Genomic DNA, 72,089 nt, shown 5'->3' on the forward strand with positions numbered 1-72,089 from the left:
ACACCGTGACATCTCTATAGCTGCAGTCAGTACTTTGCTCTTTAATTACTGATGGCAAATCTTTATGAATTTACTTCTCTAGATGAAGATAAGAAATAAAACCATCCAGAGTACTTTGGAGACAGGAAAGAGTTATGATTAGTTCTTAAGCACTATGTAGCCAGTAGTTACCCACAAAATGTAGGACTTGATTATGTTCAAAGCAGGGAATTAACTTCAAATTCAAACTGAGATTTCTATGTTTTAAAACAGAATAAGAGTACTTTGAGGAGACTGCAGCTTCACATAGAACAAGCAAAGACTGTGTGTTCAGAGCTTGGGCGGGTCAGCCAGTATTGCTTGCACCAGGCAGGGAAGCAAAGGCAGGCAGGGCAGCAGGAAAGCTTTATAGTGACCAACAGGATTCTAATGTTCCTTCAGCTTGACTAAACGTTAAACAGGTTTCTTTCTGACTACAGGCTCTTGACTTCTCTTTTCTTAGAACATTTACTTTTGAAAACCTGGAATTATAAAAATTCTTTCTCGCCCCTTTGAGATATAAATCTTCCCCCAGTGTCTTGCCAGTTTTACAACCCAGGCATGTCTTTCTCAAGGATCTAGGAGCCGTCCCTTTGAAATGTAACCATCAAGGAAGATAGGGTCTCTAACTCCCAGTCCCTGTGGGAAGGTAGGAGCCCAACTTCAATAAGTGTCAATTAGTAAACACAGGCAGTCTAATCACATTGACCACCCCCACAGTGTCCTTCAGTACTTTTCCATTAGCTCACCCCAGTGCTTAAAACTTTCCTACCTTTTGTTTCAAAGGAGTGAGTTCAATCTCTATCCTAATGCAGTAGTCTTTAATACAGTTTTCCTTGCTTGTTTAACTATGTCTCATGTGATTTTTCTTTGACAGTAGTGAAAAAAGGAAGGCTTTAAGTATGCTCTGACTGGAGCCTCATGGCTTGTGGAAGCTGGAGGATGGCAATCTAGAAAGGCAGCTTCTTATATGATTGGTTTACAGCTTTCCCAAGTGAATCTTAAGTGGAAAGCATGCAAAAAAAATAGGGAAGTTTGTAGTCCTTGACCAAGTCCTGACCTTTTGGATTGATAGCTACAGAGGCTCTGATTTGGCTTCCCAGCTAGTTGACAAAGAAGTTGTAGGTTGGTGTTCTGTAATAAATAGTATCAAGCTCATAGGACTTTTTCCAGGATTCAGTTAAATAAAAAATACTTAGAATAAATGGCATATAATAAATACTCAGAACTAACTATTAGTAGTAGTAGTAGTAGTTGTGTTGTTATTGTTGAGTTCACTTTTCATCCTAACCAAGATTTAGTCTTTATTTAATGACAAAGAGGAGAAGGCATATAGTACAAGAAGTAATGTCAAACCCAAACCGGTGGTTTTTACTAAAACTCATTTATCTCTTAAGATGGAGTTAGAAACTGGAAAACTCAGTCACAGAATTCTGGAAGATTTAGTCAAAGAATTCTTTTTTGGAGATAATCACATTATACTTATTTCTGAGAAATATCCAGAATGTAGCATTGCAAGTAGTTTCTTTATGGAGGTGAAATATGCTTTGGCATAGTTTAGTCCTGACTGTTAGCACCCAAAATACAATGTAATGAATTAGTGCCACCTTACTGAAAGTAAAATAAGGCCTGCATAACATCCACCTAGCATGGGGTATTACCCAGTGGTCAGTGAGGTTATCGGGTACGTAGCCTAAACTTAAAACTGTATAACTTGCCCCTGGCTCAAACCACTGAGTGTTTAAAGCTGCCTTGTGTGCCCAATGGACTATCCCAAGGCACATGTTCTACTTCCAGAAAATCTTGTGACTGAGTTTATTTTAAAAACCTCTAAGTCCATGGAAAAGTAGGCACAATTGAATATTTTGAATTCCACTTAAGTGACAGAGGAGTAAGGAGATATAAGTAGTACCAGATAATTTTTATCAAACCAAGAGAACTTCCAGGGAGGGCTTCAGAATACAGTCACCTTCTGTAAGGATTCTGTGAGAACAAGTGTCCATGTCTGAGAGGGAAGCCTTGAGCATGCCTGTGGACTTCCCAAGCCAGCCTCAATGTTGACCCAGACTTTAGAGGTTATAAGGTTTAGGCTACACACTCTTTTCATCCCAACTGGGTGGAGAAATGTACAAAGTTACAAATAAAATAATCTTATAGTAAAATTGGTCATATTTCTCTCTCTCTGGGATTATGTTAGAGTAGAAGAAAGGGGATTCTATGACCTATATTCAGCGGCATGCCAAAGGCTAGGCGATGAGAGGGGTTTGCCCCATGTATTAGTCCGTTTGTGTTGCTATAACAGAAATACCTGAGACTGGGTAATTTATAAGGAAAAGAGGTTTATTTGGCTTACGATTCTGGGACAGCTGCATCTGGCACAGGCCTCAGGCTACTTCTACTCATGGCGGAAAGCGGCAGGCAGCCAGTGGGTACAAGCATATCAAATGGCAAGAGGAAACGAGAGAGAAAGGGTAGGTGCCAGGATCTTTGTACAACCAGCTTTAGTGGGAACTAATAGAGTGAGATTTCACTCAGGACCCCCACTCCCCAGGGAGATCATTAATCCATTCATGAGGGATCTGCCCCCGTGACTCAAACAGCTTCCAACACTGCCATATTGGGGATCAGATTTCCACATGAGTTTTGGTGGGACAACACATCCAAACTCTATCATCACAGGAGTGAACAGTGAGAAGTGGATTGTCTTTAGAGGTTTTAAAATGATGGTGAAGCCAAACTAAAAGTCGTCTGCTTTTTATCACTATGTGCTTAGTGATAAAATACTACTCTCTGAAAAATATCTGTTGATGATCTACATTCTAAAAAACAGCTATGATTACTGTTTGCATCTTAGTAATGAAGATGTGATCTTCAAATTAGTACCTTTTTATAGTCTCTTCTGTGCGTGTGTGTGTGTGTGCGCACGCCCATTTAAAGAACTCTGAGTGTTTTCCCCCAATCTCTGTCTCTCTGTCTCTAGGTATCTGTCTGTCTGTCTCTTTCTCTCTCTCACACACACACATGAAGACTGCGCTACATACATTCATTTTGAAAGTAAATCCCTAAGAGTTCAGAATCTTTGGAGCTTACTTTAAATGCTCTTTATGTCTCCAAAGAGTAGGTTTCAATATAAACAATAGCACAGCATTTCAAGAGTAAATTCAATATAAACAATAGCACAGTAATTGCAGTGACTAAGGAAAAGAGCTTGAGTTTAATTATGACATTATATGTGACTTATTATGTGTAAAATTTAGAATAGGGAAACAGCAAAATGTGGTAATTTTTGTTTGATAAATGTAAATTTAGTTCATAGGTAAACTGTTTTACCTATGGATTTTAAATAATATGTTTAACTTGAAATTTATTCTTTTCTATTGTTAATTATTTTTAAATTAAAAAATGAATCAAGAAAAAATGTTACATGAGTGGTACAGTTTATTTGATGTCTTAATTGTTTCTTTTGCAGACATTTAAGTTTTATTAAAGTTTACTTATTAGGTCTTGACAATCACAGAAAATATTTTTATATCAGACTATAACCAAAGATCAAAGTTTTTATTTGTTTTACTTTATGATTATTACTAAACATTATTTTCTCATATTGGCATTAAAAATTATCTGCTTCTGGCAGCAGATACACCAAGTATGCTGCTGCCAGTGTATAGTCATAAAATCATAAAAATCAAAGACTGATGGAGTTAGAACTAAAGATCAGAGTTGAGTTCACACTGAGTTCTGGCCTCTCTCCAGGCTATTACAATAGCCTTAAATAAAGTCATCTTTGACTGTTTAACTTTATTCAGTGCAAATTTTCTTTGACAGGAACCAGAGAAGAGCAAGGGAAAAGTACTTATGCTGATGATGGGGAGGTCCATTTGACTTCATAAAGGCTAAAGGTGTTTTGTGTCTCAGGGGAGCTGACAATGATTTCTTTATTCTGCTGATAGGGTTCCTTGCACATGTCTTCACCAGGACTTCAGAGCACTGAACACAGGGATGTGGCAGGTTCCAGTTATGTGAGGAGCAGGAGTGAATGCTTTCTGACCTCAGCAAGCTGGCTGTACTCACAACCAATTATCTGTTATTAACCACCACTTTTTGGTTATTCACAGAATGAAACTAATGCCTTATGTTTATTGTGATCATCACCTAGGAGTTGCATTTTCTTCACTGCAATTTTGATGATGTTCATTATCCCAGGATAAAGTGTTTCTACAGCCCCCTACTCCCCAAAACACACACCGGTTATAACTATTCATTGGTGATACTTAGCTGTCATATATGCCTTGGAGGACTACAGTAGTTTCATAATTGAAGGATAAAACCGTAGAGCACCAAGTGAAGGTTCTATTTGTTCAATGTTCTGTTCGTTTGTTGTCTTGGTGTTTTGCCAAAAGTTTTTATTTTTGTTTAGGTTCAAAGGATTCGTTGGTAAAAGAAACCACTCATCACACTAATAAGCCAGTTTATAGTTTTTATTAAGATACAGCAATAAGCAAGTAAGCAAAGAAATCAAGATTATACAGGCATATTAAGAAGAAGAAGAAGAAGAAAAAAGAATTAAACAGTGTTTACATCACCAAATTGGGGCAACACCTACATCCAGATCCAAGCAGTGCTGGGAAGTCCCGTGAATAGCAATCTGGAGTCCCAGTTGGGATTGTCCTGGTCAGTGAGTCCACTCCACTGGTGGGACTTCAGAGAGTGGTTTGGGGAAATCCTGCTTATATCACCCAGCCACAGACTGTGTGCAAACATGCAGCTGTGGTTATTTTATTAATGCTTGGATCTTTTCTCACAAGTCTTCGGGATGTTCTTTGGCCCTGGTAACCGGCCAGGTTCCCAAGGTCCAAGAAGCTCCAGGACTTACTTTCCTTCTTATCTGATAGTTACTAAGCACCCGTCCCATAGGTCTGCACTCTGTTTCCGAGAGTCTGGCACACATCCTGTGCAGGGTCATTCTTCGGTCAGAGGCCCAGCAGTGCCTCTGAAACCTGAACAAGACTATACTTGGCGAATAGCAGTAGGAAAGTGTCTGCCACTACTAGCACAGGAACGCAATCTGAGGTGACATGAGAACCGTCCGTGAGGGTGTGGGACTGTGTAAATAATCCTGAAGTGCTTGGCAGAAAGTCACGGCAAGCAAAATGCAAGAAAGGGAAATCTGTGCTCGAGACCACAAGATAACACTGAGATCTGGGGCTGCAGCCCTCACTCAGAGCCTCAGCCTACAGCAGAGCGTATGCCATGTGAGGCATTGGTGGAGTGGTGAAGTCAATGTCCCGGGTTAGGTCCAGGTCCAGATGGGAGACTCCAGGGGGTGGAAGGTGAACTGCATGAGGCTGGTGAAAAAAAGGAAAAGCTCCATCTTCTCCAGTGATTTACCAGGACACATCCACAGACCTGGAGAGATGGACATCTTAGAGGGTTATAAGATATACCATATCCCAGTTTAAGTTCTGGAAATACAAAATTAAATACAAATGCTGGCTTTACTTTATGAGCTCCATGAGGGAGACAAGCAATTAAACATTAATATTTTAATGTAAAAAATGTTATGACAGGTAAAGCCAAGTGTGTCATGGGAACACATAGCAAAGGGACCTAATGTGGCTTGGAGAGTCTGGAAGGACTTATCCTTTGACCAGAGCTTTCTATCTAAGCTCTTGTACAAAGAGTTGAGAAGAACTTAGCTGGGGGAAGATGGGAAGGGGTCATGATGCATTTGAGGCTGGAAGAAATGTGACTCCGGCTAGAGCATAGATTTGAGGTAGGTTTTCTCACATCTGAGGCCAGAGAGATGAGTAGGGACTGGATCATGGTGCCCTTGACATCAATGTGAAGAAGCCACTGAAGCATTTTGAGAAGAGAGACTTGGTTAGTATTATTTTGGAACATGAATTATTTGAGAAAAACCTCAAGTTACCTGAAAAATGAAATAAACTGAGGAAGGAAGCCTTTTACAGCAACTGGTGTCTTAATGACAATATATATTAAGACATGGTGGGGAGAATGGGGCCTTTTTTCAGCTTAAATTTAATGAGCGTTCTGATTGTCCTATAGAGCAAAGATAGTTTGTTGGGCTGAAATGTAGCATTACTAAAAGTTTCTGCTTACTGTCTGTGTAGCTATGGCTAAGGCTAATGTCTGGAATCCTGTTGACATAGCCAGTTGTAGTGTTCTTAATCCTGTTCATGATGCCAATTGTAAAGCTATTTGACCACACCAGTTGTCGGGCTCTTTTACCTGCTGGTAATCCTGCCAACTAGGCCGATTGTTGAGCTAGGGCTGGGTCTGGAGCTCACAGACCCCTCAAGCCCATTCACAGACTGGGTCACAAAGCCTTCATACGCCAGGCTGGGTCACCAGACCCCTTCATGCTGGTCTATGAGCTAGGTAACCAGCCAAAAGGTCCTTGGAAGCCACAGGTAGGAAAGCATGGCTGCACTGGGCAGACACCCAAGGACCACGCCCACCCACCTGCTTCCGTAAAACTCTCTCTCTACCCGCTCTCTCTCTCTCTCTCTCTCTAAAGAACACAAGAATAGCAACAAAACTAAAAAGATACATTGGTGCACTTGTGCACTAACTACACACACACACACACACACACACACACACACACACACACACACACACACACACAATTTGCTTACAAAGTATGTGCTGCTGAACCACACCCAACTGGACCCAAGATGAGGGCCCTGACCAAACTATTCTATTTTCTCAACACTGTCCTTCAGAAGACCTATGCAAGTCTTTTCATTCCTTCTCCCTAAATCTGTAAATCCTAAATCTTCTGCTTGCTTTATGGCTAGTAAAAGGTTGTAGACAGTCCAGTTAGATTTTTTTTTTTTTTTTTTTTTTGCTTTTTCTTTCATTTGTATGTAACTCACAAGTGTGCTGAATCACAGAAGACACTTCTAAGCTCAGAAAAATATTAAAATGCAGATATTTTACAAAATAGGGAATGTATTTCAAATTAACCCTTTGGTATATAGAACCCCAGGGACTATATTAACTGCACCAATGAGAAAACATTTTCTCACTCTGCCTAGTAAGAAGGCAGGATTTATAGGGGGCGAAAGGCCATGGATATGACCTCTCTCTTCCTGGAAACATTTATTAAATAAAAGCTAACTATTCAATCCACAAACATATGTTTAATGTTAACGGGTCTTGAGCTTGGCTCTGAGACTATTGCTCTCACGGGGCTTATTGTGCGGTAGGTGAGTCCCACACTTAAGTACATAATTATAGTACACTGCCACAAGCTTTTGGGAAGCCTGTGGAAGAAACACCTGACCTAGCTCTTTGGGTTAGATCTTCCCACCTGCTCAGGTATAAATGCATGATTGAATGGTGTTATCTGACTGGATGATAAATAGAGAAACTTAGAGTGTGAATTATCTACCCTATGGTCAGGCCTGATTCAGTTTCACGGCTTACTAGCTATCCAGCAAGATAAAGCACATATCATTATCATTTACTCTTAAAGATAAATATGTGAAAACATAGTAGGATAATCTTATTTATTTTAAAAAGAAATGCCATATGCAAAATTACGGGTGATCTTGGAGGCTAGTTAAAGATATTTAAGTCAAATAAAGCTTCTAGAGAGCAACATTTTTATCTTAATGCAGTATACAGTAAGTAATAAATAAAAATTGGGGTAAAGAGTGCTTTAAACACAACTAGAGGAACGTGAGAATTTGAAGAAATGGTAGAGCTCAAAGTTGAGGCACAAGATTGGTTTTCTAATTTTATTTTTTCTTATTCTGACAGGTTGGTGATGATTATAAGAATATTTCCATTTCTTTGTCTGTGATGAAAATAGTATTACTACTTGTAGAGCTAGGGCTAGGTCTCACAGACCCCTCGAGGCCATTATCCAGACTGGGTCACAAACCCTCCACATGCAGGTCTACGAGCTAGGTAACACGAAAAGGTCCTGGGAGCTGTGGGTGAAGAAATAATAGGCTTTATTCAGAGCTAGGAGCAGCCACCCTAGTGGCTTCCAGGGGCATCCTCACGAAGCTTTACGCATCAGAGCCGTTAGTCCTTTATGCTCAAGTCCATAAACCAAAACACCTTCAGGGACGCAGAATCCAGCCCCAGGACGTGAGGAGCAGCGCTGGCATCGCCCCACCTTCCACGATTTCCATATAGAAGACGGGGGACTGGGCGGAACTGCACATGCGCAATCACATTAGACAATAACAAGGAACACCTGGGCGCAGGTGCCTATTTATATCAGATGCTCAGCGAGAATCTGAACATCTGAGGGGTCCTGACCATTTTTTTATATTTTCCCCACACTACTTCTAGATTTTTTTGATGAAAGCAGGAAAAAAAAGAATGCCCCACTATGTCTAGGGAAGTTTAGAATTCCTGAAGAAAGTTGGGCAAAATCCTTTGAGAATAGGCTATTCTGCAAAAATCTGGATTACTGGAACTTGTCTCATAGTCCAAGGAAGCCTCCACGCCCAGGTGTGGGAGAAACCAGGAACAGCCTGGATACAATGTTGATCAGAGCTCTAGAAAAAGCAAAAGTAATTGTTGCTCACTGTGAAAAGGGGGTATCAAGAAGAACATAATTCCATTTCTCTAAACTCTAACAACAGTAAATCCAAGAGTTGACAAGAGTTTGGAAAAAAAACTTTATGTGTGATTAAATTATCGTGCTATCTCTTCTCTTAGAAAATGAAGGCTTGGAGTTAGATGTAGTGAAAGTGCCCCGCATAGACCATTGTTTATGTTTTCGTGGCTTTTTGTTTGTTTTTTGCAAAATATAAAGTAAGGAAGTGCTGAGAGAAGTTGAGCTTATAACACTGCAAATTATGTGTAGATGGTTTTTTCATTTCTTTTAACTCTTGTTCCAGATGTGATATTACATTTTATAGTTTAAAGTCATTAATTCTTGTAACGTTTTCTTGTGTGTGCGCGCTCACACATGCAAAAATCAGGAAAACAAGTTGTGCTTTGTTATCTCCATATTTATTATATCAGTAGGAAAAAAAGCCCATCCTTGAGGTGGCTGCTGTTTACCTATCACTAAATGGGTATCTGGGGTGAATGCTAAACCGCTTGTGTTAGTGGAAAGGCCAAGATGACAAAATGCTTGTAGTGCAGTTTTGCTAAGCCTCTGCTAGGAACAGAAAATTTATATCAGCCTCTTAGGAATCCAGACCGCTATGGAGTGAGTCTGTTTAGTTTTCTGGATTTCAAAATTTACTCAAGTGGAAAGCTCTTCTCTCTTTCACTCCCCAAGTAAAAAAAAATCCTAAGAGAAACACTGTATTTACACATATAAAAGCAAAGCTTTTCTGTTTGGGGTGGAGTGGGCTGCCCGTTGTCTCCCAGCTTAATTTTCTCCTCAAACTCCTCAGGCTCTGCTGTAGCCTCAGCCGTGAAGAATCTTCAAGGATTCCCTGAGAAAATGTCCTTCCAATGTCTAATGTCCCATAGCCAATTTAAAGCCAGGGGAAGGATAGGATTTCTGCTCTTTCCACTCTTCCATGTTCCTGAAGTTTAGTGCCACACAGTGAAATACAGAACCTTAGCGTAGTCCTAAGACAAGGCCACATCTCTAGATTTTTCAACCACCTTTCTACTAGATTTTTCTTAGATCAGATCCTAGAGATACTCCTCTGGCTTCTAATTGTCTCATCTTACATGTACTTATATTTTACTTTAAGGTATTTTGCCCTGAGATTTTTTATTTCGCCTGTGTGCTTATTCAAAGAATAGTGGAGAGATTTTCATCAGTGGGTTTATATTTGTTTTGTCTTTCTCGATTGTGAACTAGATGCCGGCTGTGTCTTTAGTGGTAAGTTCAGAGATGGCAGCATTGTGATGCAGCTCACTGCTGTTGTAGTCTTGTCCCTGTGCCCCTACCCTCCCTCCTTGGCAGCATTTTCTCTGTAAGAGGACTATGGTCTATACATCGTCAGAATGGGCGTGTAAAACTCACTTTGGGCTAAAAGGTCACTTTAAGCTTGAAATCAAGGATAAAATGGATTTCCTTAATACACAACACTAAATGTCTACCACATCGTAAAACAGCAGCTTTTAGAGCAATATTTTTTAATTGCTTTATGCCTCATTTTGTGTATGTTACACTAGAATTTTGAGAGGATTGTTGGTAACTTGTCCTGGCTCAATAGAGATGTAGCCCCTCACTTTTTCTATAAGATTAGAAGATTTTTCCAAAGTAGAATAGAGCTAATTCCATAATGCAAGCCCAGAAGGTAGAGTTATCCCGGGGTGGTAGGTCACCACTTTTTATTCCTCTCTTGAAAATTGCGACTCTTTTTCTTCCTTTTCATCTTCCTATTTCTTTTAATGAACAATTCAGTTACACAGTCATAGGGCTGGACAGAGCAAGGTGATGAGGGAGATGCAATAGTTTAGATCAGGACGTGTTGTTGGAGCCTGAGCAGTTTAGGGAAGGTGTCAATGGGAGAGGACTGCTTGCCGGGGGGAATGAGAGTCAAGAAGACTGAAGAGAGTGACCATATGGAAAAGTGGTCTGTTGTGGTTGTCACCCTGGTGCAGGGTAAAGTAGCATCCACAGGGAAGAACCCTGGTGATGGAGCCTGAGTGTGAGTGGAGAGGAAGCCATTTGCATGGAGGATGGGGCAGCAGAAGTGATGGAGATTGTTTCATGCAGGGGCATTATCAATTAAATAACTATGATAAAGATAACAGGAGTCAGATTTTTCACTGTTGGAGAAGGGGGCTCAAATACATAAAAGAAGAAAACTAGAGTAAGTCCTGGAGTGTTGGATTGGAATTAGTCATATTTGTGTGAACTTAGAGTTTTGAATAGAGTCAGTTCTGTTATAATGTGACATATGCATTACTAAAAACTATCATGCCATGCAAAAATCACACAATAAAAACCATAGGGTTTAGGAAAAAATAAGGGTGGAGCACAAAACAAAAAAAATTTCATCAGTGACACACACACACACACACACACACACACACACACGGAACTAAATAAAAATGGTAGCATAGTCTACACATGTTAATGGGTAATACATCCATAAATACTGTTCTAAATATGGCACTTTAACTTAAAAAGGACCTGAAGTTTGCTTCTGGAAGTGGATATCAGAAGGATTGCACCTTATGAGTAACAGTGAAGTGGTGGAAGGAAGGCTGCTTGAAATCAGACAGAAAGTTGTGACACCAGTTGAGATGGGTGAGTCTCACAGCACACAAGATGAACTGAAGGAGACGTGTGTGTGGGAAGGGATCTGATAGTTCATAGGTTTTTTAACAAGCCCCTTCCAGTTGCTACTGTCCCCAACTGACTTGCCCCACCACCCCACATCCATATAAATGCTCAGTCTCACCCACAAATAACTTGTCTTCAAAAAGAAGAAAGAGTTGACTGAACAGACTCATTTCATGAGCAAGGTGGTCTCCAGGGGAAAGAGTGTTGGCTTTATTTTCAGTAGAGTTGAGTCTTACCTCGGTCTCTGCTTAGCTGTATGTGTTCTTTATGGGTTTTTAAATTTTTTTTCCTGCAAGTTTTCCTTAAATGGCTGAATTTGATTTAGGTTCCCCTCTCCTCCTACATTTAACACCCTATATATGCCATCATTCTAGCCCTTTTCACACTTTAGTCTGTCACTAATTCACTAATATTGCTGAATGAGATGCAAACAAAATTTAGAGATTGAGGATTTTGTCCTGTATAACTTAGTGTTTATAGAGTCTGGAAGATATCCCATGCTCAATAAATAATTATTGAATAAATAAATATCTGAATAAATTTTTTAAAAGATCCTTTTGCTTCTTTGAAGCTGATTTTCTTGGTTTGTTCATTTATTCAATTACTCATCCAACCCCTGAACAAGTTTCCCTAAAACATGTGCTCTATTCAACATATGAGAGTTACAATAAAACAATGAGATGTGCCACCTCTTGAAACATTTGTTCTTTGTCTTTAAATAAAGCATGTAACACTATCAAGTTGAAAAATACATGGAGGCTCTGGTTAGCTCAGTTGATTACAGGGTGGTGCTAATAACACCAAGGACCAGGGTTTGACCCCTGTGGCCATCCATAAAAAAAAAAAAAAAGAAAAAAAAAAAAACCCAACAGAACACATAGAATGACATCTTTATACCTTATTTAAGTGTGGAGATGGGAGCTTTAATGTGTCCCTGCTGACCTTGTCCAACAATTCTAACCAAACTGCAGGACCTCTCCTGAGCTGAGCAGTGACTGGGCCTGGAGAATGAAAAATCCTTTAGATTCTGGGGAAACTGAAAAAAAAAAAAAGTTTATAGAGAACCATTCTCCTCTGTTGGAGGAGAATTTGAAGTCAGTTGAAAGAGACCAATGGGTATGAACCTGGGTTTGCAGAGATCTATGAATTCCCAGGGGATGGTGATATAGCTTCCCATTTGAGTGTTCCTGAAACAACAGTGGAATTCCTTGTCTCCTATGAGCTGCAGGAGGGCTTAGCATATATATCAAGTTCCTTCTGGCCCCGAATCTGGGGGAATACCTGCTGAAAAGAATGAGGAACAGAGAGATTTCTTTTAGGCATCAATCCAAGGAAATTAGCTTTTGGCATCTGGCAAATTTCTGACTCATTCAGCCAGAGATAGCTGTGCCTCACTTCGTTTTGAAGATTGTTGCCACCAAAGGTACCTCAGCAGATAGAACTCAACCCTTAGTGAATAGATAAAAGAAATGGACAATCTACAGGGTCCCAGCACACGGAGTGAAGAGAATCAAGAGAACATGCGAAATAGGTAGCTTCTAACAAGATACAGCTGTTGCAGAAGCCTCCCACATCCCTTCACCCCCACCTTAGATGACCAGAGCTCTCTTAAGTTGTTCAATAAACAACTTAAAGTCTATGGAAAAAAGGGCTGGAGAACCCTGAAGATACCTCAGCTTTCAACAAACTGAAATTACAGTTAATAATTATGGGCCAATGATACAGATTTAGACAAGAACAAAGAATAGCAAAAACGTCCTGAAATTGATCATTTAAGTAGAGCTTATGATTTTTATCAAATCAACCAATTAACATAAATAGTATTATTTGACATCTTAAATTTTTTTTTTAGCAGATAAGGTATAAATAGTGTTATTTATGTGTTAACAGAGCAGAGTTAGATTTTAAACTTGAACAAAAATAGCTCTCCCCCAATAAACAGAATCAGTAAAGTAATTAGGGAGATTAAAGCATAGCACACATACACTTGTGCACACACACATGCACAAACACACAAAACTTTGCTGGACCTATAAAAATGGACCATGCAAAGAAACATAAATCCAAAGAGTGAATGAATTGAATTTATAAAATGGGGAAGAAAATATATTTGGCTAAAAGATCCAGCAGATTTTTATGTGAATAACAGAAGTGCTAGAAGACAAATTAGTAGCTGGAGAAGAGGAAGTTACTAGATACTAGAAGAAAACTTATTTGAAGAGAAGACTCAAATCTTCAAATTAAAATGCTTCACTAAATTCCAGGCAAGGTAGATAAACACAGGTAATATACTACTGTGAAAAAAGACCACTAACTCAGAATGTAAAAAATAAGACTTCACCATTTATAAGAACTGCATTGCAGAAAGGCAGGAGAGAGTATTCACAATCCAGTTTCTTAGCACATCATGATAAGCTTTTTTTTGTACATGAGTATACCCAAGACCCTCCAAGATTTGCCTTATGATCAGCAGTGGGTAAGAAGGTCTTAGCCTGTAATGAAGACGATTCTTTGTGATGATCAGCAAGGGAGGGGATGTGGGCTTTATAAGTGAGCCCACTTCAAAAGGCCTATTTTTTTTTTTTTCTTTTTTTGTGACCAGTAAGGGGATCGCAACCCTTGGTTTGGTGTCGTCTGCACCGCGCTCAGCCAGTGAGCGCACCGGCCATCCCTATATAGGATCCAAACCGCGGCGGGGGTGCCACTGCGCTCCCAGCACTGCAGCCTCCCGAATGAGCTACGGGGCCAGCCTCAAAAGGCCTATTTGAAAGGGGTCCTGATGTACATTTGAAAGAAGTCACCTCTATGTCTAGTAAAGTATTTAGTATCTATAAATAAATTATACTACTTTTCCAGGAATAAAATATTAAATAACCTACTGGGAGTTATAGTTTTTAAGTTCTAGCATTCAGAAACTGAAGTTCTGTCGATTATAGTGGGGTTGATTTCCTTATTGATACTTAGGCACATCCTGGCAAGATGCCAGGACTCCAGGGATAGAAGAAAAATCTTAAAGGCTTCTAGATAGAAAAAAAAAAAAAATGTTATTTGAGTTTCTCAAAAGTGGTTTTATGTGACTGTGGTCAGTTACCTTCTAAAACTCAATTCTTTATAACTTATTCTATAACATAATACATCAATTTGATTTTTATAGCAAATACATAAGTAATATAAAATATTTGGATTGAGTGTGAACTAAACGTAAGAAATATGTGTGTGTGTGCATGTTATTAAAATGAATTCCAACCACCGAAGAAAGAGCCAAAGACTAATGGCTTCTTTAATAGTAACATTTAATTCTTTGAAATTTTGTACAAAATAGACTTTAATCAGATAGCATTTGAGCTCTTGTACATAGTAAACATACAAAAGGAACTAAGAATAAGAATATTCAAGCAAAAATGTAATATTACTAACGAGATCATTTTTAAAATCAAAAAAGCACTACCAGAAATAATCATATTACTGCTTTATATATATGCATTACTTTTATTTTTCTTATGTAGATTTTTTATAGATATTGTTATTTCATTGGCTTCAGTTTTTTAATCTTAGGAATTAAAACATGGAGTCTCTATTAAGAAACTGACATGATTAGAAAGTGTTGATTTCTACACAAATCTACCTCTATTGGGAAAAGTACAAGAATATACCTCAAATGTTCAGTCTGTACCTACCCGCTGGCAAGAGCATTCTGGGAGTCCTGGATAGAATCCATCTGACCATCTGTTTTATGAATCACATCCCTTCCATTAAACAATCATTGAATATCAAGATTTAGAAACAGACATAAGGACATGTTTACACTGGCTGTTTGGAGCCTAGGTTTTATCTACTCTGGTCCATATTCTCTTTGGATGCTGTCTTTTTTGTTTATTTAAACTTTTTTCTAGATAATGGGAAAGGAAGCTGTGGCACAGGAAAGGCATTTAGACTTCAGGTTCCAGCTGGTTGTGGTCACCATGTTCATGGAAGTGATGGTCATGCTCTCTCCATCTAGGAACCTTTAAAGAAAACAAGATTGGGGCACTTAATAGTTCCTTTCACTTGTCTTGTCAGAAGTTGATATTGAAACAAAGGTATTTTCTGTTATTGTTATCCAAGCTCAGAAAGAAGTGGGAATAAAAATCATTTTAATTGGGGAAAAATAAAAGAGCAAAAATAATTATCTCCCCATCCTGACTTCATTTCCTCTTTTTCAAACCCATTTTCTCTGAAAATCTTGTTGAAGACCCCCAAGCATCTATCCCTCTCAGCCTTTGCAGAAAATAACTTGAGAGAAAATATTAATAGAGTAAAGAGGTAGAAACCAGAGGATAGAAAGAGGCTGATGTTTTGTTCTTCATAGGATTTCTTAATGTATACTCACCTAAATTCTTCAACTTTACATATTTCACTTGCTTAAGCCTACTTTTGCGTATGGTATAAAATCTCACACTATTGCCCAAGATTCTTATTATTTTTAAAAGTAGCTTTTTTATGGCTCTCAGAGGAGTGAAAAGACATTTGTCAACTAAATTTTGTCTTGTCTTCACCTAGTTTCTGCTTTGGAATATACCATAACTTCTGATCTTATCTGGCTGGACTCATCATCTCAATTTCTCCCTATAAATAAGAAGTTCATCCAATTTCACGACACATAGGCCGCACAGACATCTGTGCTTCAGGTTAGCAAAACTTTCACTGGTGAAGTCATCATTTACATTCTTGTTTAGAATACTGTACAGTACCTCCCAATAAACAGAATCATCATAGCAGTTCTGGTCAAGCGGCTGTCCCCAGATAGGTAACTTTAGAATTAAACCTGTGAAAGTGGAAGGAAAATAAGTCATGTTATGATGTTAAAAAGGGAAATCTACTTGCATAGTAATTAAAATACTGTTATAAAAACATCCCCTTGAGCTGACATTACTTTACTACCAGAAGTTTAGAACATTTTAAAGTTTACCAGTTGACTTGTTTATTAATCATCTATTATGCTGAGAGCATGAGACACAGGGAAGTGTTCACTTTTTATGCTGACCTGTAACCAGACCTCCAACAACTGCTGTTCCGATGGAAGAACCCAGTGCAGCTGCCTGTATGACCATGGTAGACCTAGGAAGCCAAACAAAAAGAATGCTGTTTTTTTCCTGGACACCAGCAAACAAATCTTACCTACTGAGGTCATGGATGTCTGCCATCTTCAGACCAGAGTGCAGCATTACACACCAGCAGATGTAAAAACATTTGTTACAGTTTTTCTTTTCTTTCATATTTTTATTTTTTTTGAGACTCGAGCAGTGTTAAAAAATTCTTAGACACACTTAAGAATGATAATACCTTACTTAACAAGGGTTTAGCACTCAAGAAATAGATTCCCAGTCTTACTCATTCAATAAATATTTATTGAGTACCCATTCTGTGCCAGCTTTTCTTCTAGACACTGAGGGTAGAGTAATGTATAAAACAATATGGGCTACCACCTCTCCTCACCCTATCCTAAAGAAACAATTATGATGAAATTAGAAAATCTACCAATAAGGTCAGAAAAATTTAATTTCAGCATACATTGTGGAGACAACTCATGAAAGGTATTTAAGTATATCTGCATGTGTCATCTTAGAAGTAGTTACCTTAAATTAGTAAAAAATATCTTATAATTTTGGGAGTGGAAGAATGTGATAAAAGGCTACTGAAATGCATAAGGGTGTTACATGGTGACAAATGGACTAGGAATGTGGGAGTCTCCTTAGCACAGTGTCTCACTCATGGCAGGCAATTAATAAAGAGATGGGGAAAGATTTAATGAGTGATTCCAGCAAAGCAAACAACTGGAAAACGAGGGTTGATTGGCATTCTAGCCTCATTATCCAAGGTAGAGAATGCACTAAACTCAGATTTATTTTTTTCTGTTTGTTTGAAGTGTTTAAATTTTTCTACTATATAAAAAATTGCATAAGTGACACATATCATTGTAAAAACATTAGAAAGTAAAAATAAAGAAAAAGAAGGGAAAAGGTTTAATATCTCTCAAATCCTATCAGAATAAAAATGTAAAATAAAAACATGCATTTTTATAAAACTGTGATTGTGCTATACTACTGAATTTCCCACTAAATATGTCTAAAGTGTTCTTTTACGTCAGTAAATGTATATGTGGACCATAATTTGAATTGCTACAAAGTATTACACTGCACAAATGTGCTATAATTATAGTTATACAGGTTGATGTATAGGTGGATTCCAGTGTTTCATATTTTTTAAAATGCTGTGAGAACACATCCTCCTCTTAACATACATAAAAATGTATTCAATTATTTCCCTGAAATAAAACCTATCTAGAAATGAGATTATTAGTATAAAGTCAAATATACTTATGAAGGGCTTTTCCAAACAGAAAATTGTACAATTTATAGTCCCATTTCTCTACTTTAGCCACATTCGGTATTATTATTCATCTATTCTTTATCACTTTGATAAGTGAAAAACTGGTAACTTGTTTTGATTTGCATTTCTTTGATTACTAGTCAGGTTCAATATTTAATATATAATTATTTATTTGATTTTCTTCTTTTGTATACTTCCTGTTAATTTTACAAGAATTTGCCAAGATCTTGTACAACATGTTGGAAGATATTTCTGAAAAAAAGTGTTCTATGATCAAACGGGCATGGAAAACACTGAGTTAAACAAAATTAACCGTATTATTAAAGTTAGGCTGCCATAATTTGCAAAAATGCCCCTTAAGAATATTAGCTTTCTCTTGTTCTATGCTTACCAAAAACCTGATTTACATTTTAATATACTGACTAGACACATGTGAGTAGTCTTGGCTCAGATGAGGTATTTTGCTTGGTGCAAGATGTGAATTTTACTCAGGTGAACGAGGCTTCAAGGCTTGCCTCCTCTCCTTTGCCTGCTATTCCTCTGTGATTCTCCCCACCCACAATGAATAAACTGAGAAAATGTTTCAGAACCTGCATACCCAAAGACTAGATCCTCAGCCGTGAGCCTTACCCAATGTCTGACCACCCACTGAGGCCCAGCCTTTGAGAGCCAGACAGATAGTTTTATTGCATCTGTGGAACGGATCTGGGCATGATGCTCCAAAATTCCTAATCATGAGGCACGTCTCAGTGTGTTTGCACAGCGTGTGCACACTCTAACACTTAGGAGTTGAGCTCATTGACACATGCTTTTATCATGCTTGATTTGTATTAAGGCATTTTAGTGTTTGGTCATAACAGTCTGTTAGGTCCTGGAGAGAACTGAAGAAATAAAAATGTGGATATTTCTGGGATTTTTCTTCAAGTTTACAAAAAGGGTAAAAAAAAGAAAACACAGATGGAATGGGTCAACTATACACATGAAGGAGGAAGCAAACTTTATTCAATAGAAAATATGATCAATTGGATTTTTAAATATTTATTATTACTGATCTCAACAGGGTTAAATTTTAATCTGCTAAAATTGAAAAAAAGATTGTTCTCTTCAATTATGCAACTCTAGTTAGTGGTCACCCTGAGACATTTCCAGACACACATTAACCTTTTCTTCTTGCTTCCATTGGCTTTAAAATTTGAACAATTGGATTCTAATTTACTCTCTGAGTGGTCTGGATGCTATGCTCTTCCTAGCTGTTTTGCATGGATGACATTCATATCAAATTGTTCCAATCTTGTTGCCTGAAAGTGACAACTGATGAAGTGTGATGAATAGTTGTTTTTCCTCTGGCCAATTAAATAAGCATTTATGCCCCCACCCCCCTTTGGGAAGAATCTAGGCCTGTCAGAGCTAGAGGGGATTTTAGAGAATAAACAGTCCAATCTTATTTTACAGAAGAGAAAACTGGGAACCAGAGAGGTTGAGTAACATGTCAAAGGTCACATAACGCATTAGTAGCAGAGTTGGGGCCATTTCCCAATCTTCCTGATTTCTCAGATCCAAACCTTCCACATTACACGAGCTCATCCTTCTTTATGTGGGTTATGGAAATGACTGTTCAATTCATCACATGCACTCTCTTCCATTTTGGTGGAACCAAGAAAAAAAGTACTCCTACTGTAATCTGGTTGTGATTATCAAGTTGTCTAATCTGCTAGGAGACAGTTGTCTATGAAATTTAAATTAACATTAACATTGTTAATTAAATTAACATTGTAACATTATTAAGTTAAATAAAACACATTAATAATGTTAGATAAGACATATCTTCCAATACAATTCTACTTTCAGAGAATTTAAATTAACATTGTAACATTGTTAATTTAAATAAAACACATTAATAATGTTAGATAAGACACATCTTCCAATATAATCCTATTTTCTCAATTGTGTCTTTTTTGGCTCCAACAAGGATAACACTTGCAAACTGTGGCCTGGACTGCTAAAGAAAAAGCTCTCCTATCACTGGATATTTGAGAAAGTGAGGGAAAACATCATCAGACCTCGGGGGGTGGAAAAACCCATTCTTTCACTCACGTGTCAGATGCTCCCATAGCTATTGCCACAATGCTCGCAAGGCCTCCCAACACGCCAGGTAAACCATGCAGGTTATGGACCCCACATGTATCTTGGATCCTCAGTTTAGTAGCAAAAAGTGGCTAAAATTATAAAAAGAAGAAGGCTTATTATTTTGTTATATACACAGAACTCTATAACTGAGGTAAATAACCATGCAGGAAAAATTTTATCTACAGCCCAGTTCTCCATTTATATCTGAAACCCACTTAAGTCAAAGAATTTGAATACACTGGTGACAAAACTGCCCATTTCAGTCTTTAGAGGATGGGTTTGAAGGTGAATGATTTCAGATTCTATTCCTTCTCACCTACCGATGGCATCCTAAATTCCCTTAGAGTACAGAGTTTGTACTTACACAAAACAAACAAATAAGCAACAACAACATAAACTTCAGTGAAACTTCTCTGGAGGAAAGTAACATAAGTATTCAACATTCAATTCACACTAAATTTTAAACAATTGATATCAGATTCTCTCCTACTACACAGAAGTCAGGAAAGAGTAAAACCACTGGACCACTGAAATGTGAGTGGTATTTCTGAAAGAAAGGCAAATGGCCCCCAAACAAAGAAAGGTACTTATGAAAGAAAACTTCATAGCTTTTTTCTGCTGGTGGGATGTGAGAAGATAATGGTGCTCTGAGCATCTGTTTGTACTTACAGTCAGGAACTTGTACCCAAACACGGAGACAACTCCTGCAAGGCCCCCAATGATCATAGAACCAAATGGGTGAATCTCCATGTCTGCACAAGTGCCCACAGCAACTCCTCCAGCAAGGGTTGCATTCTGAATGTGAACCTGCATGGAGGGCAGGAAAATAAATGAGGAGACCTGAAAAGAAGAGTAGAGGACTGGAGGAATTTAGACGTCAATGGACTGATGGCACATTCTTCAACTGAAAGGGCCACTGATTCTTTTTAAAGAGAGGGTTCTTTGTAATTACAGAAGGTCTTTCTTCCAAGCAGCTGACATTTGCTAGGTTACTTTCCAGAGTCGCTTGGTAGTGGGTAAATAATCAAGTTAATGAGATCAGTGGTGGGAGAGATGTGGGAAAGTCAAAAGAAGTAGTGGAAGGGTGGGAGTGTGTAGAGCAAATATTCTAGCAGTGTTGGCTTGTTTATGCAGTTTTTGGAACACATTCGTGGTTATCATGAACCAAAAGAGGACTATGGCTGCTGTGTGCTCTGTAGAGTCTGTGATATTTCAGTATTTAAGAAGGAAATGTAGAAGCATTGAAATGCACACATGACATAGGAAAGACAACAGCTTTTGCAACTGTTACTGTGTACTAAGAATGTTTGTGGATGGAGAAAAAAATTAATTTCCATTTACCAAAATTCCTGAGAAAAATCACATTTGGGCTGTTCTTCCTGAGGAAAAGAGGTCATCAGTCCTCTTAGAGAACCACTGAGCTGTAACATGCATAATTTTTTTCTTTTCATTATTTTCAATTGTCTCTCATGAGACAATTTGTAGAGAATTGAAATACGTGTTTTGAGCTATGCTTAAAAAATAAATTACAATATTCTTTTCCTCCTCCAGGTTAGAAAAGTAGGCTGGCTGATGTAGGTTACTCTTTCACTGCTGTTTCTCTAGCTCACAAGCAAGAAACTCAAGAGACCAGTTTGGGGGAATTTTAAAAAATATTTTATTTTGAACTAATTTTAGACACATAAAACTTGCAAAATACTCCAGTTTCCATGTGTTCCTCACCCAGTTTTCTCCGTGTTAACATGTAACATAATCATAGATAGAGGAAATTAGCCATAATACAATACTATTAAAGATCTTATTTGAATTCCACTATTTGTCCCACTAATGTCCTTTTTCTTTTCTAGAATCTTATTTGGGGTCACATGTTGCATTCAGTTGTTATTTCTTTGACAGAAAAATTTGCAGTTGGGAAAACAGAATCAGTGTGCACCATCCCACTTTCCTTCTACTCTTTGATGAGTCTTGTTTCTAAGGAAAATTTTCTAAGAACTTGGGAGCAGTTAGCACTATCATTAAAGAAATATACCTCAAGTCTTTGATTTTTACATGACTACATTGCCTACTATTCCTTAAGAACACTTTTTAATTTGCCAGAGTACAAATTTGATGAATTAAATAAATGAATGGATAAATATTATTTTCAAAACATTCTCCAAGGTCTGCAATTTTGTGATTTGTCCTGATAGCTCAGCCATGATGCAGAAATGACCTACGTATCTGAGCAACTGTCAGTGTTGCTAAGTGAAATTTCATGGGAGTTAATATGGCACTTACCATATCCAGCTTGCCTCGGTGCTTGGCAAGGCTGGAGGATGCATACACTGTGATGACGCAGGCGGCGAGAGAGAAGTACGTGTTTACGATGGCCCTGTACCGTTTGTCTCCAGATTCAGCAATAGCAGAATTAAAGCTGGGCCAAAACAGCCACAGAAAAAGAGTCCCTGCAGTAAACCACAAGAAGGGAGATTAATTCTGAATAAGGAAGACTGTCCAAGGGAGGGAATTTGCCTCAGGTGCTGACAATGTCTCTACTTTTCGGCTTAATTATCTGAGAGCTAGGAGAAAAGAGGAACACTGAGCCAACTAAAGAAAAGCAGTATTCAAAGGATGTCCCTTCTTGAACATCTTCACAGCCCTGTTGGAGTTAAGCTTCATTTGCGCCTGACCAAAGAGACAAGAATCAGGCAAATTCATCTGCACTCACCAATCATTGCAAACAAATCTGAGTGGTACACAGACTCTTCATTGTTATGACCTCCTCTCAGGCCAGGTCGATACAAGATGAGTGCCACAGCCAAGCCAAAGTAGGCCCCAAAGGCATGGATCGTCATTGAGGCTCCAATATCAGAGGCCTGAGGAGACAGAACGGCATTCACGTAGAGCTGAAACGAAGTCTCAGTACAGGAGAAAAGTCAATGAAAGAATCACTTCATTGGTTAGATGGTAAAAATACATAGAGAAAGAAAGAATGTGTCAGAAAAAGAGGGATAAAACAGGGTACTAAAATAGAAAAAATACAGGCTTTCGAGCCACACAGAACTGATTTTTACTTCTAGGTCAGGTACTTCCTTGCAACATGACTTTAGACAAATTACTAAACTCCTCCCCATCTCAAGTCCTGTAAAATGGGGAAATATTACCCACCTAATGGAATTGTGGTGAGACTTAGATGTGACCATGTTTCTATAGTGCCAGGTCCTTAGAGGGCACTCAGTACATTTTAGGTTACTTCTCCAGGTTAAGGAGATTCTCAGTGAAATATTAGGTATTATACTCAATACAAAACAAAAATGATTTTCACTCACTGGACATTGCAGTTAAAGCTCACTTAATTGCTACTCAAAGACTTGAAACTTCAAAATGCTGGAGTTTTTTCCCCCATAATTTTTACTCTGCTATATGATGACATGAAAATCAGCTGAATTTCAAGATTCATTTGAAGAAAGACATTTTAGGTCCCTCTTTGGACATGGTATGAATTTGACCCAATTTTCTATATTTCCTGCTTCTAGAGGGAGAGTTCAGATGGCCAAACCCTAGGCATTACTCTGTACTTATTAAGACAGGAAAATGATACAAATTAATTTATTTAAGATTTTCAAATTGAAGTAAAAAGGGTCTCCTGGTTGTTATTCCATTTTGACTAGACATAGACAGACACAGCACTTGGTTGGAATGAGTCCAAGCATTATTCCAGCATGTCTGACCTTTCTAGCAACCTTTAGCCTCTCTCAACACTTAGTCCCCTCCCAGCTTGGAAACCCTGCCCTGCTATACCATGTGGTTTCAGGAGGGTGGGAGATGGCAGTTTATCATGCTTGGACTTTACAAATATGATGTGAGTCTGTGTCTCTTCTTAAATGCTCATGTATTTGTAAGCAAAAAACCTTCTCTATTTCTCTCTTTGGAGCCATCAAATTAGTCTTTACTCAGTCAGCAGGCATAGTCTAAAGGGTCTTTGTTAATGTGGTCTGTTTACCTTGGTGGCTTTATCTTGTACCAGTCAATTCTTTTCACCTTGCTCCATCCAAAGGTTTTCCTTTAGTTTCTTATTATTAATTCAAGGCTCTATACTTGCTGTGACTTTGGTTTAAAGTACATTTCTCTCCATTATTGAAAACCCCCCAGGTATCTTTTAGGTCCAGCTTACCTGTGACTTCCTAAGAACCCCTCCTTGATTTTATAACCCAAATTAGGTCATCCCTAGAACAAGAAATCTACTGCTTACCCACCATTTCTCAGCATCAATACCCATTTTCTTATACAATTTTAAGTTCTGTCGGCAGGTTAAAGACATTTTGCTCAAGCACAGACAAAAACTTATGTTCAAGGAAATGTTCCCAATAACAAAAGACTATTTAAAACCATAAAAAATAAATAAATAAATTAGGTCATCCCTACTTATTTTTCATAACATGTATTTCAATTTATAATTTGTGTGTGTGTGTGTGTGTCTTTGGGTGGATGGGTGGATATGTAATTATTTGTTTGATTTCTGTTTTCCCCACTAGATTGTAAGCTCTTTAAAAACCGGGATCTTAACTGTTTTGTTTCTGACTGAATCAGCAACATCTAGAAAGTTGGCAAAAATATTTGTTGTGTTACTAAATGTTCAACAGAAGTATAAACAAAATAACAGAATACTGAAGAGTGCCCAGAAATATTCTATTTATTATCTGCAGGGCAATCAATAAGATTTTTTGTGGAAGGGGAGAACTTTGACCTAGGCCTTAGCAAAAACCTATATGAGGCTATGTATAAGGCTATTCACACAGTAATTGAAATATAAATAGAAATTGATCACTAATAGACAATGCAATATAATAAAAACAGTTGCGGAGTTAGAAAACTATGGGTTTGAATCCAGACTCAGGCAAGTCATTTAGCATCTGTGATCATCAGTTTCACTGTGCATAAATGGTAACAATAATATCTACTTTATAGAGTTGTTGTGAACATGAAATGAAATAATGTTTATGAAACCCCTGGTTTACAATAGGCACTCAGTAAATGATAGCTGTCATTACTAATTGCTATGGCATCATTCTCACCAAGGTTTGCCCCTGTGTGGAGTGGGCATCCACTATGTGCTGTGTCCAGGACTGATGCCCAAAGCTAGGTAAGTATAGATCCTCCAACTCTTACCTTAAAGATCTCAGCAACCAGATATTCGTTGCCAGCAAAGACAGCAATTTCTATAATTGTCATAATCAGCATTTGAATTGGACTCGTTTTTCCCAGGACAGCTCCAAAAGAAATCAGAACTGTGGCTGTACTGAAGTCTGCATTTATCATGCTGAGGTGAAAAGAAAGAATAAACTGAAGCGTAGCATATGCTCAAAATAAAACCGTGAGCTGTAATGGGCTATAGCATCACCTTATCCAGAGTGCAGGCCCCTCTTCCGCCAGAGCATATCAGGCACTCTAAGAGTGACCTCAAGTGTTACAAGAACTAGAGTAAAGGGTGAAAGAAAGAAATTTCACCATATACACTTTTGCTGTTCTATCATTTTCTTTATTGTAACTTACCTGTCCTTTATCTCAGTTAGGGTTTTACTTATTTGTGTTGATCTGACAAATGGATTATTTTCTAGAGTGAGTATTTACTATTGCACAACAATAAGAACACATACTTACATTTTAAAAACAATCTTCAAAAAATAACTAACGGGGGATTTTTCTCCCCGTAGCCCAGATGGAAGGAATAATAATTTTATGACAGGGTGTTTCTCATATCCTTGAAATCAAGCCAGAGAGGTTATAAACATGAATGTATGATCCAGCTCAGTAGAGCAAGGCATTGATCTGGATCCTTGGATTTGATTAATCTTCTGCTGCCTATGGGAGTCAACTTGTCAGCCAGTTCAGAGCCTGAATGACAATGGACTAAGCAAAGAAACAAATGATCTGAAAACACAATGGTTGAAAAATAAAGAATTTTCTTAGTCTGTTTAGGCTATTATAACAAAATGCCACAAGTTGGATGGCTTATAAACAACAGGAATTTATTTCTCACAGTTTTGGGTGCTGAAAAGCCCAAGATCAAGATGCCAACAGATTCGGTGTCTGAAGAGGGCTTGCTTTCTGTTTCACAGATGGTGTCTTCTAGCTGTGTTCTCATGGTATTCCCATGGTGGAAGGGGTGAGGAGTCTCTTTGTAGACTCTTTTATTATTTTTTATTTTGGGGGCCTCTTTTACAAGGGCACTAATCCCATGCATGAGGGCTTTTCCCTTCATAACACAATTACCTCGAAAAGGCCCCACTTTCTAATATCATAAAGGTGGGGGTTAAGATTTTAACATACAAATTTTGTGGGAGCACAAAGATTCAGACCATAGCAAGGATGCTCACTTTTTGATTCCAATGTGAAATTTCTGTCCATGGCTGTGCAGGATCCCCTGTGCAATAGCGCCCCATTGGAGGCCCAGAGCAGCAATGAAGAAATTGAAACCCACACCGCTGAAGCCATACTTCTTCAGGAAGGTCATCAGGAAGCCAAACCCAACAAATATCATAACATGCACATCTTGGAATACTGGAAAAGAGCAGAAGAAAAAAATAATTGCATCAGAGAGAATGAAGAAAGTGTTATATCATAGGACATTCCACTTATTAAATGCTACTACGTTTGTATAAAACACTGAAAAAAGAGAGAATTAACTGGGAAACAAAAGACTCATTCCACCACTAGCTTGACGAAGTCACCAGCCATGAGACCTTGGCAAGTAATTCAGTATTTGAGCCTTTTTAGGGAAAACTATACACTGTCACACCAGTGTGACTTTCAGCTTCTTCTTGAAGAATTTTTCATTATTTCTCACTTGAGGAAAGCTTTGCAGAGCACAGTGCAAGCACCGCTCCCTCTTGCAGAGTTTCCTAACACTTCCAGGGAAAATTAACACTTCCTCTTTCATTTACACAGCTTTCTGTATATACCTCAGCTGTATTATTAGTCACATTGTATTAGCATTTATTTAGCCTGCATCACACTGTAATAGTTAGTCAACAGAGTGTCCATATCCTGCACTGGATTGTGAGTTTCTTGACTGAAGGGGTTAGTACATATTCATCCTTTGCTTCCCTGAACTTGGCATGATAGCCTGCATATAGGAAAAGAAGCAGTAAATGTTTGATGGATGAATGAATATATGAATGAGCTACAGTCTCCATTTATTAAATGTGTATAATAACACCAGCCCTGGAAATCATGCCAGATCATTATTTGAGTCAAATGTGATGTCTTTGTTAGCACTTTGTAAATCAGGAAGCATTAAACAGATGTAAAGATTGAATCCTTTTGAGGAACAAACACTCGACTTGGTGTCTGTAGACATGGGCTCAGGTCTCCCAATATTATTACATAAATCTGTGACCTTGGAAAGTCATTTACTCTCTGTGAACTTCACTAGTTGCAGTTTTCATCTGCAAGACTTATTTATTTGTTTATTTAGATAAGATGTACTTTATTTTCTAGTCTGCAAAGATTTTGTTTACAGATTGTGAAGACAAGACACAGACTGAAAGGAAGTACTGAAAAAACAAATATCTGAAAAAATTAATTGAATCTAAAATATACAAAGAATTCATGAAATTCAACAAAAAAACCTGATTTTAAAAATTATTAAATATATGAACAGACACCTCACCAAAGAAAATATACAGAAGGCAAATAAGCATACAAGAAATGCTCAGCATTATTTTTAAGTACGGAGAACAATGTTGAAACAATAAAATACCAATACACATCTTCAATACGTGTAGGCATAGCCAACCTGAAGTCCATCCATTCAATGTAATTCTAATCCCCAATCAAATAAAATAAGCCATTAAGCCATGCAAAGACATGAAAAATCCTAAATACAAATTACTAAGAGAAAAAAGCCAGTTTGAAAGAGTCCATACTCTATTATCCTTGTTAATATGATGATATAAAATAGGCAAAATAACACAGATGGTAAACAGACCAATGTTTGTCCTTGGGACACAGGGTGGTAGATTGATAGGAGAAGCCTTCTGCATTAGGCTTTAAGGTCTATACTTGCCATTATGCATTTGTCAAACCTATAGAATTTTTATTGCACAAAAAATAAATCTTTCTGTATGCACATGTTTTACCACACAAGTAAGCCAACGATGCAGACTTTAGCAATACCTATTATTGCCAAATCTAGGACAAAAAAGTGGAAGTATAAAGAGATCTGAAAATATTCAATACAGAATTTTCATCTGCAAGACTTAAAAGGCCCTATTTCACAGGGTTACTTTGAGTGGGATAAGCTGTATGGGAAGATTTGCATGCAGTAAAGTACTATACAGATAAAATATCTGATGAAACACAAGATAGTGAAAACACAAGCTCTTACTATAGAAGCTTTTAGCTTAGTTGGTGAGACATATATTTGATTGAACCATGTGAAGTTGACGTTTTTCCATCATAATTGCAAAAATGGTTGGATATTGGCCATTCTTTATGGTTCAACTTAATAGATACACAGAGCAAATTTAGATCAAATTGGGAACAAATGCAAAAGCAGAGAGAGAAAATAAAACTTTTAAGTGTTTAATTAATGTTAGCCATTGTGGCTGGAGGTTTAAGTGGATGTAGGAATGAGAGAGGACATGCCCGAAAAAACATGTCCCTAATGAAACTGACATTAGAGGTTAATTAATTTACCCACAGGGTGGAGAGAGGATTTGAATTCAGGTCCTGCTCACTGATTCCTCCATTCATTGAGCACAGTAGGGGTGTAAAGGTTCATCCCTGTATTTAGGAAAATGGCCTCTGTTTCAATTTTTTGGAATAGTTTGAAAAGGATTGATATTAACTTTTTTTTAAAGGTTTGGTAGAATTCAGCAGTGAAGTCATTAGTCCTGGGCTTTTCTTTGTTGGGAGACTGCTGACTACTGCTTCAGTCTCATTGCTTGTTATTGGTCTGTTCAGGTTTTCTATTTCTTTTTGGTTCAGTCTTGGTAGTTTGCATATGTCCAGAAATTTATCCATTTCCTCTAGGTTTTCAAATTTGTCGGTGTACATAATATTCTGTAATGATTTTTTTGTATTTCTGTGGGATTGGTTGTAATGTCTCCTTTTTCATTTCTGATCTTTTTTATTTGGGTCTTCTCTCTTCTTTTTTCAGTTAGTCTGGCCAAAGCCTTGTCTATTTTATTTATCTTTTCACAAAACAACTTTTTGTTTCATTGATCTTTTGTATCTTTTTTTGGTCTCTGTTACATTTAGTCCTGCTCTGATCTTTACTATTTCTTTCTGTCTACTAATTTTGGGATTGGATTGTTCTTGTCTTTCTAGTTCTTTGAGATGTAAAGTTAGGTTGTTTATTTGAAGTCTATCTATTCTTTTGATATCAGCATTTGTTGCAGAAACTTCCCTCATAGTGCCACTTTTACAGTATTCTACAGGTTTTGGTATGATGTGTCTTTATTTTCATTGGTTTCAAGAGATTTTTAATCTCCTCTTTGACTTGTAGGTCTTTCAGGAGCAGGTTGTTTAATTTCCATGTATTTGCATAGTTTTCAGAGTTTTGCTTATTATTAATTTCTGGTTTTTATCTACTATCATCTGAGAAGATAATTGAAATGAAATGATAGCAATTTTTAAAAATTTGTTGAGGAAAGATTTGTGACCTAACATGTGACCTATCCTGGAGAATGTTTCGTGTGCAGATGAGAAGAACGTATATTCTGTAGTCATTTGACGAAATGTTCTGTAGATGTCTGCCAAGTCCAATCAGTCTAAAGTGTAGTTTAAGTCCTGTGTTTCTTTGTTGATTTGTTGCCTAGATGATCTGTCTAGTGCTGAGAGATGGGTATAAGGTCCTCAACTATTACTGTATTGGCATCTGTCTCTCACTTTAGGTCTAATAGTATTTGCTTTATATCACCATGATACAAAAATAAGACAAAAAATAAGACACCCCCCCCCAAAAAAAACCTACAAGCCAATATCCTTGATGAACATAGATGTAAAAATCCTTAACCAAATATCAGTAAACAGAATACAGAAGTACATCAAAAAGATTATGCATCATGATCACGTGGGATTCACACCAGGGATGCAAGGACTATTTGAGATACAAAAATTAATAAAATTTGATACACCACATCAACAAAACCTAGGACAAAAACCATACGATTATCTCAATAGATGGCAGAAAAAGCATTTGACAAATTCAACATTTCTTCGTGATGAAGAGTCAACAAATTAGATATAGAAGGAAAATATCTCAACACAATAAAAGCCATATCTGACAAACCCACTGCCAACTTCATCCTGCATGGGGAAAAGCTGAAAGCTTTTCCTTTAAGAACACGAACAAGACAAAGATGCCCATTCTTTTTTACCATAATATTGAAGTACTAAACAGAGCACTCAGGCAACAGAAAGAAATAAAAGGCATCCAAATTGGAAAGGATGAAGTCAAATTATCCCTGTTTGCAGATGACATTTTCTTATATATAGAAAAACCTTAAAGACTCGACCAAAAAACTCTCAGAGCTTATAAATGAATTTAGTAAAGATGCAGGATACAAAATCAATATACAAAAATCAGTAGCATTTTAATACTCCAACAATGAACTAGCAGAAAAAGAAATCAAGAAAGCAAGCCCATTTACAATAGCTACCAAAAAACCCCCCCAAAAACCCTGGGAATAAATTAAACCAAAGAGGTGAAAGATCTCAACAACAGGAACTACAAATCAGTGCCAAAAGAAATTAAAGAAGACACAAAAAGATGGAAAGACATTCTATGCTCTTGGATTGAAAGAATAACATTGTGAAAATGTCCATATTACCCAAAGTGATCTACAGATTCCATGCAATCCCCATTAAAACACCTATGGCATTCTTCACAAAAATAGAAAAAACAATCCTAACATTCATGTGGAAGAAGAAAATAACCTGAATAGCCAAAACAATCCTGAGGAAAAAATAAATAAATACAAAAAATAAAAAAATAAAGCTGGAGGCATTAAACTACCTGACTTTGAACTGTACTGCAAAGCTATCATAACCAAAAGAGCATGGTACTGGCATAAAAACAGACACACAGACCCATGGAACAGAATAGAGTACCCAGAAATCAACCCATGTACTTATAGCCAACTGATCTTTAGCAAAGGCACCAAGAACACATAGAACATTAAGGCAAGGACAGCCTCTTTAATAAATAGTGCTGGGAAAACTGGATATCCATGTGTAGAAGAATGAAACTGGGCCAGCCCGTGGCTCACTTGGGAGAGTGTGGTGCTGATAACACCAAGGCCATGGGTTCAGATCCTATATAGGGATGGCCAGTTAGCTCATTGGGTGTGTGTGGTGCTGACAAAACCAAGTCAAGGGTTAAGATCCCCTTACCAGTCATCTTTAAAATAAATAAATAAAGAAAGAAAGAATGAAACTAGACCCCTACTTCTCACCATATATCAAAATCAACTCAAAATGGATTACAAATTTAGATATAAAGCCTGAAACTATGAAACTTCTAGAAGAAAACATAGGAGAAACACTTCAGGATGTAGGACTGGGCAAAGATTTTATGCATAAGACCTCAAAAGGATAGGCAACAAAAGAAAAAATGAACAAATGGGATTATATGAAACTAAAACATTTCTGCACAGCAAAGGAAACAGAGTGAAAAGATAACCTATGGAATGGGAGAAAATATTTACAAACTATACATCTGACAAAGGCTTAATATTCAAAATATATAAGGAACTCAAAAACTTAATAGTAAAAAACCAAATAATCTGATTAAAAAATGGGGAAAGTAGCTGAATAGACATTTCTCAAAGGAAGACAGACAAATGGCCAACAGACACATGAAAAAATGCTCAACATCACTCAGCATCAGGGAAAGGCAAATCAAAACCACACCGAGATATCATCTGACCCCAGCTAGACTGGCTGTTGTAAAAAACACAGAGAATACAAATGCTGGTGAGTATGCCGAGAAAGGGGAACTTTTCTACACTGTTGGTGGGACTGTATATCAGTGCAGCCATTATGGAAAACAGTATGGAGGTTTCTCAAACAACTTACAGACAAAACTGCCATATGATCCAGCACTCCCACTGCTTGGTGTTTACTCGAAAAAATGGAAATCATCATTTTGAAGGGATACCCATACTCCCATGTTTATGACAGCTCTGTTTACAATAGCCAAGTATTGGAACCAGCCTAAATGTCCATCAATGGATGACTGGATAAGGAAAATGTGGTACATATACACAATGGTATACTGCTCTGCCATGAGAAAGAATTAAATTCTGCTATTTGGATCAACTTTGATGAGCTGTGTGGTCTCTATTCTGGTGAGTCAATGCAGATTGGCAACAATCCCCTAGGCCCGCATTCTGGCTGCCCATCCTCATCCCATACCTAGCCAGAGAACCCCAGAACTGGGATTTTACCTGACCTGCTGATGGGAGACTATCAACTAACTTCAACCTGTTTCTCTCTTGATTTTTAAGATGTAAGTGACCATATATACTCATTTTCCTTTGCAATTTGTTTTGCTACCATTTAATTTTACAAACAAATATTCTATTCAGATCATAGACTAAGTTGGAGGGAAACATAGAGAATATGCATGACTCTTACTATGATTTTACTAAACCTTTTTGTAACTCGGTTTCCTCCTGTTTTAAGGAAGGTTTGGATTAGATGATGTCCAAAGTATTTTATTAATTTTGTTTTCAGATTAAGACCCTAAGGCCCAGATAAACTAGGTGAGTTGTTTATAGTAACAAGGCTAGAATAAAAAAAAATTAGTTTTACTTATTTCTCTGTTTTATTTTTCATTACATAAAGTTATTTTCCTGAATATTCTTTTCTTTTTTTCTTAGAAAACTCTTGTTCCCTGTAGTGGATTGAATTATGTCCCCCCAAACTCACTAGAACTTAAATGGTGTCCCCCAAGTTTTATGTATTAGAAACTTAGCCCCCACTGTGACTGTTAAGAGGGTGGGAAATCCTATTATGGTAACTGAAAGGTGGGGCCTTGAAAAGGAGATTGGATTGTAGAATCATGTAGTAGCGAATGGATTAAAAATGGTGGTCAGGGATGTAGTTCTGAGGGCTTTAAAAGAAGAGGAGAGTCTATCTTTCTTCCTCTCTGCTTTTTCTGCTTCCACCATCTTGCAATGTGAGACCCTTGAGTCACTGTCACCACCACCAGATGGACTTCGGACTTCCCAGCCTCAGAAACTGTAAGCAATAAATGCCATCTTTCTTATAAATCACCCAATTTCAAGTATTTTGTTATAAGCAACATAAACAGACTAATACATTCCCCCTTGAAATCTACTGGTTAAAAAATTGTTTTATCAAATATTGCAATGTCTCTCACACTGGGAGCAATTATTCTGCAAGTTCTGTGCCTCTCCTTTGACAGAAAAGCAGACATTTTATATAAGCAGAGGAATTTCATGTATTAACTGTGCTCCAATGATTTCTCCCCTCTGATCCAATTCTTGTTACTGTTTTTTACCACAAGAGGGCTTAAGAAACTCACCCATTATTAGTTACTAAAGAGAGCTTACAAAGTTGTAAAGGCTCTCAACAGATGATTCCGTATGAAAGTTATGGATGAAAAGGTTTATAAACAATTAGGATTATGTATTATCTTTCATCCTGCTTTAAGGGTTTGGGGATGGGGACCAAGGAGAGGGCCACAAGTTTAGTTTTGTAGTGCAGGGCTCTGCTATTAAAGAAATGAAATATCCACTTTGTAGAGGAAAAAGAAATTTCTTTAGCGGTTTGCACTTTGGGAAAATCTTTCAACAGGTTTTAAGGATTGTTGAGACTTGTTTAACTCAGTGATTCTCAACAGGGGATGATTTTAGTCCCCAGAGTACATTTGGCAATGTCTAGAGACATTTTTGGTTGTCGCAAATTGAGGGGTGGGGAATGCTACTGATGTCCTCAGGGCACAGCCTACTAGGAATGCTGCTAAACTTATAATGCACAGGACAGCCCCCCACAATGTGGAATAATCTGATTCAAAATGTTAATAGTACCACCATTGAGAGACCCCCATTGAAGTTAAACTATGCTTTTAAGGATTCAGAGTGCTGTGAAACTTTCCTTTTCTTTACATATTTTAGACAAAAGGAGAAAATGCCAGCTTGATATACTTAAGAATTTCTATCCAGTAGCATGGTAGATTTCACACTCTATTCTGAGCCAAGATAGTAGGGGGGCAGAACCAGGCGCCGGGTTTTTCCTTACTCCTTCTCCCATTCCTCACTGTCCCCTGAGACCACAGTAACGGGGAAGTTTTATTTTAAGCATTTTTCTGCAAATTACTAACAGAAAATAAATGGGGATACTGAAGCAAATAAAAGTGAAAAAATCGCATGGTATTAGAATCCTACTATGTTCTTAGAATACCCGCCTCCCTGGCTAGGGTAAGTTTGTGTCCTTCAAATTTTAGGGAACCATCACACTGACCAAGAACACTGTGTTAGCTGTATGACAGTTATCAATTCATATTTCATTTGAATTGTTTACTAGCTGTATGCCCTTAGATAACCAATGAATCTCCTGAACCTCAGTTTTCTCAACTGTAAAATGGGAATAAATCTACTTTATAAAGCTCTATGAGGGGATGGACTTGTTTTATTTACCTCTTCATGTCTCCAGTACCTGGGACAGAATACGTGTTAAATAAGTATGGAATAAACATATAAAACTTTTGTGTATACATAACCCTCAATAAGCTTTTGTGTTTTAGTATTGGTACGGATCAAGAAGGCTATCTTAATCTTAAGAGAGGCCACAATATATAGCCATTTTCGTACGAATAAACTGGTTTTTTTTGCCTATTTGTTGACAACATGCATGAAAATCCCCATTTTATCAGCTCTGTTAAAAAATGTTTCATCTGTATGTGAGGGCACATCGAACACTTCATGGAAGAATAGAATTAAAAGATAATGCAAATCTTTCCATGAACATTTTGAAGACCCCTTCATATATGATTCTTTAAGCTCACAGTGGCTTACCTTGGTATCTTTCAGCAATTTCTTTGAACTCTAAAATTTTTTAACATACAGGGAAATAAGATTATTTACCTTGTTTTCACTGAGTAAACACATTATCCCACAAAGAATATATTTCTGCCCTTTAAAAATTGACTGTTTGTTAGTGGTGACCAAAAATTATTTTGACAAATCTGTTGGAGACAATAGGTCCATGTAGACAGAAGTAGCCCAAATTCCTACCTGATAAACAACATTGCCTAAATAATGTAGTGGTTAAAGCACAGGTTTTGAAGGTAGACAACCAGGGCTTCAATCTGACTAGGCTCTGCCACTTACTAAAAATTTGATCTTGGGCAAATTACTTAATCTCGCTAAACCCCAACTTCTTCATAGCTGTTTCTTCTTAACATGTACACCAAGCTTCATACATCTTTTTATTTTTTAATAGCTCAGGGATGGCAAAGGTTGTTTTGAGGATTAGAAAATGAGTGCAGAATGAGTTAGCACAATGCCTGGGACAAATTAAGCATCATTACAATCATTGACTTTTATCATAATTTAAAATTTGTGTTACTTTTTTACTAAAAATAGATTTGGATTTTAGGTTGGAAACCATAATCTGCCAGGATAAAATTATTATCATCATTATCATCATCATCATCATCGTTGTCCCTTTCACTAGTATTTGAGGGTACTTTAAAAAGTACGTGGAAAAGAATTAAGTCTGGCTGGTTAGCTCAGTTGGTTGGAGCATGGTGTTATAACACCAAGGTCAAGGGTTTAGATCTACATACCAGCCAGCTGCCAAAATAAAATAAAATAAAATAAACGGAATGAAAAGCTAATGTGAATCTTATTTTTCACAGAAAAGATGAGGAAGACTCCTCGTAATAAGGCTTATTTGTTATTTTTGTTCTATTTTACTTTCACATTATCTTGCAATAGGATGTCTTGCAAGCCCTGATAACTTAACATGTTTAAAATGCAATTGATTATTCTAACTCACGCTCTACCACCAAAAACAACCCAAATGAAACTAAACTCTTCTTTTCTTCTGTTTCCTATATATGCCTGTTGCGTAGAATGTCTCTCCATCCCACACCCAATACCTCTTTACCTGGAAGACTTCTAGACACTTTTCAAGAATCAGATCATCTGCACAGTGTTACTGGACACAGCTGTCACACTATACAGATCCCTCTTATTTTATTTCATTTGTTTACATGTTTGTTTTGTTGCTTGGTGTGCTCATTCACCATTTATTCAAATAGACTATTGATGGAGCACTGCTAGTTAGACGCTCTTTCAGGAGAAAATGAATGCAAGTCTGAAAGTGAGAATCTGAAAGTTTGTTCTTTGCAGACCCCAGCAGAAGTCTGGTACCTGTAGCTTTTTATGAAGTGCCTCAGTTACTCATATACAGTAAATGGATCACAGGTGAGGGCCACTGAGAATTTGACTAATTGGGACTATATGGCTCTTATTCAGAAACATTGTTTGTAGACCACCTAGTGAAAATTGCAAACCTCAGTCCAACTAGAAATTGGTTAGTTTTCTTCTTTTGTTTCGTTTTTTAATGAAACAGGGATGGCTCAGGGATGGCAAGGTAAGCGTGCTATGAATATAGCTTTTTGATTTTGATGAGTTCTAGTCTTTTGAACTACTGGCGTTTTATTCTGAACTCATCTTTTCTAAGAGAATAATATTCTTTTGGTGATATCTTCCCTCCCCTGTGAAAATGTTATTTTCACGTATTTTAAATATTTAGAAAAGATAATACAATGAACACTTATGTACTCTTCACCTAGATTTATTAGTTATTAATATTTTCATATTTGCTTTTCTCTTTCCTTTTTTCTTTATGTCTGTGTGTGTGTATATATGTATGTATGTATGTATATATTCTCCTAAGCCATTTGAAAATAAGGTGATGTTTTTGCCCCAAACCAGTTTACCATGAATATCCTAAGTAAAAGGACATTCTAAACAACCGCAATATCATCACATCCACAAAATGCAACTTTGATACAATAACATAATTTATTATAGAATTATATTCAAATTACTCCAACTGTCCCCAAAATGTCTTTTATAGATTTTTAAAAATTTATAATCCACACAAGCTTCATACGTTTTCTTTGTTTGTCATGTGTCTTTAGTGTCCTTTAATTTAGAACAGTTCTCTCACATGCTTTTTATTGGTGGTGGTGTTGATGGTGATGTTTCGTTTTTTTACGTAGAATGCCCTGCAGTTTGGATTAGTTTGATTGTTTCACGCTGATTAGAAACAGATTAAATATTTTCTCCAAGAAATATTATCCAGGTGGCATCGTCTGCTTTCCATTGGATCACACCAGGAGGCACATGATTTGTTTTTTCCATTACTGGTAATAGTAAGTTTGATCACTTGGTTAAGGCCGTTCTGCCAGATCTCTCCATTATTGAGGTGAAAACACCAGGTAAGTAACAAGTAATTCATGGAGAGATTCTTTCAGACCATGAGAATGCCATGATCTTCAATAACTTTTCACGCAATGATTTTAGCATCCATTGATGAACCTTACTGTAACAAACTATTGCACTGGTAATTTCAAAATCGTAATTTCTATACCTATTATTCCTTTTATATTAGTTGGCATTCTTATATAAAGAAGAGCTTCCCCGTTCTTTCCTCCCTTTTACGGAACATTTCTATGAGCACACTGAATCCTTTCTTCTTTATTTCAATTTCTATTACCATTATATCATTATTATTTTTAACACTTTTTTTATTCCTAAATTGATCAATTGGTGTCCCTTCAAGCAGGATCTTGTGTTCTTTTGACACGTTCCCATTAGGCTTTAAGCACTGGCTTACCTTGAGCTTCCTTTGCTCCATTCTGAAATCAGCAATTTCTTCAATGAACCCCCTGTGGGGAATGGTATTTAGTAACCAAGATTTCAGTTTTAATTGTACCCATTGCTTCCAGGCCTTTTAAGTGTACAGAACTATTCATTTCAAAGGCAGCACACGGGTTCTGCTAGAAACTGGTATATTATTGTTAGTTAATGCAGGCATCATAATAGTCCCAGGTAACAGAATGGAAGCAAGCAATTTCCTAGGAATTGTTTACACTGCACAAGTCAGTTACCCTTTACCTGTAACATATATCAAGATTTGTTGAATCTTTTGGTGAAAAATGAACTGAATGATATCTGAATAAATATGTGGACAAATTCTTAAACGTAGATTTTTAAATGAACTATTGTACTTAATTCATTGCTAGTATAGAAAGTCATAAGATAATTCTAAGTGTTGTGTAGTTCCTTTGCCAGTTTACCTATACCTTCAGTGTTCCCAAAGTGTGATCCACAGACAGCTAGGAGTCTCGGAGACACTTTCAAGGAATCTGAGTGATTAAAGATATTTTCATGATAATTCTAAGATGTTATTTGCTTTTTCTCACTGTTGATATTTCCAGATGGCGGGAAAAAAAAAAAAAAGTAAAACTGCTGGTGCTTTAGCTTGAATGAAAGCAGAAGCATCAAACTGTAGTCATGGTGCTCTTTACCACCACACACTTGTAGGAAAATAAGCCAGTTTTACATAATAATTACTTGATGAAACAATAAAAAGTATTAATTTTATTAACTACTGACCCTCTCACACATGTCTTTGTAATATTCTGCATGAGTCAGCACGGTGAACTGCACATACATGTTAAAGCACAACTGAAATGTGATGGTATCAGGAAAAAAGCACTTTTGTGGTTGTTTTAGTTGCAGACAACTTTTTATGAAATTCCATTGTTACTTGAGAGAAAGACTGACATGTAAATTATTTTTTATGAGTATTTATGAGACATTTGCTAAAAAAAAGGATGAAATGAGACTGTCATCTCAATTAAAAGAACTGACAGTATTTGTTGCCATGATACATTCTGAGATTCTAAAATATTAGAATTTTAGAAAATTTGTCTGCCACCACAAGTTTATCAACTTCCTGATACTTCTCAAGGCTTTTCTGGTTAGATTGTTGGGTATTACTAACAAATATCCTTTTTTGATATTTTATAATAAAATGTGTCAACATTTTGGAGAACTGTATAACTCACTGAATCAGTATTTTTGAATGATGAATGTACACAGTATTACAAAAATCACACATTGGTAAATGATCCACTCAAAGTGCAAGATTTTAATGTAACAGAATACATTAATAAAAGCTCATTAACATAGTTTTAACATCTCTTACGTGTTAAAGTCCTAGGATTTGTAGAATGTCTAACAAAATGTCAGCAGTTCTCAAAGGGCCTTCTCTTTAAACTCTAGTTTTCTCTAGTCTGTCTTCATATTAACATGGATTAGCTACAGTCACTGTCAAGTTTCAGTCCTTGTCAAATTATTTGCCTCAACAGTGTGACCAACACTGTTAAATGCCATGGAAGTCCAAAATCATAGGGTATAGCTCGTTTCTGAAATGAGTATCTCAGGGGTCATTCATGACATGAGACATGATATTCAGGGGCGCAAAATACTTTCACGGTTGTGCTTAGGGATGTATGCAAATCCAGTGGTTGTGTAACATTATTCCTTTCTCAACTGTTCAAAAAAAAAACATAGCAGAATACAAGTCAGAGGGTTTAGAATAAACTTGTATCTGCTTTAATTTACTTAAAATGTAAATTGATATCTCAATTTACTTTTTTGTGGACAACTCAAAACTTTTGCTACACTGCAGTTGAGAACTTTTGTAATGCACTGTGAACTTCTTAGGCAGGAACCGAGCTTTCCCTATTCTTAAATCCCTACACCTGGCACAGTGCATGGCATCCAAAATGTCTGTTGATTTGACTTGAACATTATTGACTTACACTGTTACATAAACTTTGTGTAAGTCAATTGTTTGGAATGTAGGAAAAATATGTACATATAACCACAGTCATGTTGTTTAGTTTCTCAGGCTATTCTACAAAACATATAAACCAGGGATAATATAGTTGAACTGGAAGATTAGAACTAGCCAGAATTTTGGGTCTTGAGAGACAATCTTACAGAAGAGAGAACTTTTAATTGTGTAAAGACTGGGTTAGGGAGAGCATTTTGAATGAATAAACACTGCCTCCCATGTAAAATTTTACTTTGTGACATCTTATTATTTGAATGTGTGTGTATGTACACATAAATATAAATATATACACACATACATGTACTATATACACACACACACATATCTTTGCTTGTTTTAGTACCATTCTAGATGTGTAAGAGAAAAGTTAATTAATTGCATGCAATGGATGCCTTGGACTGTTAGGATTTAGTCCTTTTAGGTAATCTTGGTAGAGAAAGGTTGAAAGGGCATTACCCCTTGTCCAGATGCATTTATTTCCCTAATCTTGCTTTATTTATAGCTGTGGCGTTTTATTACCATCTAAATGTACACACACACACACACACGCACACGCACGCACACGCACACACACGCACACACACGCACACGCACACACACGCACACACACACACACATCTTTGTTTGTAGCCTGTCTTCCCCCACTGGAATGTTAACTTCATTCTTCATAAACTTTGCCATTTTGTCTAAAGCCTTAAAGACTGCCTGACAAGAATCTGGAGCTTAATAAATATTTTCTTAATTAATCATTAAATGAACGAATTTCTATGTTCCTTCCAAGTAGCCTATGAGTGATGTGATTGCTAGACTAAATTTTAAAATAGCTTTATTGAGATATTGACATATAAAACATGTACATATCTAAGGTGTACAACTTGACATTTCTATGTACATACACATTGTTAAATGATTACCTAAATCAAGCTAATTATTGAATCCATTACTTCTACGCAGTTACCATCGTGTGTGTGTGTTTGTGTGATGAGAAGATTTAATTTAAGATCTATCTTCTTAGCAAATTACAAGTTTATAATATGGTATTACTGTCATCAGCATGCTGTACACTGGATCTTTAGGAATTCACCTATTGCTAGGCTATTGAAAAATGACTGTGTTTAGTAACTTCCCTCCAACTTGGTTTTTATCTAAAATTCTGAATTGAAGTTCTACCTCAGAGCTTTGATACTATATTTGATGCTATATTGGGTGTTTGTTTACATGTGTACCAGATAATGGAATCTTAGAATAAAGGCATTGTATTTGTTTTATTTTTAACTAAATTTGCTGTAGCACATATTTGTTACTTAATAAAAATTTTTATTATATGAATAAATGAATTAATGAATAAAATGTAAAAAAGCATGCAAAGTTGAACAGAATTCTGTCTGTTTTATTGTCCTCTAACTTGCTAATTATAAAACATATTTAATCAAGAACGCTCCTGGATATCAATGCAGTGTAAAGGCAACTAGACTTTGAGTCTGGGTCTCCGACTTATGATCCTAATTCTGCCCTCAACTCTCAATGTTGTGTTTTTGCTAAGTCACTTAGCAGCTCTAGGTCATAATATCTACATGAGAATACCTCCCAGTACATGAACTCTGTCAAAAAAATGTAGGAATGAAAAAAAAAAAAACAAGTATCAAATTGTTTCAAAAAGCTTAAACATAGGCTATAAACTATAACAGGTATTGCTTCTATCTTAAATGATTTTTGAATTTTTTTAATTATTTGAGCCTTGTTTAAAAAAATAATCTATATAACAGTGATATACTACTATCTCCCTTGCTGGTTAGTGAGGAAATGAATATATCTGGCTCATAATAAACACTCTGTAAATGGTAGTTATTGTCGTTATATTAACTATTTCATAGCCTGCCCTTCCAAACTTGAAACTAAAGTCCTCATTTCCATCAGTCACCATTCCTAGGGAAGGATTCTGCTTTAAAAATATGTTAGGTGGCCACAATTTTCTTTTTATCTCAAAGAAACAAACTGCCTTCCTTTCAGAACATTATAAAATCCTGAGTACTTTTTTTTAGATTAAAACTTCATTAACTTCCTAAATACTCCTTCTTATACCTTAGGGCCCCTACATGAAGTCCAGGCTCCCCTTCTTTTCACTCTGTTGGCTTCTACTCTCTCCTCCAAAGTTACCTTTGGCTCTTTTTGGGGGGAGGGGAAACTGAGGGGGTTTTATTTTTTGTGGAACTAGTGATCAGTTCAAGGAAAAGAGACAGTCATTTGGCAGCAAGTAGGAAGTACAAAAACCAACCAATTATTTTAATTTTCATCTTCTTGTTTTGATATTTTAATAGACACAGATTCTATCCAAGCATCTTCATCACAGAGAGAAGACCAGAAGCCACAAGCAGAAACATATAATATGCTTAGCACTCATAAATATTACATGATTCCACAAGGAGCCCATGCCTACTGTATTCAAAGATTTTACATTCTGAGTACCTAAAGAACACAAAAATGTGTAATAAGAAGTAAATTGCCTACTCACGAGGATATAACTCAGTGAATCTCTCCATGTCTGTTGTCTTGGTGATGTTGAGCTGTTGGAAACTATTCCGATCAGTTTCATACTGAACAAATAATCCAAATAAAACAATGATGGCAACCTCCAGGCCAATGGCCATGAGAGGGAATTTGAACCTCATGTTTGTGGCAAAGGACAGAGGCACACTGAGGGCTCCACAGGCTGTGAGGGATTGATAAGAACAGAGGACTGCTTTGCATGCAGAATTAGGCTGCATGTTCAAGGCACCCCACTGACATCACAAGAAAAAAAGTAGGTAAGACTTGTTAAAATGCCTCATGAGTTGGGGAAAATTATTCTCTGTAATCTAATTGCTGTTCTGAATGCTGGTTTAAAGAATGTACAATGTAGACTGGGAGAAGCCAGATAATGGAAAGTATCTATTGCATAAGTGTTTAGAATCCTTCTTGAGGGCTTATTGTATGCCTGACATTGTGCTAGGCTCTGTAAGAGACACAAATCTAAACAAAATATAGAGTGGGTTTATTCACTTCCTTGAGGAAGTTAAGAATCTAATTGAAAAGACAGAAATATAAGCAAATTATTGCATAAAAACAAATAAGTAATATAATAGTGGTTATAAAGTATGAGAGAACATAATTAAGGCAGCAATATGAGTGTACTTCAAAAAGTTCATGGAAAAATAGAATTAAAAGAAAATATGAATCTTTTCATGAAATTTTTGAGATTCCTTTGTACATTTTTCTACCGTGAATAGTAGCATGTAAAAAGGGATTGATATGGGAGTTAAAAAATAAATAAGGTTTTGCCAGTAAAACAGATAAAGGGACCAGCACAAGGCTTGAGAGAACATGACATGTTTGAGGGATAGCAATTAGTTAAGTAAAGCAGGAATATAGGAGAGATAAGGAGGGAAGAAGGGAAGGCCAGAGGCAAAGCTTGTGAGGTAGCTGGGCTGGGTTGTAAAGGGCCTTGCGTTCAGTATCAAGGATGCTAGATGTTGAATATCATCCTGGGGCAATAGGAAATATACAGCACTAAAAGAAATGATTTTGCTTATTTAGGATAATACTTTTCTTGACTCTTTAGTCTGATTTACACAAATGTAAATACGTAAGTACACAATTGCATTGGAATATATGTTTTAGTCTTAAGAAAGGGAAAGTGAACTTAAACTGGGACGTAGCTAATCCACTATTTATCCAAGTGTAAATAAGATGCTGAGAAATTCAACTACTACGTGGATGGAGAAGGCCTTGGCTCCATTCTGGAATTGTTCTGATAGCAGAATAGACCTGTTTTTGAGAACTTAGAGCTAGCGGTTAAATAAAATTCCTTTCTCTAAGCCCCATTTCCAAAGGATTCATGCAGAATATGGAGGAGACTGTAAATGACTGCTAAGCTGAAGTCTTACGTCATAACAAATGCTCATAAAAAGAAGCAGCTAGGTTGTATTTTTTTGTTTGTTTGTTTTTGTCTTCTGGTGTGTTTTTCCACAACAAAACATAAGATGTTAAGAATAAATGATCTCTGAAATTTTATAAATGTACAAGTCAAAGACTTTAAAAATAGCTATTTCCATTGTTCCTTACAGCATGGTCCAACAGGAGTGGGTTCACATGCTTCATTATGGGAATACACATGTACATCTCACACTTTGATTTCTGGTTTTGCAGTGACCTGAAGAGTGTTTATGAGAACTCCAACAGATCATAAATGCCAAGTATTTATATTAATAAACTATATGCAGCTTGTGAAACCAAGTAACAAATTATACATTGCAATAACATCTAAACAGTATCATAAGTCAATGTGACTTTAAACTATTTAATTAAGTGATAAATTTTATTAAATAACCCAAGACCTGTTGCATCTCTCTTTCTCTGTGACACTTCCAGCAGCTCAGCAATCACTAAACCCACTGAGAGTAGAAGACTCCATCCATGCAGGTGATGGGACTGTTGTAGGCACTGACTTTAGTCTGTTCACTTTGAGGAGTTCAGACTTGTGGCCCTTCTTCTAAACACAGACCTTTGTACTGAAACTTACACGCATCATGTACAATCTGGGAAAAGCTCTTCACACAAGCTATTCTCTCTAGTTGGAACACTCTTCTCACATGTTCTCTCCTCCCACCCCACACGCATCATCTTTCAGTTCCCCAGTGAAGTGTCCCTTGCTCAGTACAGCCTTCCTTGACCTCCCATTTTAAAGCAGGTTCTATTATCTCTCATTGAATCGTGGTTTTTTCTTAGCACTTAGCATAGTTGGCTGAACGTGCTAGATTTATGTGGTGTTTGTATTTACATGTAATTTTTAAAAAATGGTTCTTTTACTGACCAGTTAGATGCAGGAGGACAGGGGCTGTGTTCTTTTGCACATCATTTGTTATCTAGAGTCAATACTGAGCTCAGTGGGCAATTGACAAATACCGTTTGAGTGAAACGAATTACGGGCAGACTTGAAGGGGGAAAAGGACTCAGAAGGCAGTCTGAATGGTGTGAGGAAAGAAGATGAGAAGAGCTTCAACCTAACAAATTACATTTTAAATTATGGGTATCTAGAATCCCAACAGTAACTTTAACTTTGCTGTCTGCTCTCCTATTGTTCAATCAGTGAAGGCTTATTATCAGGCTCTCAGTGCCTGGAACAAAACTCAGGATCAAACTCAAACATGAAGCTTGGAAGGATCACAATCTGGAGGAACAGACACATGGTAGTACGACCATGAAGATTCCAATAGCTTTTAAAAAAAAAATCTCCCTCCTGACAGTTACTAATCACAGAGACAAAAGGCTGGGGGATGCAGGTGTTATAAAGTGGAAATGATTTACATGTTGCCTTATCTGCCTCTGAAACTGCAGGACCCGCTCTCTTCCACTACCTTCAGCAAGCAAGGTAAAACAGTAAAGAGTCATGAATAAGCCATGTTCTCATCCTAGACTGATCCTTAGCATGCTGTGTGGCTATAGGGAAGTGACAATTTCTTTGTCTTAATTTCTGAATATATGTGAAATGTGGCTAATGGTTATCGTTAGAAACTTTAATTTGAGTTTGCTTGTTTTTATTGGCAAAGAATGATTGAAACAGGACTGCTACAGCTTTTAAATCATCTCTCTTTCCATCTTTGTGCATCTGCAATGGTGGGGGCTGGAGTGGGTTTTGGCAAATGAAAGTGCTAAAATATTTTCAACATTTTCTATGTTCTGGACACTGTGTTAGGTGCCTATTTACCCACTACAATTTGATATATTTTAATATTTTACAAACATGACTCGCTCCATCGGTTTACATATGTAGTTACTCAAGCACCCGACTGCCATACTGGCAGGAAGTCCAGTGACTCCCTTTTGATACTTCTTTAATGTTTTAGTCACAAATAGAAACCTTGGTCTTTATTTAGCCTAATGGAATGGTCAATCCAACTTGTCTTCCCATGTGAGAAGACAGAAACATTTCTTGCTGCCATCTGGTATTTGGTGAAGAAAAGGTCCTTCTTCCTCCCACAAAGGCTCAGGTCTATAGTTCAATACATAGTTGAAGCTGTCCCCTAGGGCTTCCTCTTCAGCCTAAGTGTCTGCAGCATTGTTATTTCCTAGAACTAACACTAAGCAGGGTTACAGGACCAGAGGAATCAGTACTAGCATTCCCAAAGAAGCCGTCCAAGGCTTAGGTTCTTGTCTTAAACCAGGGGGTTCTTAACATTTTCTGGGCTGTGAACATTTTTGGCAGTTTGTTGAAGCCTCTGAATCCTATCTCAAGAAATATTTTAAACACACAAAACAAAATACATAGAATTACAATGGGAATGAGTTGTATTCAAATATGCTGATTGAAATATGATAAAATGCAAATTTCTGATATACATGCTTCTTTATAATGCATAAAATAACAAGATCTAGTGCCATTTTCAATAACTAGTGTAATTTCAAAGTAGAAGTGATGAGTGTAAATAATATTTTGAGATATCTAAAGCAAGTACAATATGAAAGAAAATTTTGTATCATTTCTATTGGTGACAAAGTCATAAATACTAATGATACTGTTGTTTGTTTACTACATTTACAATGGAAAGAAATGCTAATTTCAGTTAAATGCACCTTTTTCCCTATTCAGATGTATGGACCACCTAAATTATATTCGTGCAATCCCAGGTTAAAAATGCCTGTTTTCACTTTGGCCAACAGCCTTACTTCTCTTTTTCTTCAGTATCAGTAGTCTTCTTATCATTTCTCATTTCTGTTAATTCTTGGGAACAACTTAGTTTATACTAATGAATCTTCTTAACTCTGAATCCCAGGGAGAAATTGAGGGATATCAGTCAAAATCTTCCCAGGAGACCCTGTACTTTTTAGACAAGTTGATTTCATGCTGCTCGTATGATCAACTTTTCATCAGAAGTGCTAGAGGGCTTCTGAAGCGATCCTTAGCAAAGACAGTAACACTAACTACTCCAAGTAAAAAGGGAACTCTATAGACAGTTGATAAACTTGAGGTTCAGTGTTTAAGCAACTTGTCCAAAGTTGCAAGGCAGAGCCAAGCAACCACAGGTCTGTCCAATTTCCTAAATTTAACCCCTTTCATCTATACTATCTTGTTTTTCTATATAAAATAACTTATGCTCATACTGATTTCAAGGTATGAATAAAATCAAAGAAACTTATGAAACATCAAAGAGAGGAGTTTTTATTTTAGCATTATTTTTTGTTTATTGTATTTCATTTTACTTCAATTTGAAAAGTACTATCAAATTAAGATAGATGTCAACTTTCCTACTTGAAGCACTCTTTTTTCCAAGTAGGATAGATCTAGATCACAGAGCAACTTTTATATCTGCTTATGGTTAGTCAACAGATGTTGCTAAACTTTGGCTTTATTTCAGAATCTCAAAATTGAAAATTGAGGTTTATCTGGTTGAATATGTTTTCAATGCCATTTCCTTTTTCCTCCCCTTCTGGAATACCCATGATTTGGATATTTGAGTGCTTAAGGTTGTCTGTTATCTCTCTTAGAAACCTCAAATAACTGTGACTTTCCAATTATTTTTTTTTTTCTAACTGAAGGATCCAGGTCTTTGAAGTTTTGTCCGTTAACACTTGAAAAACAATAGTGGGGCACCAAAGTTTATATAATGTTTAAGATTTGATTAAAAATGTAAACCTGAGACTTAAAGGCCAAAAAAAAAAAATTGAAAATTGATATGAACTTTAAAATTTTCACACTGAAAAAAAATGTCCTGTGTATTTTTCAAATCAAAGAATATGGAAACTACATCTATATTCTGTTGGGAACTATTATCTATACATATATAGCATATGTTACATATATATAAATGTAGCTTTTCCTCTAGAGAGAGTGAGAATCACTAACATGAATTTACCTCAACATGCATATTAAATGAACAAATGTCACCAACTAATGATCAGGCACAAGGAATCATCAAATCTGATCATCACCATGTGTAAGTGTTGAGCTAGAGTTCACATTCTATGAAAGCATCCCTTTTTTAGTCAGTGCTTTCATAGAACAACTCTATCTCAGTACTTGCTAGTCACACTTCCAATATTTTCAGAATGAGAAATCTTCCCTGTAGCAAGGGTGGGATGGAGGCTTCAAAGCACCAGGATTGTTGCTAAAGGTAAGTGTTTCATTAAGCAAATAATTAATATTTCCTTCACTCTTTTCTATCATCTTGGTCTGGTATTGTTAGAGTAGGAAATGGATTTTATATGCAGCATATGTTGCTTTCCTGACTAGAAAATGAGCATAATTGCCTGAACTGTTCAGCTGGATAAATTATGTCATATGGTACAAATATTTCTGTTGTAAGAATTAGAATGCCTAGACAACAGCTTTACCATAATTATTTGTTATTACCCTTCACCTTCTTTACTAGATTTGAGCATCCTGAGGAAAAGCAGGTGCTTATTCATTTTTTAAATTTCTGACTTGAACCATTGTGGGAAATAATTTTTTAAAATTATTATTTTTATAATCAGCTCTATTGAGATATAATTCATCCATTTAAAGTGTACAATTCAAGGGGTTGGCCAAATAGTTCAGTTGGTTAGAGCATGGTGCTGATAACACCAAAGTCCAGGGTTCGATCCAGGGTTTGGCCAGCCACTGAAAGAAAGAAAGTATACAATTCAATGTTTTTAGTATATCCACAGACATGTGCAACCATCACCACAGTCAATTTTAGAACATTTTTATCATATCAAAAAGAAACCCACATTCTTCAGCAATCACTCCTCCTCCCCTCTATTCCCACACCTTCTTCCTTGCCCTAAGCAATCACTAATCTACTATCTGTCTGTACTGACTTCCCTATTCTGTACTATCATATGCATGGAATTATATATATGAAGTGTTTTGTGACTGGCTTTCACTTAGCATAATGTTTTCAAGGTTCACCCATGTTGCAGCATGTGTCAGAACTTCATTCCTTTTCACGGCCAAGTAATATTCTATTGTATGAATATATCATTTTGTTTATCTGTTCTTTTATTCAGAGACACTTAAATTGTTTCCATCTTTTGGCTGTTATAAATAATGCTGCTATGAACATTCATGTATAAGTTTTTGTTGTAGACATATGTTTTCATTTTTTGTGGGTATATATTTAGAAGTAGAATTACTGAATCATATGGTAATTTGATGATTAATCATTTGAGGAACTGCCAGAGTGTTTTCCAAAGTGACTTTGTCACTTTATATTACCATCAGCAGTTTATGAGGGTTCTGATGTCTCCACATCCTTGTCAATACTTGTTGTTGTCTGATTTTTTATTCCAGCCATCTTCGTGAGTTTGGAATGGTATGTCATTGTGGTTTTGATTTGCATTTCCCTGATGACGAATGATGTCAAGCATCTTTTTGTGTGCCTTTGTTCATTTGTATCTTTTCCTTGAGGAAATGTCTATTCAGGTTTTTTGCTCATGTTTTTTAAAAAGTATTGTTGAATTGCACTGAACTAGGTTCTCTTTAAGACTTTGTAACTAACTTGTATATCATAAAGTAAATCTCTTAAACTGCCTTTGTTACTATTTTTTTCATCTTTAATGTGGTAATGAGGACTCTTGATTTGTTCATGGGAAGCAGCTGCTGTAAAGATTAGATGAAAGAGATAATGAAAGTACTTTATATATATATCATAAAGAGGTGAGACACCTAAGTCATTAAAGAGCTCATAAAGTAGCAAATATATGGAGCATTTTTTTGGAAAAAATTGAAACCTCTGTATAAGTGGAATTGTAAAACTGAAGGCATTCTATTATGTAATAAAATCATTGAAATGGTTATAGCTATCAACATTAGGAATCAGACCAAAGTTTTACATTTTTTATTTTGAATAATTTAAAATTTACAGGGAGTTGCAAAGATAGCAGAGAGTTTTTAAAATTACCCTTTATTCAGTTTCCTCTGATGTTAACATCTAACATAACCACAGTATAATTATAAAAACGAAGAGTTTAACGTTGGTGCAATACTATTAACTAAACTCCAGACTTTCACTAGTATCCTTTTTCTGTCCCAGAGTCCGATCCAGGATGCCGCATTGCATTTAGACGTCATGATTTCTTAGTCTCCTAATATCTATGACAGTTCCTCAGTCTCTCCTCATCTTTCATAGCCTTGCCTCTTTTGAAGAGTTCTAGTCAGATATTTTGTTGAATGTCCCTCAGCTGCGTTTTGTTTGATATTTTCTTATAATCAGACTGGGGTTATGGGTTTGGGGTTAAATACTGCAGAGGTGAAATGCCCTTCTCATCACATCATATCTGGGATACATAATGTCGACGTGTACTACTACTGGTAATGTCAACTTTGATTACTTGGCCGAGGTAGAGAAGAGATTAAAAATATTCTCTCTCCACAGCCTTGCCCAGAAAGGATAATGTCCCCAACATGTATCCCTAAATTCATCAATAATAAAATGACTGCGGTAGCCACTATAAAAAATTAAAATAAAGATCAAAAGGGAAGGAGCTAGAGAAGAAAGAGGTGGTGAAGGAAGAGGGAAAGGGACAGAAATTTGCACCTGGGTTCCAGAGAGATCCTGCCCGATTAGTGTGTTGGCAGTTGGGCCTGTGGGAGCATACAGCTTAAAAGAAAGGGAAGTCACATAAACCAGGCACAGCCTTGAGCAAGCTGCTTTTCAAAGATAAGGTTGGAACAGGAGGGCCTCTCAGAAAATAAGACAGGTCTTTTTTTTTCCTTCCAGAACTTGTCTCATTCCCCACTGCATTTTATCAACATACCTCAGCTTGCTGAGCCTTAAGCACTAATTTGTCTTCAGAGTAACCATTTGGTAGCGTTTTTAATAGCCACTGGCACCTGATACAGGCCCAGCTCTTTACATATGCTAATTATAGCCCTTAAAACAGTGCAGCAAGGTAGGTTTTTTTTTTTTCCTTTTTTCCCTTTGCTGCCATTTTACAAATGGGAAAACCAAAAAACTAAATGGCTGCCAAAGCTAATGACATTTAGAAAATTCTAGTAACCAAATTACAATGCTAGTCTGTCTGACTAAAACTATTAAACTATGTCATTCTTCTTTGGCTAATTAATGTTGGTACTCTTCTACTAAGGCTTCCAGGTATTACTTACATCTTAGAAAAAATGCTTCCCTTCATATGAATATAAACAATTACGTATATACACATATGTATGTATATTTATATATATTTATAGTTTTTTAATTATAAAAGCTGTGAACAGTTTTGTTTTCTTTCAATGTTTCACACCATACAGAACTACATAAAGTAAATATGAACATTCACCCATTCACTCTCACAGTCATGGCGATAGTTTGGTATTCATCTTTCTGGTTTCCCTCTATATGTTTACACACAAATATGTTCTCATATATATACATGTATGTTATTTTTAAAAATCAATAACATTATAATATAGAGCTTTTTAATTAAAAACTAAACCATGTATCTTGGAATATCAGTTTTCCCTCTTTATTTTTAAAGATGGTAAAACAATTTCATAGAATATCTGAGTCATATGTCTTAATGTTTTAATAGAGAATCACCGAAGATTTTTATTAGAGGATTACAACCCCAAAGTGCAATTTTTATTAGAGGATTTACAACCGAAAGGTATAAAAACTGCACCCCAAAATGTCAGGCATTATAGCAAAAAGGTGTTTGGGAGTATTTTGAAGTATGCAGTATAGATTAATGCTTAGAACCTCAGACCTTGAATCCACACTTCCCAACTTACTATCCCAGCTGCATGTTGACTTGATACGTGAACCTGAGTAAGTCAGAAATTCTTTGACTGGTTTTGTCCTCTAAAAGATGGGGATAATAATTACTTTGTAGGATCATAATAAAGTCTTAACAAGGATCATAATGTTAGTGCATATAAAAGACTTATGACAAAGCCTGGGACATAGTAGGCACACAACATATGTAACTATTACCCTTATTTTTGTCATTTTTGCCTACCCACATCCGAGACTCTATTTTGAAAGAATTTTAAAGACCTTGCTTCCCACTGTGGAAACTCATATTGGGGCAGATATTTTCAATCCTCTCCTCTCCCACTTTGGCAGTTAAAACCTATGATTTTAGCTTGTTCGGTTCGATTCTTATATCTGGAATTTTGGGGGCAGTTATGTAAAATGCACATGAATTAAAAATTGGGGGGATTTTGTGACAACAATAGTGGTGGTTTTTTAACTAGAATGTGTCTGTGGTGTTCTCTGTCTGTGACATCAGCTTGCTTTTGTGGGACTTGTTTCCTGATCTTTGGGACTCTAGTTGATTTTGTGAGCTCTCTGCTATTATTTTAACAAATCCTATTTTCTCCATGGAGAAGATTTGATTTTTGCAATTTGTAACTTGAAAGAAACTTGATGATTCAGTATCCTCTCTGTACGCTTCTTTAATCTCATTATTCACTCAGAACATTTATTGAGGACTTCCTAGGTATTCACAGAAAAGCTGCAACATGTATATTGCTCCTCCTTAACAAATTTAGAGAGGAACCTAGGAAAAATACATTTGCATTAGGATACCCTGACTAAACTGTGATGGATTGTAGGATCTGTCACTGAATTTAGGGTGTTTTTATAAGTCAGAATCATGAGATTGTTTATCTACAAAAACACACATTTCTGCCGAAAAAAAAGTCATTTGAAGCTAAATAAGAAATTGTCTACTTAATGTTTTCGAAAAGTTTTTTGAAACTAATAATTTTTTTCACAAACCTTTTGCATGTAGGAATAACAAATCAGCCGGTATTGTCCCAGATGTAATAACTTGGTGATTTCTGTTTATGTTTGAGTTTCTGTAGAGACTACCTGTCAAACCAGCATTGGATTATTCTTAAGACTTGAGTAGTCTGTGTTTACAGTGGCTTCTACCTGATAAAATGCCTAAGCCTAAGATTCTTTTCCTCTCAACCAGTTCAAACCCAACTTCTCAGCTACTGAAAAGAAATCTCAGGTTAAATCTGCATACATAACTTTGGAGTTTGTTTGTTTGTTTGTTTGTTTGTTTATTTATTTATTTATCTCAGCTCTCAGCTTTAAAGATTAGGTCACTTAGGACCTAACCTCCCAGGGATTAATTGACATGTATTATTAGAGCCTTTGTGGCCTTAAGCTCTTGACTATCCACAACTTCTTGATTTTTGGCTCTCTTCTATTTTGATTTTCTTTCACTTCAGGGAAACTATAAACTGCTCCTTTGGAAAAAATGCCACTCGCTGAACAACAGCTATAGAGTCATTGCACTGAGGGCATTCTGCGAACTCCTGCTAGTTTACAACACCTAAACTACTGCCCATCATGAACTAGCCAGCCAGTTTCATAAAATGACATTTTAAGTGATATTTTCTGATGTTGAATGTATGTGATCAACAATTTCTAAAGGATATTGTGGTTAGTGATGGCCACATTTGATGAGGAAACTAAGGGGTAAAGACAGGCAGCAGGAAGAAAGGAGGAAATTTACAAATATAGAATACAAAACAAGAGACTCACGTACATACAATTAATTAAAAACACTATTCCTCTTCATTTACTTTTCATCCGTAAAGATCATGTTTTCCTTTGGGGGTTTTATTGCCCATTAAAGTTTCCCTGTACTCTTATTATAAACGAGATTTCATCCATGTCCAATTTTTGGCAGCTGCCCAGTATGGGGATCCAAACCCTTGACCTTGGTGTTACAGCACCGCGCTCTAACCAAACTGAACTATCTGGCCAGATACTGTCTGAATTTTTGAATGAACGAGGTCAACACACTAGTTGATTTGTGCTTGTTCCCACAGTCTCTAAGGCTGGCTCTGATTGTAGGGTGAAAATTATACTAATGATCAATTTGATTATCATTTTTGGTGGTAGGATTATGGATCATTATAAATATGATTTTTATATTTTTAAATTTTCTTGAGCTTCTATGTATTATTTTTACAGTAGTGAAGAAACTATAAATATTTTAAAACACTGATGGATTATAGGAACCAGCTGAGATACGTGACATTGTGAAATGTATATTTGGCCTTGTACTGGTCTCCTGGCATACAGCTCCTAAAATTCTTAGAATTGCCTAAGAGATAAGAGTGTCTTTTCGTGTGCTAATGAGTTGCCTGATGGCTGGTAGCCCCATGATAGCTTTAGGATGAGGGCTGGCCACTGCAAAGATCAAGGTCAATAATTTAATCAATCATGCCTATGTAATGAAGTCTCCATGAAAACCCAAGAGGCCTGGGTTCAGAGAGCTTCCAGATAGCCGAAGACATAAAGATTCCTTGAAGGCGGTACACTCATGGAGGGCATGGAAGCTCCACGCCCCTTTTCCCATATCTTTTCCTATGCTTCTCTTCACCTGTATCCTTTGTAATATGCTTTCGAATAAATAAGTAAACGTAAGTAAGCCTTTCCCTGAGTTCTGTGATCCTCTCAGCATATCAATGGAACCTGAGGAGGCAATTGTGGAAGCCCTAACTTAACTTATAAAGAAGTTCTAGGAGCCTGGACTTGCAACTTGCATCTGAAATGGGGGCCATTTTGGGGGTTGAGCCCTCAACCTGTGAGATCTGATCCTACCTTCAGGAATATGGTGTCAGAATTGAATTGAATTGGAGAACACCCAGCTGGTGTCTGCTTCAGAATTATTTTCTTGCTGGTGAAGAGCAATCTCCACCCTTTTGGTCACAGAAGTCAGTCTTCTGTGTTGATTGTTGCTGAGTAAAAGCATGGTGATAAATAAAATTTTGCTAGCAGTTGTCACTATTCTGTTCCACATGGTAGATAGTAGTGGTTTTACTGGGTCCTGTAGTTTCTGTGTTGCAGCTACCATACTTTTGTTCTCTCCCAGGAGCAATCATTTTTTGTGTTTTTCAACTGTCTTACAGTTTCCTGCTATGGTTACAGTGCCCCAGTGGATATGGTTGTTAACCCTTTTCCCTTTCTCTCATTCCAAAAATCACATTAAAATGTAAGAGAGTAGAAATATGGTTAGGGGCCGAGCCTGTGGCGCACTCGGGAGAGTGCGGCACTGGGAGCGCAGCAACGCTCCCACCGTGGGTTCGGATCCTATATAGGAATGGCCAGTGCACTCACTGGCTGAGTGCTGGTCACGAAAAAGACAAAAAAAAAAAAAAAAAAAAGAAAGAAAAGAAATATGGCTAGTATTGGCACAAATTACAAAAATTAAGATGTGCAGTAACTTCAGTACTTTAAATATTATACATCTCTTAAGCTATCTGGGTCCTACAATTTATCTCAACATTATAAGTTCTGAGAATTCTATAGGTTTTTCTGAATATTTCCTTTTACTGCACATTCAAAAGTGACATATAAAGATGATGACTTTAATTTATTGAATTTCTAAGCAATCACACAGTTTAATCAATACATTAAGTGCAAGTTAATATGCCAGTAAAGAGGGTAGGGGGAAGGTTGCAAAAAATATATACCCATGATGGAGTTTGGATGTGTTGTCCCCTAAAAAACTCATGTGGAAATTTGATCCCCAATGTGGCAGTGTTGGAAACTGATTGAGTCATGGGGGCGGATCCCTCATGAATGGATTAATGCTCTCCCTGGGGGAGGGGGGAATAATGAGTGAGTTCTCGCTCTATTAGTTCCCACGAGAGCTTGTTGTTTATAGGACCCTGGCACCTCCTCTCTCTCTCTCTCTCTTGCTTCCTCTCACCATGTGATCTGCTTGTACCCACTGGCTGCCTGCCACTTTCCACCATGAGTAGAAGCAGCCTGAGGCCTGTGCCAGATGCAGCTGTCCCAGAATCATAAGCCAAATAAACCTCTTTTCTTTATAAATTACCCAGTCTCAGGTAGTTCTGTTATAGCAACACAAAACGGACTAAAACAACCCATCTTTCAATTTATAGACTACATATAAGATAAATGTGAGTTGGTTCCTTCCTGCCCCTTCAGAAATTTAGGCAAATTTTACTGGAATATCTAACTTCTTTATCTGAGAATCCAGAGCACTCTCCCTGATTTCTGTAAATCCCTGGCCCTTGATGCAAATATACCTTTGGAAAAAAGATGTTTAAAAATAATCACGATTTCTTTAAAAACTTCTTATGTTGGAAATTTTCCAATACTCACAGAAATGGGGAAAACAGTTTAATGAGTCCCCATGTAACCATCTCCTAGTTTTGACAGTCTAGTTATATTTTTCCATTGCAGTTTTCTTAATATTGCTCCCAAGTTTTCCTTTTTGCTGATTTTCTAAAATACTACATTTCTGATGTCATGTCATTTATCTCATAAATACTTCACTCTGTATCTTTAATTGAGATGGGTTTATTTTAAAAACATAGCCATGATGATATTATCACATATAACAAAACAAATAATAATTTCTTAATATTATCTAATAAGAGTCCATATTCAAATATCCCTGTTTATCATAAAGGTGTCTTTTTATACTTTATTTGTTCAAATCAGGATATAAACAATTGGGGTTAGTGTATTAATACCGATAATTTGTAATAGCCCCCCCCCCACACACACATTGATTGGTTGGAGAAATGGGTCATTGGCTTACCAAGAGGTAGATGCTCTGACACCTGTAACAGCAGCCTCGGCATCACTATCTCAGCCTTACCTCTTCTCAAGTTATAAAAGGGGAATAGGAAAAGGATTGAGGGAGATGACTCATGGGAGCCATTTGCAGCTGTAAGCCTGGAGGGACCAACTTGTTTTCCCTCCCACTCCAAGACAAGAAAAAATAGATGCAGTCTTAGAGATTGGCAGTGCATCAAAACAGGGCAGGCTGGTCCTCTCGTTCCTCAGGTGGATGTTTGTTGATCTGCAGAATCCTAAACCCACTGGTGCCATAGTGCCACCTCCAGAATAGTGAGGTGGGGATTTCTTGATAGAGTTCCATACATATGCCTTGAGTATTGGGAGCACATTTGAACATAAACTTAATTCACATCTTGAGATTTCAGCAGGCAGAAGGCTTGCCAGAGCAGCCTGTGCCCTGAGTGAAAGAACAAACCATGACTCAATGGGCAAGGAAAGGAAACTAGTGTATCTCCAACACCCTCATGCCCCTTACAAGCAGAAAGTAGAACCTAAGTGCTATCCAGAGCTCCAAGCAACAGCAACAGAAGTGAGGTAGGTGTGGTGTGGATGCGCAGGTGTCCACCAAGCAAGAGGACTGTCCTTCTGGAAATCTGATTGGTGACAAAAAGTTGGCAAAAGCCCAAGGGAGACACATCTCAATAAAGGCCAACATAATGGCAAAAGCTACAAACAACACACTGACCCAGTGTGAGCCAGAATGAAATCAGTCGTGGTTAGCCTTTGCATTGCTGACACTTGGCCAGGTATATAAGACACTTCCTGCCATTGCTTCTGGCCCTTTCCCCATCCAACACAGCAGGAAAAATAGAGCCTGTTTTAAGCTAAATCTGAGAGTGCATTTTAAAACTAGATTGGACTGAATGTTCATAACCAAATGACTGAGAAGTTATAAAAACTGACCCAAATGTTGCTAAGAGATCTGTTTCCTAGAAAGGAGATGATGACTGGAGAAAAAAACAAAACCTTCTCTTACTGAAACTTTTTAATGAATCTGTTGCTCTTACTCCGGGATATCATGGTCTTACTTTGTCCTCACTCTGGCTTGAAATGGCTCAGTCTGTCACTGGTAGCTTCTCACATCACAATGATCTTATGTGGATGTGGACGTGGCTTTCTTAGAGTGGTGCTCAGGTCCACCCAGAACATTTTGGGAACTTTCGCAGGCAGCATAGTTCAGCAGCAACATGGCAGTTCAGATTGCCATACACGAGAGCCTTGCTCCTTTTTCAGCCGCTCCGTGGTGTTGTATTATTCTCATATTCTGAGATTCATTTTGTCTATGCTAATTTTTACACATGTACTTTACTTTTAAGTAAAATAACCTAAAAAAATGCAAAACCGTTAAGTAGCTTGCTGGGGGACCCCAGATGATGGGAAGCCATGGATGAATGCCACTATCAGAGTACAAGTGGAACGTATTAATTCCTTTGAAAATTCTGTAGACTTCACATTAGTTAATTTATAGAAGAAGATGGCATAATTCTGCCCCAAAGCATAAAGAACATATTCAGTCAGCGATACACTGTGTATGACCAAAACCAAAATCAAAACAAAAAAACCACATTGTATGGAAGGATCCCATAATGCAAAAGATGGAGAGCAATGTATTTAATGATTATGAGTTGCTGCTATAATAAATGTGACTAGATATCATCAGCAATTTTTTTTTTAAGTAAGGTGTGAGGATTCAATGTAGCTGGATAACTTGTTAATAAATAGGTTGCCAAGTAGAAATAAAAGTCAATTAATCTTTCTTCCCTTTAAGAAAGTAAAAAAACTATTCACTAAAATCTGAATTCTCATGTAAGGGGTGGTGGTAAGCTGGAAAGGTAACCTAAATGTATGAGGGTGGTTTGAGCTTATTTCCAGACAATTCCTAAATTGATACCTTTTTGTGTTTTGAAGGAATAAGGCTGTATTAAATGGGAAAGGAGGAAGTATAGAATGAATGAATGTTTTGAGGACTGATGAAAGGTAAGTTCAACCCCCAAAGATGATTGGGGTGGGAGGAGACAGGGGCTTCAGTATTCCCTATGGTTGGGAAACATGTCTGCTGGAGGGACTCTCTCTGCAATGTCATTACCTTAGCTGGGATTCATGCCTGAGTACTTGTGTTCTGCAGCCTTGAAGGCCTCTCAGAATTCATCATGGACAAGCTTAATGCAGAGAATCGCAAATATCACCTGGAGAGCAGCTAACCTTGTAATGAACCATAAGAATGAGCCTTGGATATACAGGCATATTGCTTGGACAAGGACAAAGGCAGCAGGAACTAGACATTTCTGTCAATTTCTTGAACAGGACAAGCATTAACAAAATTGTACTATCTAAAAGCAGCCCCCTCCTCAACAATTGAATGGTATTGAACTTCTTTCCATCACTGTAAAGGGAAAGTTTGAGCTAGATTTAAATTTATTTTCTACTTAATTTTCGTTTTTAATCAATTTCATTGAGCTATAATTTAGCCATTTTGGTGTAATTTCTATGAGCTTTGACAAACAAAAAGGCTTATGTAGTCACCGACACAATCAAGAGATAGAACAGTTCTATCACTCTCTAAAATTTCCTCACGCCTTTTGTAATCAATTCCCACACCCACCTCTGGCCCACAGCAACCACTGCTCTCTTTTCTGTCCCTGTAGTCTTGCCATTTGAGCTGAACTTAATTTAGAAAAGTAAAGTTTTTTTTTTTTTCTTTGTATTACAAGTGCCTTGGATCAATTCATACCCTTTATAGATTTTGAAAAGTATTTCACATTTCTCCATTCACTGTTTCTTGTTGGCTATGTGCAGTAAGGTTAAAACAATGCATAAATAAATAAATAATGTGACTGGAAGGCATTGATTTTTACATTAATGTCAGGTACTATTTGGTAGATTCTAATAGTTAGAAATGAAGGAATATTATAAATCCCCATCCTAAAGTCAAATGAAACACAGACAAAAATTTGAGCAGATAGGAAAGTCATATTTTACTTGCAATGTTTGTAAGTGAGTTTAGCCTTCAGAGGAACCAGGCCCTTAGAATAAAGGACATAGCACTATATAAGGGGGGGGGGGGGGGCTACCAAGTTAGTTGTTTGCTGATTATTCTCACTGGTGGAAAAACTAAATAAAGTAACCAAGGTTTATCTGAACATTAAGAGTTGAATTAGAAAAGTAAGTTAGACTGTTTTTTTATTTTCTTAAAAGTCCATGAAAACACTAAAGAAATTATACATGAGAAAATAAAATTGATTTCATAGCATATGTCTAAAATAACTGATGTTAGATATCATAGAAATCTTGTTAAAAACTTTAAGCATCATTCCCCCAAAAGGCAAATTTCCATTTCATTGTAGTTGTGCTTGTATTTAAATCTAAATCCAGAAATACATGGAAAGTCATATTCTGTAACTAAACATACCATCCTGCCTCAAAGGAGATTATTATTTTATAAGCAAACAAACGCTAAGAACCAAATTTATATTATTTCATTGTTGTTACACTGGCATGTGGCCTCACAAGAGTTTTTCACTTCTTCATTATTACATTGATCTTGCAAAGTTTCACAGTTGTCACCTTTATTGTAATATCTGCAAGGGTTAGCTGAAAGAAAGCAGAATGCAAAGTTATTGCCTACTAATTACAAATACATTATTATTGCTTTAGTGAGCATTCAAGGAGAAACACCAAGTAGAAGTTAATCTACAATGTAGCTTAAAATATGTGTGTGTATATATAGTTACATATACAGGCATATAGGCAGAGATACAGTAAATGTTCACTCGATCATCTAACATTCAAACAGAAGATGTGGTTTATAATTTTAGGCTGTCATATTATTTTTAATAGGAAAGAAGCAAGTGATATACATATGCTGCTATCAAACGTAATAATAATATTTCAAGGCATACACTAAAGTGACTCTAAAATCATACCAAATACCCACAACTTCTACATCTAAAATTGATGTTAAAAGTGAAAATAATCTAAAAAATATTTACTGTGCCTTTATTCTATGACAGGCAGTATTCTAAGTGTCTAATGTGTACAATTGATATAATCATCTCAGCATTTCTATGCTGAATACCTATGTGGAGTTTACTATTATGATCCCCACTGTACACATGAGGAGATTATGGCACAGCACTACTCTTGTAAATTATGTGCCCCAAAACCATATCACTAGGCAAAGGTGGAGTCAGGGTCCAAACCAAGTGGTTGGTTCCATAACTGATACTTCAAAGCTCCACTCTCATCAACCATGTTTTAGTATGCCTTTCTTGATGATTCTGAAATGCTGAAATATTGTGAAAAACCTTTAGACTTTGCATAAGATGTAATCATGTACTATTTAGTTTCTGTGAGGGATATTCTATTAAGAAATGCAAATTCTTTAAAAAGTAAAAATTCATGCATGGCTTATGATATACAACTATTTGATTAATCAGAATATTCCTTACTGATGCTGGAGAAATCAAAATACCTTTACTATATGATTTCTTCCTTATTACTACATGGTATTTATAATCTAGCCAAAGAAAACCCCATCTCTTGGGAAAATAAGAGACCGGAGTTCTAGTCCTATTTGAACCATTAACAGACCATGAGGCATTGAACCATCCATCTCATCCTAATCTATCTTTGTTCCCTTACCTCTAAAATAGGAAATTAGTTTTGTATTAAGTCCCTTCAGCATTAAGGTTTTATGATTCTTTATTATAGTAGGAACTTAATTTTACTGTATGGAACCCAGTATAAAGTCCAGTTATATAATATAGATACATTATAGCATAATTAAATTCATAATATAAGTATAATATATGGTATTTAATATACATACCACCTGTACTGTATTTAAACCATATAGTACATTAAGTTCATAATATTCTCATCCTATCTCATGTTCTTTCAACTGCACAGAACATTATTTCTTACTCTTTGCTCTAGGCTGCCATAACACAGATGATGCCATATTTTATCTGTTCTCCTCCTAATGCCATCTATAAGACTATAGTAGATGTTTCTTCCTCAATAACCTTCTTGTTAAAACAAAAAATTTTTGATCTGTTTTATGCCTTGATGGTAATACTTCTGGACAGAATCATTTCTAAGATTTGAAAAATCAGTGCAATAATGATAAACAAGACACAAACTCTTTGTAGACTTTCAAACAGTGCCATCATAGACCTTGGGCAAAGTTGGAGACCATGAGGTATATACTAAATGCTCACAGAATTAGGAGTTGATCCAAGGACTCAAGATCAGGAAGCACAGTGAAGAAAGAAGAGAGGGTAGTACACTAAGATCTCCCTTCCCTCACCCTGGTTTTATGCCTTGTACAATGAAAATGATAATAGTTTCCTCACCATCAAGTTGAATGGGTTTTAAAGATAATGCATTTAAAATCATCTTGTCCATTACAAGGGATGTACAAATACTCAGGATGGTGGTGTCACAGAAGCATGAATGTGGGCAGGCGTCATCCTCACCTAAATCCCTTTATATGATCAGTCTAATAGATGTGTACTCCTCTCAGGAGGCTTCGAATAGAGGAGTCGCATCACGAACTCTTGGAATCATGTATACAAGTGAGAATGCTAATCTGATGTGACCAATCTGACTAAGAGATGAAGTTGACAGTGAAATCAATGTCACTTCTTTTATGTCATCTTACTCTCTCTGGAATTAAACTATGATCTATTAAAGTATTCTTGATTACATAATAAATACTTACTAAAGACTTAAAAGTGTTTTTAGGAAGAAGTTAGCAAGGACTAGTTTACCTAATTTTATCACCTTAATGATAAGCTTAACTTCCTGAGGGGATGGAATACCAGGTAGAAGTATGGTGAAGTCACAAGTATAGAGAAATTTACATACAGATTTATAGATAAAATAACCATGTAAAAATGAGAGATTTGTGATCTTGGGAAGTCGGCATCAATAAGCAGAAAAAGGTGACTAGTGCAGAGACTAACGGTGACTAATGAAAGGTAATGAAGATATTTTTAACCTTAAAAAATATTCCAAGGAATAAATGCCCATCTCCACAACCACAGCACATTAGAGCAGGGTAAAATAAAACAAGCAAAATAACAAATTAAAAAATACAATTTAAACAAATTTAAAAATACTTAGATCTGCTATCCATTAAGAAAATATTTTTAACTATCATGATGTTTCATTGGTAAGATTTAAATATTTATTTCCAATGTAGTGATCTTTGTCTCTGTTCTCTATTGATTTATTTACACCTACTGAATAGACATCGAAATGATTTGATACCTTCATTTTTTCTATTACATGCATGTATCTGCCTTTATATTTGCATCTCTATCTCGTATCCATGTCTATCTTCTGGCTCTCTTCAAGTATTGTTTTAGATGTATATCAGTATATAGGGAAAGTGAAAGGGACTCTTTTTTTTCAAACTTACAACACAAATTCTGGTCGCAATCCTTAGGGCAATGACCACATTCAGCGCCTTCATCGTAGGGTACAAATATTAACTCTGGTTTATTTCCTCTGCACAGTAATAGAAGAAATAAATCAAAATAATGATTTCACATAATATTAAATGATATGAGCACAAAAGCACAATGTAGACTGAAATCTTACATAAAGATTATATTGAGTCTTAATTTTAATTTTTCATGGGAACTAAGATCTGGGCAGTTTTAGCAAGAAAAGAAGTACACGACACTAGAAAAAAGTTCTGATTAAAGGGTGAAAGGGTTTAACTGGTCATAGGTGCTTATACACCCCTCACAAGAAGTACAAAAATATCCCCAAATGAATTGAAATTTGTCAAATGAGAAAATAGCTAGTACAGAGAAGTCCAATTTTTATTTCTGATATATGTCTACCAGAAAAATAGGGCAACTTGTCCTAGGCTTACTCAAACTTCATTTCCATTTGTCACTCCCTGTGCCTTCAGTGTTGAAAGAAAAAGAGATGAGAGACAGGGAAATTTGAGGTCCAGAAAACTTAAACCAGTGTTTTACAAAGACTGGGATACATGATACCAGTGGCAGGTGAGAAGGTTTTAGGTGGCACATGAATGTGGCTTTATATAACCTTGAGTCATGAAGACAACGTTATTGTCTTTTCACTTATTTTACAATCCTTCTGGTTATTTCAAGTATAAAGTCTTACTACGGTACTAGTTTGTCTTTTATACCTTTTGCAATTGCCTTGTCTGTCTTTTTAACAATGAACAAATGGTCTCTAGCTTTAATTTGTTAATATCATATTGCTTTCATTCAATTTAAATTTATGTTTTGCTATTTTTTATGGAATCTATCTATGATTCTGGTTTTCTATTTATGGTAATAATATAGACTTTAAAATTATATATATATTTAACTAATATATATATTAATATATATATAATAATATAATAATATAAGTGGTATATAGACAAGGTAATAAGAAAGTTTTATGGGATGAAAAGAATTGACCAAACTTTTGAAAGTGGCACAAAAATAATTGAATTGATAACAGTGAACTTAGGTACCTTCTTGAGGTCTAAAATTTCTGGATCTTCTGTCTAATATGCATGTTGCTTTGACAATGTTTCTTAAAATACCAGTATCACTGAGGAATAGTAATGTATGTCAAATTATTTCATGAGGCAAAAAATCTTTTAAACTTGCCTCTAGCTGCTATTTTATTTTATAGGTTTCATTCTCCCAATGCCTTTCTGCTGCTCCAAAATTTTACTCTTTTCTTGATTATTTAACAGTGTAGTTCTGAACACTACTGTTGTTCCATCAACGTGTATAAACATTAAGAGTCCATGGCAACATAATTTCCCAGAGTTCATGTTTTAGTACCCATACACCTTACCCCAGGCTTTACTCAGACTCTGAGTTACAATCCTTTAATCATGGTTTTAATCAGCATCATTGCAACAGTCATAAGGCAAGACATCCCTCTGATCTACTTTAAACCTTAGAACCAGTATAAGTTTTCAAAATGGCCTCTGTGATTTCATGGCATTTCTCTTATTGTGGGTGTGAGCTATCTTCTATGTATATGTCTATTCAAGTTTATGGGGAATACTCCGAGGCCAGAGGTTGTGATACTGGCATGAACATTGAACTAAACCAGGATTTGAAAGGGTCTCCCCAATCCAGGGGACTGTTCTATAAACACTTACTCTTTTCCAGGTCTTATGATTTGATCTGCTGCTGAATCCAGAAATATCAAGGACTCTGAAAGGCTGGGGTAGTTCCAGAATCTCTTGGGAGTCCTACAGGTGACCTAACTTTGAGGAATATGAGTGAAATACAACCTTGACTGGAAATGAGTCTGAAAGAAAGGTCTTTTCTTTCCAGAATGCACTGACATGTGCATTTTCCAGGTGAGAGTTCATTTACAGATGTGATCTTAAATTATGACATTTAAAGAATATATCACATGTCCTAGAACTTAGAATTCCACAATTCTCAAATTTTAATTTTGCTTCTGCGTAGAGCACATGCTTCTGATTTAAAGTCTTTCCTCTTCTTTACATTTCTCTTCTCCTGTTTAAAAATTTTTCTTTCCATCATGAAATAACATTTTATTACCTCCCATTGCAAGGAAAAAAAAGTCAATGAGAAATGATCAAGCATTGCCTTTGAAGTAAAGAGTTATAAAGGATAGTTATAAAATAAATCATACGTACGATGGGCAGTAATGACAGACATAAAAGTACTCATCGCTTGGGCAGTGAGCAACACCGCATCCAATCTCATAACTGTTATACCAGATCACCTGAAGATAAATTCATTAGGTTATACACATTGGCTATATCATCCTGAAGACACCATCCATCCTGGCCTCAATAAAGTATCACAACTGCTCTATTCTACTGTCTTAGTCTTCTCAGTGGCCTTCCTGTCTCCTTTAGAAAGGCTAATGGTTAATTTGCTTTCCCATCACTTTCTCTCTGCAAGCTTTTCTTATTGCTTTTCTTTCAGTTGGGACTTATTTAAAGCTTTGTTTTTCTTTTATGTTTTTTATTTGTGAGGCAACAGACCATATTTGAATTTACTATTTCCTTTCTGCTGCACAATTCAAGATAAGAAGCTATCAAATAATTAAATGGAGGAAATTGCTAGGAACTCACATTATAACTTCTCATTGTTTTTTTGCTATTTTATGTCCTGGGTTTTACACACAGGCCTTCCTGTGGGGTAATAAAAAGCCCATATTCATTGCTTGGCAATATTAACGCAGTTTTATCCCTTTGTGTAGTTGCTATAGAAGGCACATTGCATTGTCTACTGCTAAAGTAGAGACAACTTAGGGGCACTTCTAAAATGTCAGTAAAAATATCTTTTTTCTCCTCTCTCCAATTTTTCTATTTGCCCTGCTTCAAAGCTGGATGTTTGTACATTTACATCTTGTATTCTTCATTTAAGACTTTGAAAGTTTTCTTAAAATGGAAACATCATCTATCGAATTGCTACTCATTAACGATTTAGATCATATTATTTCATAAATCTAGCTTCAGAGTCCCTTATTCTCACCTCCATGAATAAAGTTTTAGTGTTAGAGAGAAGTTCAAAAAGTATCATGATTTAGGGTATTTTACTAGGCAAAAGTTGGGTAGTGGAGGGGCATTGTAGAGAATTAGGTTGGTAATTGAGGACAGTGGCCTCACAAAAAGAAGCAATTGTGAAAAGAGCATAAACTTACATTCAAATCTCTCTGCTGCATACTGATTCTGTGATCCTAATGAAATTACTTAAGTTTCTCTGAACCTCAGTTTCCTGATCTATAAAGTGGAAATTAGTAATTTCCACACAGGATTAATGTAATAATTAACTTTAACATAATTGAAAATACAGAATACTTGGCACATATACTAGGGGCTCAAAAAGTATATGCTTAACAAACCATTTACATATATGGATGAAGTGAGGGAGTAGATGGAGAGGTTGTCAACAAGGCGGAGAGGGTTTGCAAGAGCTTACAAAGACAAGATAAATGTAACCTATTTCCCAGTGCCTAGAACCACTCTAGATATTTCTATTGTCTAGAATTACTGTGTCTTCAAAAGTGATGAACTTCATTCAGATCAGATAGAAGTGATGTTGATAATAGAAGTCTGTTGTTAGGCATCCCAAAGGTCTCTTAAGTTCAAATAAAAACATTATCAAATAGAGTGATATTCTCTAGTGTGTGAATTTGTGAGAAAGAGAACATGTATGTGTGCGCATGTGTTTGTGTGCATGTATGTGCATGCGTGCGTGTGTGTGTGTTGTGTGTGTTGGTGAAAGGGGAGGCAAAAATCATCTAATTGTTAAGGATAAAGAAATTATAAACAATTAATAAAATATTCAACTCCTCCCTCCATACCTGGGTGTAAGAATGAATTGGGGCATCTGGTGAATTGGCTCCAATACCATAAAGGAAATTAAGTTTCTGACTATTCCAGTCAAGGAAGACAGATTCCCAGGAGACAGCCTTAGGTGATTTAAATATGTTTTCACCACATGGTTTACCTGAACAGAAAGAAGAGGTCCAGTTGAATGATTTACTTCTTAAGTAACAGTACTAGTGATAATTATGTGGACTTGTACCTTCATTGCTGAGTCGTTCTTTGACTTTTTCATATCTTGCTGTCTGTCTTCAGTGCTACCTTTCTACATTTTACACTAATGGGAAAATAACCCTTTCCAGTTGTAAAAGTAATTCCCAAGGACCAAATTAAGATCCCCAGTGGGCTGTGTTCTCGTTCAGATTACAAAGCATTATAATGTGATGGATGTGTTAATGGAATGTCTCTTTTTCAAAGCAATTTACAGTTTAAAAAATGAGAATAAGATGGTTAGAAGAAATTTTATGTATGAAAATTGAGTACTTTTAATTTAAAATCCAGAAAATTTTGAGGCATATAATATGCATTTTCCAGAAAAGATATTCAGTCTTTTGGGGAAGCATAAATAACTCAGAAAATGTTCAACCACGGAAAGTCAAGACAAATACAGAATGCTTGACCTAGATTGTAAGAGAAATCTTTTTTTCTTTTTGACTTTTTCCCCTGCAGAATTTACAAGCCATCGCCCTACAAGAAGGGAACTACCATATGTTGCTTTTATCAAAAAAATGTGGTAAGATTGATATTATAATAATTATAGGGGTGAAAAGGTAGGAAGGAGATACAAATTGGCAATAAGAAGGTAGATGTGGTAAGTGTACATTTTATGTGGCAGTGCAGGTAAGAAGAATGGTGGAATATTAGGAACTTTTAGCATATTTGTAGGAGGAGTAGGAGAATTTTGCAAATGGAGATTTTGAAGGGAGGAGGGGCTGAAGTGCTTATTGATGGCTTAAAGTTCAAATGTTATCAAGAATGAAGGTAGAGAATAAACCTTGGGAAGGTGCAAGACCAGCTGTCTATTATCCTAAGCAAGTGGGGAAGGAGGGAAGATGGGTGAAGTTATTAAAGAATTTAAAGCTGAAGAAGAGATATAAAATAAGGCAGTTCACAGCTAATGATAACTGTTGTTTTTTTTTTCCTTTTTGAACAGTTGATGATTTCATCTTCTGAAAGCTGATTCCTTTCAAAGAGGAACTGAGAGGAAAGGCAACGTGGCTTTTGGATAACACCACATAATATCCACAGAGGAACAGCAGACAGTGTCTTTCTGCTGTTCTGATACAAAGTGGTGGAACGAGGCTTTTTTGGTATTCACTAACTTCTGGATGTGTGTAGAAACAAGGGAGAGCTACAGATCCTCTTCCAGGAGGGACTTTTTTTCAAGGCATTGCTAGTGATCTGTAGCATGTAGTCCCTTGGGGACTCCCATGACTTACCTTCAACTTGTCTTTCCTCTGATGAACTTTCCATCTTACATGTATCTGCTATACCCTGAGCTGATGCAGCAGCTTGAGAACTCCACACCTTAGTGAAACAGAAATGTTTTGCAATACACTTTGTATGCCAGAGAACGAATGCACACTCTTGACAAATGACAGCCTCCTAACTTACTCCAGACTTCCCGTCTCTCAAGAATTTAGTAAAATAATTTTTTTTCTTCACATTACAACCATATTCTAGTCTCTCAAAAACTGTTTATTTATTTATTTATTAGTCAAAGTCCTGTGCTCAAAAACTTCTGCTGCTTGTACTTTAAGCTCAAATTATTAAGTATTACAACAAAGTCCCCAGAATCTGGATCTTTTCTACCTAATCAAATCATTACACATAACTATCTTCTTCAGCATGTTCTCAACAATCAAGCTAGGCTACAGTCACTTCTTTTTCCCAGTAACTTTTGTTTTAGATTTAAATCTTTACTCCTACCTTTTAAAAGCACCATCACTGTCCTTGTTAAAAACTAATTCCTGTGTACTCACCATTGCCCACCTCAATTTTTATCTCCTCCAATGGCTTTCTTAATTGCTTCACTCCCAACTTCCTTCAGCAATCTGCTCAACCCCCTTCTTTTGTATTCTTCAATTTTAATATTTAATTATGATCACTTGGTATTGTTACTTATTTTATATATATATATATATATATATATATATATATATATATATATATATATATATATATATATATATATATATTGAGTGCCCCAACTCAGTTTAAAGTTTTTGGGAAGCAGAATATATACCTTGAATTTATTTTACTTGCCTTGGACTAGAAAATAAGTATAGCATTCCAAGGGATGCCAAAACATTTTTGCATTTCTCAGTGCTATAAAAACCACTGCTCACACAGATCCAGATATAGGTGGAATAATTTGTAGGACTAGGCTAGGCCAGAGATTTCTAAATCTTTTTTGGGTCATAGGACCTTTTGAAAATCTGCCGAAAGCTATATAGCTTTTTATAAGAAAATGTCAAATATTTATATCTGTGGTATTTTGCATACACTATTGAAGGATTCATGAATCTTACAGATTAACCTTTCCGTGAACTCCAGGATAGAAGCTCCTAGGATAGATCAGAGGGTAAGGATTTCTTGCCTCTATAATCTTCAGGCAAGGGGCACAACATTTCTCTATATTTTGGGTCTATTCAGCTGTTCCCCATAGAACTAGACCTAGGTTCCAAAGGCTCTAAAATACCACTCATAAGAGTTTTTTGATGACATTGATTATAGAAGCTACTCCTTAGGAACACTCCAGATTGTATACACCTTGGGACGCTGCCCATCCATAAAAGATGGTCTGAGGATACTTTTTGTTAAGGTGAAATAACAATCCGTGGCATGTGAGATTAAAACATAAGAACAATATGATAATTTACTGAGTACTTGTAACTCTATTTTCTGATAAACACTTTTGCTGTATTCTCTCACTTAATCCTCCCAGCCACTTGGTGAAGTAGGCCCTATTTTATTATCCTTTTAATATGAGGAAACTAAAGACCAGAGAAATTAAGGAACTTGCCCCAGGTCACATTGCTAGTAAATGTTGGAATTTAAATTTAAGTTCATTTAATTTGTCTCTGGAGCCTCCTCTCATAATCATGCTGCTATATTGCCCCTGCGATTTCCAGTAGTTTGGACAGCAAGTGCATTCTCCATTATGCACCCATTCTCTCTTGATCATCTTTTATTCTGAAACCAAATATACAGGTAATCTCAGCATAACCAGTATATCTTGGCTACCATGTTTGTTTAGGTTTGTTTTCCCCCAATCCAGCCCTAGCTACAATCATTCACAGCCCTCAACTTAATCAGTGTTTATAGAATAGCAATGTTGTTCTTACTTTGTTTCAGTATTCCTGAAAATTTATCAGTGCTCTTTAATGCTAAGAATAACTCCCATTTACAAAGCATTTTATAATTTGTCTTTTCTCACATAAGACACTGTGCAGGAAATATTACCAACTCTCATTTAAAGAGAAAAAAAAATTAATGGCTAATTGAGGGGCCCAAGATTGGAGCCAAGGATTCTTGACAGCATTCTCTCTATTTCATTCAATATTACTGTTTTTAGAGGATCTGAAGGTTATGTGATGACCCCAAACTCTTAACAGAGTAAATTAAGAATTAAATGGCTATCCTCAAATGTTAAAAGATTTTGGGATACTCAATGGGTTACTGCTTCTGGGTCCAGCTTTGAGTTAAAAATTAACAGCCATTGAATCTCCTGAGAAGTAATCATTGCAGTTCACCATGATTCAATAAATTTTTAGAGAATATCTATTACATGCATAGTACTGTGTTAGGCACTGTATGAGTAATGTGAGTAATATGCTATTTCACAGTGCGGTAAACCCACATAAAGTCTCGTAATACCACCAACAAAAGGGAATATGTTAAGCGCCATTAGAGGACTGAAGGGTTCAAAAGGGGAATTGAAAGAGCAGTTACACTGACTATCCTGCTGCCTCCCCTAAAAAAATTACATCTAATTGAAAGTATTAGAAGAGAATTCACACAGAAGAAAATATTTGAGATTGGGTTTCCAAAGGCAAGTAAGATTTCCATCAAGAGAGATGAGATGGGGTAGAAGAAGGTGGAATATTTCGGATAGAATGGCTTATGGGGGAGGCTTTGTAAGCACGTTCTATGAAAATAAAGTAGAATTTGGTTGAGGTTTGCAGAAAATCTCATGTGCAGGAGATTAGTTAGAGATCAGACTGAAAGGATTGCTCCTTGATTGAGAGGGAGCCTTGGTTGAAGATTTTGCAGATCTTCCTTCTGTGTGTTTATCTCACCATTTTCAGCATATTGCTTGCAGATGGTATCACTGATGACCTTGCTTTATTGTGAAGATCAAGGATTATATTCTGCACCTCTTCATTTTGGGGGGATAATTGAGGTAGTGAGATATCATCCTAAGGGAAAAGTATACAAAAATGAACACATCTTCTTTCAGTAAGAATTTCTGAATACCCAGTTTAAAATCTAGTACTGAAGTGTGTACACACACACACACACACACACACACACACACACACACACACACACACACACACACACACACACAACTTTGCATACATATAAACTATATATATTTTGTAGATACATATAGGCTACATATATTTTGCTTGCTACTTTTCAATATAAATATGTACATTTTTTAATCCTATTTTCATTCCCCACAGCCTTCTTCTTTTTTGCCTTTAAAAATTAATAAAGAAGTGCTATATGCTATAAGGATTAGAAGATGACAGGACATTTACAGAGACTCCCCACATATTCAGGGGGTTTTGTGAAGACAGTTTCAGTTTGCTTTTCCATGCTGTGTTCATGGCTCCTACCTGTTGCATGGAGTGATGAAGAACCGAGATCAGACACAGCAGCGAATGGAGTAGATACATCCTTAAAGGAGGAAAAAACTGTTTTATTAAACTTCTTTTATGCTGCACATCTTCAAGAGTGACTAAATTGTCACCCCTCGGGTACAAGCAGTGACAGTAGTCCTTCTCAATGCAACGCATCAGTCACTCAAGTTAACCACACAAAGCCCTTCACAACCAACTCACCTCATTATTCTTCTCTAGAGAGAAGTCTAGGCTGACTTACCACTATTACTTTAATGTCAGTCTAGTATTTACTTCTACTTTGAAACAAACAGCAAAATTAATCATCCCTCACAACCTATAACTGTTTTTCTAGCATAAGATTCACATGATGCTATTAAACTATTATTTCGGTTTCACCAAGTATATAGTGCACTGTTTCCCAAAACATGATCTATAGAGAACCTACATCAGCTACATCCAGGATGCTTGTTAAAATGCAAATTCCCAGATTCTACATAAGCAGAATCTCTGAAGGTTAACCATCAAAGATCTGAATTTTAAGCAAATTCCTCATGTAATCCTTATATATACTGTCTATGCATTTGAGATTTATATAGCTTCATTCTTTTTTTCTTTTTTCTGTC

General features: G+C 36.5%; 1 protein-coding gene across 1 annotated transcript; it reads right to left on the reverse strand.

Moving 5' to 3' along the window:
- Positions 1 to 15,195: 15,195 nt before the first annotated feature.
- Positions 15,196 to 42,327, reverse strand: RHAG (Rh associated glycoprotein). Its single transcript, XM_063098037.1, has 10 exons — positions 42,171 to 42,327; positions 26,119 to 26,302; positions 24,911 to 25,061; positions 22,470 to 22,617; positions 22,040 to 22,206; positions 20,432 to 20,569; positions 19,730 to 19,851; positions 16,290 to 16,363; positions 15,997 to 16,070; positions 15,196 to 15,270 (listed from the first exon to the last, which is right to left on the reverse strand). Exons 1-10 carry the CDS (start codon positions 42,325 to 42,327, stop codon positions 15,196 to 15,198), a joined length of 1,290 nt encoding a protein of 429 aa, XP_062954107.1.
- Between the last annotated feature and the right edge of the window lie 29,762 nt (positions 42,328 to 72,089).

Source organism: Cynocephalus volans, chromosome 5 (assembly GCF_027409185.1).
Source record: "Cynocephalus volans isolate mCynVol1 chromosome 5, mCynVol1.pri, whole genome shotgun sequence".
NCBI lineage: Eukaryota > Metazoa > Chordata > Mammalia > Dermoptera > Cynocephalidae > Cynocephalus > Cynocephalus volans.

What these genes read in the sequence shown, in the direction of transcription:
- RHAG (XM_063098037.1), bottom strand. Translation starts at nt 42,327, where the DNA reads ATGAGGTTCAAATTCCCTCTCATGGCCATTGGCCTGGAGGTTGCCATC. An exon ending in ATTCACTGAGTTATATCCTC is followed by an intron (nt 26,303 to 42,170) that starts GTGAGTAGGCAA and finishes GCTCTTTTCCAG; the next exon opens with TATTCCAAGATGTGCATGTT. An exon ending in ACCGAGGCAAGCTGGATATG is followed by an intron (nt 20,570 to 22,039) that starts GTAAGTGCCATA and finishes CCCTCCATGCAG; the next exon opens with GTTCACATTCAGAATGCAAC.